Below are 72,089 nucleotides of genomic sequence, written 5' to 3' on the forward strand. Positions count from 1 at the left end.
GAATGCAATGTGCAACTTCTATTTTGTCACTTCTGCAATTTTGTTTGTTTCTTCTATTTTGTTTGTTTCTTCAGATAATTGATGTCGACTCGACATAAGATTGACAAGCAGAGTTCTCTTCAGCTTGTACCATGTAGTATCCATTTTGTAGATATGTATACTATTATACTAAAAATAAAATATTAAAAATTTGGTTGTTGTTTTTTGTTCACTCAATTTAGAGTCGTCGGATGAAATTAATGAGAAACATTAGATATAATATAAAAAAATATTATACAAGAAATATAAAATTCGAATCTTACCAATAATATATTAAAATTATAATTTTTAATATATAATAATAAAAATAACCGTGGTGCATTGTAAAATTGTTATACTAAGAATATAAGTTTTGAATCTCAACAATAATATATTAAGATTATATTTTATAATATATAATGATAAAAACAACCGTGCATCCCACGGGTTATATACTAATCTAAACTATCTAAACTATAATAACCGGAATGGGGTATGTTTTGGTTCAACGGTTATACCATAATTTTAGTTATTAAAGAAAATAAATAAATAATGTTATATATCCGCTAAACTACTAAATTATTAAACTACTAGATATAATTTACTTATTTTACTAAAATACGACAACAACGTATCCTATTATTAAAAAAATAAATAATAGGCTAAACTGCTAAATTGTTAAACCATTAGATATAGTCTATTTATTCTACTAAAATTATTCTATTATTTTTATTATAAATTTATAATTATTATATATTTACAAAAATATTTTAAAAATTAGAATATGACAAAATAAATAATTTTTTTAAAAATTAATGGAAACCGGTGTATCCCACGGGATTTAAGTTAGTATAATATAATAGATGGAAATATTTAAAGTTTGATCATTAGTATCTATTTTTTTGTACATGCTAATTTTACCGTAATTATTCTTATTAAATTATCTTTTATCAATTTTAGATTATTTTGAAATTATTATTTAAAATATAATATACTAGTACTGTAAAGCCCTTATCACCCGGTTGCGCCCAATCCAATTCCCTATACCTTTTCACTCCACACCCCCATCCCCTCTGTTCTTTAGCTGACCCCGAACCCTCTGCCCGTTTTTTGTTAAAATCAAATTGATCTCACTAAATTTATCTTTGTTTATTGTGTCAGTCTTTATTTAGTTATCATTACTTATTTAAATATTTTTATCCTCATACTTTTTTGAATATTTAATTTCTTTTGAAAATTTATTCCTAACCAAACATACTAATATAAAATTATATTGAAAAATACAATTAATAATACAACAAATATTAGAAAGATTATGTACATTTCACGGAATTTAAACTACTTATATTAAAGACGAAAAAATTAGCACGTTACCTATTTTTTGATACACGATGAATTTATCTAATTGCCGTTAAATATTTATCATAAAAATACTTATTATTAATAAATAGACAATTACTTCTTTCAACTAAAATATCAATTACGTTTTCCAACTACAATATATACTATTTAAAATAATATTAAATACCTTTTTAGTAGCCGTCCGGTTATTTATATTTTGGTCTATCCTCCAAATTTATAATTATATTTAACAGACAACGCTCTCACTAACCTATTGATATTCACAATATAATTATATAAATACAAATAAAATTTATTTTGTACAATGGCATCGGGCCAAAACAAAATAATACATATATTCACGGAGGGAAAAATTATTATACTATTAAATCGGCCCAGTACAAAAGAAAATCAAAATATAATTTGTTGGCGGGTGTAATAGCCCCAGGAGAAAAGAAAATAATATGTTAGGAGCAATTGATGAAATCAAACAGAAACTATCAGAAGCATCAACGGATAATGATTACAAGCATCAACGGATGATGATGACACGACGGATGTTGATATTCGACGGATAATGGTATCAACGAATGATGATGTCAACGGATGATGAAATCAGTATTTGTCACATCAGTTGATCTTTGAAGAGGAAAAGGAAACAAAAACTCAAGTCGGTAGAAGACTTTATCTCAGAAACAATAGTATAGGTTTTCTTGTTGTTAATAGAATATGATTACTTATACATTGGTAGCTGTGCTCTATATAAAGCACATATTAGGTTCATGCTATAAGCATTGCGACATTGTTATATCTTTCGCATAACCTAGCAGCTCTCAAGGATATTTATTCATCCTTTCGAGAGAGTACTTGTGTAATAAGTTTTTATAAGATTGATATAAAAACTGTTGATTCTGTTGAAGTTTTGTCTAGTTGATCATATTAACTTTATTCACCCCCCTCTATAGTTGATTAAGGTCTAACAATTAGTATCAGAGTTTGCTGTTAACATACAAATAGTTTAAGATCTGAAGATTGATAAATCATGTAAGACAAAGGAGAAGAAGAAACACAGAATCTGGATCCGAAGCCACAACCCCCAGCCACATCACAGATAAGCAGCAATATGAGTAGGTACGAAGCAATCAAGGTGCCCATCCTGAAAGTGCATGAATATTCAATCTGGAAAGTCAGGATGGCCATGTGTTTGGAAGCCACAAATCCAGAATACTTAAGCACGATCTATGATGGTCCTCATAAACCAATGAAGGTAGATATTTTGGTTGCAGATGAACCAGAGAAGATGCTAGACAAAGACAGGAAGGACTATACTCCTGAAGATATCTCGTCTATCATGAAGGATGCTAAGGTTAGACATATCCTACACAACAGTCTAGATAGTGTTATGCCCAATAGAGTTATTGGATGTAAAACAACAAAAGAGATATGGGATGCTTTAAAAGTAAAGTGTCAAGGTACAATAACTATCAAGAAGAATAGGAGGACAATGCTTACTCAAGAATATGAGCACTTTGACTCAAGAGAAAATGAATCCCTAACTGAGATCTATGACAGATTTCAGAAGTTGCTGAATGACTTATCCCTTGAATCCCTAAGTTGAAGAGAAACCAAAGGAGAAAGCTGGGATGAAAGCCATGATTGCTAAGTCAGATGCTGAATCATCAAATTCTGATGATGACTCAAATCCTGATAGTGATCATAACAATAATGAAGATATGGATGAAATGGTGGCCCTACTGGTTAAAAGTATCAAGAAGATGGTCTACAGAAACTTCAAGAAAGAGAGAAGATTTTACAGAAAAGGCTACAGTTCCTCAAACTCTGATAAGAGGAACAACAGAAAAGATACTGATTGGAAGGAAGCTAGATTTGGAAAATCTGACAAGTCAAAAGAAAGAGAGATATTACATTTGTGATGGACTTGGACACTTTGCAGCTGTCTACAGAAAACCCAGAGCTGAGAAGAAACAAACTTTGATCTCAAAGAAGAGAAACTGGGATGATTCATCAGACTCAGATGATGGGATCAATTATGCTCTCATGGCAAATGCTGATATTGAGACCAACACTTCTGAATTAAAGGTACCTCATTCTACTCTTGCATTTTATACTGATGATATCTATGAATTAAGATTATTTCTTAAGACTCTGCATGTTAGTTTTAGGGATCAAACCTTAGAGAACAATAGAATCAAGAGTGAAAAACTCTGTTCTTAAGCAAAGGAATGATTACCTAGAAACTAAGTTGTTTTCCATGCTAAAAAATCAAAAAAGAAAGAGATAATGTTGTTTATGTTAAAGAAAAGTTGTTAAAAAACATGCTTATCTAGAAAAAGAGTTAGCTAAAGAGAGAGAGGTCATTAAACTTTGGACTAACTCAGGAAAGACAACCCAGGAAATCTTAGAAAAGGATTGTTGGGGATCAGGATTAGGATATTCAGCTAGATCTAATTCTGATAAGAAAAGTGGAGAAGAAACTGAGAAAATAGAACCAATAAAAACTGATAGTCAGGTCAAATTGAACAAAGTTCAAATAAAGACCATTAAGTTTAATTCAAGTGCTAATAATGTTAAATTAATTCATGAGGAAGGTACTACCTCAACACCTAGATCAAACTTAATTACTCAAAAGAGTGAACAAGTTCACATAAACTCAGTAAATATTGGTTCAATGACTCGAAAAAAGCTTAAGAAAAAGCTGAAGGATTTACACATAAAAGACAAGAGGAAAAGGTCTAGGAAAAATAGGAATGGCAAGGTAGGTGTTAATAAGAATGGAAACTATGTAACCCTACCTAATGCACCTAGAAAGACCTGTTCAACTGTGGTAGCACTAATCATCTTGCTAATTCTTGTAGGAAGAATAAAGAGATAAAAGTTGTTCCTTCTAAATCGGAGTTTAGGAATAAAACAACTAGATATGAACCAAAAAATCCTTGTTTTCATTATGGCAGTGTTTGGCACTCTATTTATACATGCAAACAGTATCACAGTTTGTATTATGATTTTTAAAAACTGAAACCCTTTTTAGTTAAATCAAAATTTGTTTCTACATGTATAAATATTGATAGTAAGAATGTTAACATAAACTTTGATATAAAATCTTCTGTTACATATGTTAACAAACTTAAAAAAGCCAAAGGATCCAAGCAAGTCCGGGTCCTTAAAAACACTAATTGATTCAAATTACTGATTGCAGGGTGACAGGAAGAATGCTCTAGTCGTGGACAGTGGATGCTCAGGACATATGACTAGTTATAAAGCCCTGCTATCAGAATTTGAGGAGAATGCTGGCCCAAGCGTTTCTTATGGAGATGGCAACTTAGAAAAAATCGTTTGATATGGCAAAATCAAAGTTGGAAATGTCATCATTGAAAATGTAGCTCTGGTTGCAGGACCCAAGCATAATCTGATCAGTGTGAGTCAAATCTGTGACAGAGATTACCATGTCAATTTTTATAAGGAGCATTGTGAAATTGTTAGTAAGTCTGATGGCAAGATCACATTGATTGGTGTGAGACATGGTAGTTTGTATGTGTTAGTGTTTGTGCCCTAGAGACAACACTATTATGTTTATATTATAAAACATTTGGATTATTAATTCTGATTATATGGATTATTCTTTAGTAATTTATTATATCTTTATTTTAGGTGATAAGATGTTAGATTAATAAATGTCCTTGGAATATGATATGTAATTTTATATCTCTAAGTGCGTGACTTAGAAATGAGATTATGAGTATAGTATCGATATTCTTAAAGATCCCTGGTCGAGTATTATTATTAAGGGATAATAATAATGCATTAAGACTAGTGTGAATGTTGACTGATGATCACATCTCATTGATCATAGGTATAGTGATACTAAAGTCAAAACACAGGCACATGTATTATATACATAGTGCTGGAAGACCCAATGTGAGATTCTACATGTCTGTTGTGTCATAAGTAATTCTCACAGTGATAATGATGTATTGGTCCTTAGACTTGAAATCATTATATTTCTATATGAGAATTAATATACTTTGGTTGCATTAAAAGTTACTGTTAGGAATATGTGTATTAGTTTGATGATAAGTTAAACAAAACACTTAAGTAGAAATCTAGTGTTTGTAGCCTCAACGTATAAGACCATCTTGGCTATCCGTTGAAGGAGTAGCTTTACTTAGCAATAAGTTTAGTATTGTAGCACATTTCATTCTCTGGATTCAAGTTGTAATTCTTAGATGTAGTAGGAAAGTATCAGTCATGTTGACTACTAGTGGATATGCAAATAGGAGGGCTAATTGTAAATATTTCATGCCTTGTAATTTTGTATAAGTGAAGAAGTATCAACTGATATTGAAGACATTCAACGGATAAGAAACAAAGCTTCAACGAATGTCTCTAATGCTTCAACGGATAATATCCATCAACGGATAAGTGCTTCAACGGATAAAGACTTCAACTGATAATGCATCAACGGATAAAGTTTCAACGGATAAAGCCTCAACGGATAAGGCATCAACGGATGAAAGCTTCAACGGATGCTTAGTTCATTAGCAGTTGATATTGACAATTCATAAGCTGACAGAGGCACATGGGTTGACAGGGACAAACTGGAATGTAGAAGCCTCTTGGAGGAATCAAGAAAATGCAGCATTTCCATTCTGGTACAAACAAGGAAGTATTCAAAGATTCACAGATTATCCTAGATTGCATTGGATAGAAAAATGAAGAAGAAACATGTGAAGAGCTTTTTTTTAATTATATTTTACAGTTTTGTCTTCACTTGTAAACTTGGTGATATATAAACCAAGTAGCAGCTAGTAATTAGATAAGAATTTTCCTGAGTTGTTTAGAAATATCCAGAGAGAAAATCATCTAGTTTGTACTAGGAAGCAGTTGTGATTTAATTCTTTGAATCACAGATTTTCTGAAATAACACATCTCTGGTGGAACAACAAATCCACCAGAAAAGTTTTTAAGTTCTTTGTGTTCTTTACATTTGTGTTTGAATATATATCTGTCTGTATTAGCTTCAAGCAATTCACACACTTGTTCTCAAAAACACTTAGCCTTAGAAACTGCTCAAAACTTGAAAAAGTTTTGAGATTTACATTCAACCCCCCTTTTGTAAATCTCATTGTTAGTCCACTGGGAATAACAATTGGTATCAGAGCTTTCTCTTAACATACAAAGAGTTTAAAGATCTATTCTACTAACATCATGAGTAAGAAGGATATTGGTGTAAAGATTCCAATCCTGGAAAGAGATAACTATCATCACTGGAAAGTGAAGATGCATTTACATCTTCTCTCTCAAGATGAAAGCTACATCAACTGCATTGAAAATGGTCCTCACATCCCACACAAGGTGGCCACAGCTGCTACTGCAACAGTTGTTGTTGGACAGTCTATTCCCAAGCCAAAGGCAGAATGGACTGTTGAAGATATTGAAGAGGTTCACAAGGACAAGAAAGCCATCAACATTCTGTTTAATGGCCTGGATCAAGATATGTTTGACAATGTCATCAACAGCCAAACTGCTAAGGAAATTTGGGATACTGTGCAGCTTATCTGTGAAGGTACTGAGCAAGTTAGAGAAAACAAAATGCAGCTTCTCATTCAACAGTATGAATATTTTCACTATGAAGAAGGAGAATCATTGAATGATACCTTCAACAGATTTCAGAAACTGTTGAATGGATTGAAGCTGTATGGGAGAGTGTACCAAGTTAAGGACTCCAATTTAAAGTTTCTAAGGTCTCTACCAAAGGAATGGAAGCCTATGACTGTTTTTCTAAATTCTCAAGATTATAAGGACTTCACACTTGAAAGATTATATGGAATTTTGAAGACATATGAACTTCAGATGGAGCAAGATGAGCTGTTGGAAAAGGGAAAGAGAAAAGGAGGATCAGTTGCACTTGTAGCTGACAGTGAGAAGGTTGAAGCCAGGAATGAGGAAAAAACAATGCCAAGTCTCAAAATTGGCACAAGCAAGTCAGAATCAAGCAATGGTAAAGAACAAGTAGCTGAGGATGAAGACAATTCCAGTCAGGATGACTCTGATGATATTGATGAACATCTGGCTTTTCTGTCCAGGAGGTTTGCAAAGATGAAGTTCAGGAAAAATACAAAATTCACTAAGCCAAACAAAAACATGGTGGACAAATCAAAGTTCAAATGTTACAACTGTGGCATTAGTGGACACTTTGCAAGTGAGTGTAGGAAGCCAACCTCTGATAAAAAGAAATTTGAGCAAGTTGATTACAAAAAGAAGTATTTTGATTTGCTCAAACAAAAGGAAAGAGCTTTTCTCACTCAAGATGATTGGGCAGCAGATGGGCTCAATGAAGATGATGATATTGAATATGTCAACCTAGCCCTGATGGCTAATTCTGATGAAAATGAAACTAGTTCATCAAGCAACCAGGTAATTACTACTGATCTCTCTCAGCTTTCTAAACATGAATGCAATGAAGCCATAAATGATATGTCCAATGAATTATATCATTTGCGTGTTTCCCTTAAGTCACTAGCTAAAGAAAACACTAGGATCAAAGAGAATAATGTGTTTTTAAGTGATAGGAATGCTGTGCTAGAGGATCAGGTAATTGAGCTTGAAAAGATAAAACTTAAATGCTTGATTGTTGAGAATGAACTAGAAGAAGTTGTTAAGAAAGTAGAAATTCTTTCTAAACAGTTAGAAAGTGAGCAAGAGGTAATCAAGGCCTGGAAAACATCTAGGGATGTTAGTGTTCAGATTGCCAAGGTTCAGGGAATTGAATCATTCTGTGAGGATGCCTGGAAGAAAAACAAAAAGGAGTTAGAATTAATTGATGGATTGTCAATGGATGTGGAATCAACGGATGATGAAAGTTATCCATTGAAGGAAGAAAAGGAGCATCCGTTGAAGGCTCATCAATTAAAACAGACAAGTAATTTTAAAAATAAAAACCTCAATAAGAAGAATGATTCAACTCTCAAGAACTTTGTCAAAGAAGGAGCTAGCACATCCAAAGATGTCAGTAAGGTGAATATAGGACACATGACTTTAGATCAGCTGAAAAATAGGCTTAATTTGGTTGAGGATAAGAAGGAAACTAAAAGAAAATCTAAAAGAAATGGGAAGGTAGGGATTAATAAACATAACAATTACACACCTGATAGGTATGCTCCTAGAAAAAGCTGTGTGCATTGTAAAGGTGTTAATCACCTATCTGATAATTGCAAATCTGTTAAAAATGCTCCCATGCCTTCAAATCCCTCCATGCCTAACATGTCTATGTCACCTCTGCATGCTATGCCTGTTATGTCTCATCAGAATCCTCATGCACATTTTGCAAACATGCCATATATTAATAATCCTTATTTTACTGCATTTAGTATGCCTCACATGCCATACAATATGCCTATATGGAATAACATGTTTGCACAATCTATGCCTTATCAATCAAATGTGCTAAATGATTCTGTGACTAACCCTACACTTCAACCAACCACATCTGAGATCAAGGTTGACCCAAAGTTACCTAAGTCAAAAGATGCAGGAGGAATGAAGTCTAGGAAAAAGACTAACAAGGCTGGACCCAAGGAAACTTGGGTACCAAAATCAACTTGATTGATTTTGTTGTGTGCAGGGACAAAGAAGGAATCTATGGTACTTGGACAGTGGCTGTTCAAGACACATGACAGGAGAGTTCACCCTGCTCACAGAGTTTAAGGAGAGAGCTGGCCCTAGCATAACCTTTGGAGATGATAACAAAGGATTCACTATGGGATATGGCTTGATTTCAAAAAGAAATGTCATCATTGATGAAGTTGCATTGGTTGATGGTCTCAAACACAACTTATTGAGTATTAGTCAACTATGTGATAGAGGGAATACTGTTTCCTTCAATTCTGAAGCCTGTATTGTCACAAGTAAGAAGGACAATAAAGTTGTTCTAACTAGAGTTAGAAAAGGAAATGTGTACCTAGCTGACTTCAACTCTACAGATGCAGAATCCATTACTTGTCTTTTCAGCAAAGCAAGTGCAGTTGAAAGTTGGCTATGGCACAAGAAGCTGTCCCATTTGAATTTCAAGACAATGAATGATCTAGTCAAAAAGGACTTAGTTAGAGGAATGCCTCTAGTGGAATTCACAAGGGATGGACTGTGTGATGCTTGTCAGAAAGGAAAGCAAAAGAAAGTATCATTCAGTAAGAAGCTTGAATCTGCAATTGATGATCCATCACAACTGCTACACATGGATCTTTTTGGACCAGTCAATGTATTGTCAATTTCAAGGAAAAGATATTGCCTAGTGATTGTTGATGATTTCTCTAAGTTTTCATGGGTCTATTTTCTTGGATCAAAGGATGAAGCTAGTGAAATCATTATCAATCATATCAAGCAAGTCAACAATCATCCTGATTTCAAAGTAAGGAATATTAGGAGTGACAATGGAACTGAGTTCAAGAATTCAACCATGAAGTTGTTCTGTGAAGAAAATGGGATCATGCATGAGTTCTCAGCTCCAAGGACTCCACAACAAAATGGTGTGGTGAAAAGGAAGAACAGATCACTAATTGAAGCTGCAAGGACAATGTTTGAAGAGTCAAAACTCCCAACTTACTTTTGGGCTGAGGCTGTTAACTGTGCATTTTACACTCAGAATATTTCTCTAATCAATCAGGAAAAAGGCATGACTCCCTATCAATTATTCAAGAGAAGAAAACCAACTTTAAACTTTCTGCATGTCTTTGGTTGCAAATGTTACATCTTAAGGAATCAATCTGATCACAAAGGAAAGTTTGATGCAAAGGCTGATGAAGGAATATTTGTTGGTTATTCTGCTGGAAAATCTTATAGGGTCTACAATCTAAGAACCAACATTGTCATGGAATCTGTGCATGTTGTGTTTGATGATAAAAAGATTGATGGACTAACAGATGAGGGACATCATGAAGGACTCAAATTTGACAACATTGAGATATATTGTGATGATAGTAAAGATGAGAATGATGAAGGCATCTCAAGAAGAATTCAGAATCTGCCTTTGGATAATGTACAGAATGCTGCATCTGTTGAAAGTCATAATTCAGCTTCCGTTGAAAGAAGCAATGCAGCATCCGTTGAAAGACAAAGTGCATCATCCGTTGAAGTTCATAATGAAGCATCTGTTGATCACAGTCTGTCAACGGATAATCAATTAACTTCATCAGTTGATAGAGCTCCCAATTCCTTTCAAAGGATCAGCAACTCAGGGGGAGTTTCAACCAATCAACATTCTATCTCACATCATGACAATACTGAGGCAACCTCATCTAGAGCTAATCTACCACCTCAAAGGAAATGGACCAAGAATCACCCTTTTGAACTAATCATTGGTGATGCTACATCGAAAGTGCAAACTAGAAGGGCTACTCAAGATGAATGTCTGTATAGTAGCTTTCTATCACAGGAGGAACCTAAGAGAGTGGAAGAAGCTCTATTGGATCCAGATTGGATTTTAGCAATGCAAGAGGAGCTAAACCAATTTGAAAGGAACAAAGTATGGAAGCTGGTACCCAAGCCAAAGAATAAGAGTTCTATTGACACAAAATGGGTATTCGGAAACAAGATGGATGAAAATGGCATTATCATAAGGAATAAAGCCAGATTGGTTGCTAAAGGCTATTCTCAACAAGAAGGAATAGATTTTGATGAAACATTTGCTCCAGTTTCCAGACTTGAGGCCATCAGAATCTTTCTAGCCTATGCAGCCCATGCCAATTTCAAAGTCTATCAAATGGATGTCAAGAGTGCATTTCTAAATGGGGAATTGGAGGAAGAAGTTTATGTAAGCCAACCTCCAGGATTTGAAGATCCAAACTTTCCAGACTATGTGTATTATCTGTTGAAAGCACTCTATGGACTAAAGCAAGCACCTAGAGCCTGGTATGAGACTTTGTCAAAATTCCTTCTAGATAATCACTTCACAAGAGGTACTGTTGACAAAACTCTCTTCTTTAGAAATGTTAATGGCTCTAAAATACTTGTTCAAATCTATATAGATGATATTATATTTGGATCTACAGATGATAAACTTTGTAAAAAGTTAGCTAAGTTAATGCAAAGTAAATATGAAATGAGCATGATGGGAGAGCTAACTTATTTTCTTGGTTTACAAGTTAAACAAGTTAGTGATGGAATTTTCATTAGTCAAACTAAATATATTTATGATCTTTTAAAGAAGTTTGACTTAATGGATTGTTCATCTGGAAAAACTCCCATGGCCACTACCACCAAGCTTGAATTAAACAAGGCTGAAAAGTCTGTGGACATTTCAAGTTATAGAGGCATGGTTGGCTCACTTTTATATTTAACTGCTAGTAGACCTGATATAATGTTTTCTACATATCTCTGTGCTAGATTTCAAGCTGGCCCTAAAGAATCTCACTTAGTGGCTATTAAAAGAATCTTCAGATAACTCAAAGGGACTCCAAATTTAGGAATTTGGTACCCTAGAGAGTCTGGTTTTGATCTAATTGGCTACTCAGATGCAGATTATGCAGGCTGTAAAATAGACAGGAAAAGCACAACTGGCACCTGTCAATTTCTAGGGAACAAGCTTGTGTCATGGTTCAGCAAGAAGCAAAATTCTATTTCTACATCAACAGCTGAAGCTGAGTACATTGCTGCTGGTAGTTGCGGTGCACAGATACTATGGATGAGGAATCAACTATTTGACTATGGTTTGACTGTTGACAAAATTCCAATATTCTGTGACAACACAAGTGTCATTGCCATTACTGAAAATCCAGTGCAGCACTCAAGAACCAAGCACATTGATATCAAGTACCACTTCATTAGGGAACATGTGATGAAAGGTACAATGGAACTTCATTTTGTTCCAAGTGAAAAGCAGATTGCAGACATATTTACCAAGCCACTTGATGAATCAACATTCACAAGATTAGTAAGTGAGCTAGGTATGCTTAATTATTCATAAATTTATGTCCTCTATATAATCTGCATTGAAGCCTGAAATGAATTTGGTGCAAGAACAAAGTTGGCTTTTAGTAAAACTTATTCTATCAACGGATATTCCCTATCCATTGAAAGCCAAAATTGTTCTATCAACGGATGATCATTATCCGTTGAAAGACAAATACATTTCCGGTAATTTTATCCCTCAATGGATAAAATAGTGTTGATCATTAACGGATAACTATTTACCTTATCCGTTGAAGTGTCACATCAGTTACTTTAAGTGAGTCACAGCCGTTGATTCTTTTACTTAACCGTTGATACAGATATACACTATTGTATATATTTGTATTAAAGGTAGTTTTCAGAATTTCTACAGTTTTCTTTATTCTTAAACGGCTGTAATTTGCTTGAAAGTATCATTTAATCATTTTATTTACGTTTTAATTCAAGAAAGTGTAAAAGCCCATTGAATTCTAATTTTCACTTTACGCTTTCTTGCAATTTTTATTCTCCTTCTCTCCCAAAAAAATTCTCAAGTTTTTCTCTGCAACCTCTACTCACAACAATGGCACCAGTAGTCAAAATTATGTCTCAAACATGATTTGTTTATGAAAAGAATAATTTCGTAGCCTTGGTTGAAAAGAATGAAGCCCATTCTGATTATCACAAGATGATGGACTTCATCAAAAACTGCAAACTAAGCTATGCAATGCTGGAAGCCCCAACCATCTACTGTGAGGTGATTGAGGAGATTTGGACAACTGCAGAGTTCAACTCCACAAATATGACTATTGCCTTCTCTCTCAAAGGTAATGATTATTGCATTAACTGTGATGATATACAGTCTTGCTTTAAGTTGCATGAGAATAATGCCATGACACCACACATGATAAAGATGTATCTGCTATGTTAGATTCCATAGGCTATGCTTTTGATTCTGCTAGTTTAGGTAGTATTAGAAGGAAAGGCCTTAGGAAAGAATAGAGTTTTCTTGGAGATGCCTTTATCAAGGTTTTCTCTGGGAAGATTAGCAATTTTGATGCCATAACTTCATCTCTTGTTAATATGCTCTACATGCTAGTTTCTGATAAGTACTTTAATTTTAGCAACTGTGTCATGCTAGAATTAGGTCCCATATTAGGTAACAAAGCTAATAGACCACATAACATCTACTATGCTAGATTCTTTATGTTATTGCCTAACCATGTTGCTGAAGGATTGGTCATATCAAATGAGAATAATAAACACAAGTGCTGGGCACAAGAGAAAAGGGTCCTTAGAGACCTTGTGAGAATGAACCTCAACAGCCAGGTGCCATTGGTATATTTGCCAATCATGAATGCACCACAGGTAAGTGAGGTAAACACTTCTATAACTCCTACTATTTCCAACCCCATTGTTTCTTTGCCTTCTAGTGTGGCCATGGAATCTGTGTCTTTGTCCAAACAGGTTCCTACCAAAGCCACCAAAACTAAAGTTTCAAAACTCAAGTCAAAGAAAACTACCTCTGTTATTTCTCAAAAGACAACAGTTGTAACAACTACCATAAACCCTGAAGGGAGTGAACAGGGTGTGAGTGGTGAGGGGAGGGGTGAACATCAAGAAACCCCCCAGGATAAGGTGGGAGAGGTGAGTGGTACCCAAGCCAGCCAAGCCACAGTCTCTCAAAAGACTGTGGTGGTTCAAAAGGAGTCCAACACATCCCTAGTTGCATCCTCCCAAAAGGATGTAACTATTGAAAATAGTCCCCAACCAGGGACACAGAACAAAAGAGGGAGGGACACTGAAGCCACACATTCACCAATTAAAGCCTTTTCAAGGAAGAAGAAGGCCAAGACCCTAGCTTCCACACAAGGGGCACACACAGCACAGATACATCCACCTGTATCTGTGCCTTCTCAAATTCAGCTTGATGTGATTCCAGCAAATGTGGAGTCACAGCCCCATTCTCTCATAATAGAAACACACCAATCATCAAACTCTCCATCACCCTCTCTGGATGTGGATATGATATTTACATCAATTCCTGATTCTCTCTCATTAAAACTCAGGGAGGAGCCCCACTCAAAACCTGATGATCATCATCTTTTAGATGATTTGTTGGATCATCAGCCAATTCTTTCAGATATGGTTGAAGAATCTGTGTCACCTCACTTAAAATCAATTCACACAGATTCAACAATTATGTCACTTTCTATATCTACATCTTTTCCTTCTTCAATGGATATCTCTCATCCGTTGACAAGTGGTTGTTCTTCAACGGATAAGCTTAACAGCAGTTATCCGTTGATACCATCAGTTTCCACTTCAACGGATACTCCCTATCCGTTGATGGTCTCTACACATATAACAGAAACAATTCCAACTGTAGAGGACATGGTTACTGTACAATCACTTTTAGGTTTGAGGGAAGGGAGTGATCTTTTGAGTGAGAGGCTGGGTTGCTCCCAGGCAAAAGGAGAGGTTGAGAGTCACCATATGCATGCTATTTCTTCCAGCATGGCAAAAGTGAGTGAGAGGAGTGCCACCTTAGAAGGTGAGGGTGAGGGTGTGAGGGTGTGTGTGAGCCAGGGGGAGCCCCTGATGCAAGAATATAGAGAAAATGAGAGAAAGGCAGGTATAGAAGCTATAAGGGTGGATCCAGCCATTGCTATTGAGTCAATGAAAGTGGATGATGCAGAAAAGGAAAGACAATTTCAGTAACATTACAAAGCTGTAATTGATAACATTATCTTGGATGCTGACACTTTTACTCATCCTGTTTCAGCCTATTAATTATTGGCTGCTCAGGGCAATGTGGAGGCAGAACAGACTGTAAATATTGTGCACACTTCAGAATCTCTTCTCAGAGACAAAGCTGCTGTTAACAGGCTGCCTTCTCAAGCTGGTGAGCCATCTGAAGAATTTGGAGTAAATTCTAATGATGATGACTCTGATTCTTTGAATGAGAGCATGAACTTAGGGGGAGTAGCAGGCCCAAGTTCTGTTCCAGATCTTCCTGAATGGGCATGGGCAAAAGCATCAACACCAGGAGAGTTTGGTGTCACTTTGGTTAGACAAGTCATGACAATTCAGAAGGCCCTTCAGGAGACTACAGATGCTGGTACCAAGGCAATTCTTCAAGCTCATCTGGAATCTCTGCATCTCTTGCAGTTGCAGCACTTCAGACAGAATCTAAGTGTGGATGAGCTCAAGCAGGACATTGCTGATCTGAAATCCTACAATGCTGAGAAGTTGGATTCAGTCATACCTTATGGTACTATGCAAGATTTGTTGGGGAGACTGAGGAAAGAATCTGATGCTGATAAGAGACTGACCAAATTGGAATCCAGAGTTCAGATCATTGAAGACTCTATGCTCACCATCCTTCAGAATCAACAAACTCAAACAAATATACTCATGCTGCTAGCAAAAGCACAAGGCTTGACCCCTACCCTTGATGATAACAAAAAGGGGGAGAATAAAGGGGAAGGGGAAGGAGAGCCATCAACAACAGTTCAAATATCTCAAGTGCTAGTTCCTGCCATCACCACTTCTCCAATTATTCAAATCAAAGGAAAGCTCGATGGAATTGATCTAATCCAGATAGCAGTAGCTGAATTGCAAGTCAAAGAGCAAAGGAAGAAGATTGATGAAAAGATGCAACAAATTTTTGGTTCTACAACTTCTCAATCATAATTTGTGAAGCATAGCACAAAAGTGGAATCAATTATTATGGAGCTCAAGCCAGTAGGGAGGAATAAGGTTGGAGAGACTTCTTCCAAGGATCTGAAACCTATGGTTCTCAAGCCCAACAACAGATCCATTAAGGACTCTACAAAGAATCCACTGAAAGAAGTGGATTTTCCTCTTCCAAAGGCTGATGAGGACAAGCTTTTGGGTAGAAGTATCACAAAGCTCAAAGAGACCATGGATGTGGCTGTAAGGAGGAACATGGCTATTATCTTCAGAGAGGGAAAGAGCATATGTGTGATGCAAGGACATCCCAAATTCTCAATAGCCAAGAGGGAAGAAACCAGAAGGTTAAAGGAAGAAGCCAAACAGCTAAAGGCTGACAAAAGAGCACAAGCAAAGCTTGAAAAACAGCTAAAGTCAAGTCAGGATGAAGAACATAAAGAAATTGAAGACAAAAGTGAAGATGAAGCTATGGGGGACATGGTTGATACTGATATGGAAGAGAGTAGTAAGGAAAGAGAAGAATGGCAGAAAGGGAACAGAAAGAAGGCCAATGCAAAGAGAAAGATGGTAGATAAGACTGAAGAAACCCAATCAAAATCCAAACCACTACCCTCTATTCCTGAACCCATTGTGCCTGACCCCTTCATGAACATTCATGGTGAAACAATCATTCCTAAGGAGGAACTAATTGATTGGGACACCATCAAATTGCCCACCTTCTTAACCTCTTCTCCACCATCAAAGAAGCAGAAAAGAAGAATCAAATCAACACCCTCTAAAGCCTCAATCAAATTCACACAGAAGCCTAAGCCTAAGCCTCAAGCCTCTAAGGATGATTATGTTCACATCTGTGACATAAAAGATTTTTCAGACATTGAACTCTATCTGGATGAGCTGGAGGAAGTAAGGGGAGTAGCTGCCTACAGACAGCTACCAGAAAGACTAGTGTTCAAATACAAAGGAAGTGGGGAAAGAACTTGGCCTCTTTACAGAATTCTGAATGAAGGCTACTCTACCTTGATTAGAGTCTACTCAGCCATACAAAGGGATTCTGGCTTTACCAGGACTGCCAAGACTGCGATTCTCAACAAGATTGCCAACATAAGGAAAACTTGGAGGGAGCCCAATGCCTTGCCTAGAACATTACTCATTCAAGAAAGAGGAATTACAGTTCACAAATCACCTCATCTATTGATGGAGTTCAGAGACAACAAAGGAATCAGAAGATTCTTCAGAATTGAAGATCAGCTCAAGATTTCCAGTAATGAAACTCTCAAGGATATGCAATCTAAGTTGGACATCAATGAAGAAGATGAAGCTGAATTCTACAGACAACTTCAACTTCAAATAGAGGAGAATGACAGGAGGCTAGGAAAGAAAACAAGGAATCAAAGGAAAAGAAACTAATCTGCTCAGGCTAAAGGAGCACCCTTGGAAATAATGTAATTCTTCAATTCCATCTCAGCATACACATTTTTGTAGCACTTTTGAATTTCTGCTTTATTACAGTTTATATATTTGTCAAGTGTTTTGTTATCATCAAGCTAAACCCAAATTTATGCCTACAGTTCTAGTAGACATAAATAGGGTAAGATTGTTAGGAATATGTGTATTAGTTTGATGATAAGTTAAACAAAACACTTAAGTAGAAATCTAGTGTTTGTAGCCTCAACGGATAAGACCATCTTGGCTATCCGTTGAAGGAGTAGCTTTACTTAGCAATAAGTTTAGTATTGTAGCACATTTCATTCTCTGGATTCAAGTTGTAATTCTTAGATGTTGTAGGAAAGTATCAGTCATGTTGACTACTAGTGGATATGCAAATAGGAGGGCTAATTGTAAATATTTCATGCCTTGTAATTTTGTATAAGTGAAGAAGTATCAACTGATATTGAAGACCTTCAACGGATAAGAAACAAAGCTTCAACGGATGTCTCTAATGCTTCAACGGATAATGTCCATCAACAGATAAGTGCTTCAACGGATAAAGACTTCAACTGATAATGCATCAACGGATAAAGCTTCAACGGATAAAGCCTCAACGGATAAGGCATCAACGGATGAAAGCTTCAACGGATGCTTAGTTCATTAGCAGTTGATATTGACAGTTCATAAGCTGACAGAGGCAAATGGGTTGACAGAGACAAACTGGAATGTGGAAGCCTCTTGGAGGAATCAAGAAAATGCAGCATTTCCATTTTGGTGCAAACAAGGAAGTATTCAAAGATTCACAGATTATCCTAGATTGCATTGGATAGAGAAATGAAGAAGAAACATGTGAAGAGCTTTTTTTTAATTGTATTTTAGGAGTGATATTATTGGCCTCTTATTTGAGTTAGACTATGAAATGCATGGCCATGCTCAAATGTTGATTTGATGTTATAGTCTACTCATCGATCAAGGAAACCTGGATTAAATTATGAAGAGGATGACACATAACATGCCTCAAGTTTAATCTATAATATATGGTTAAAAGAATTATAGTATATTGTACATTATACACAAAAGGTTTAATCGATCACCGATTTAATTATTATTACTTGGATAACAATGATGTATTACTAGATGCCACTCATTGTTTATGATTTTAAATTAGATTAAAAATTATTGCCAACGTAATAATAACCTAAAGGGTCGCACAAAGAATGATTGGAGTATTATTTAATTTAAATATGGATTTAAATTAAATGTAAGTAATTCGAATTATTTGTTATTAATTAAGTGTGACTTAATTAATTAAATAAATAGGAAATTCGAATTTAATATTAAATCCGAAATTAAGTTATTGGATGATTAAGGGGTTAAATATCAAAGTAGTCACTGAAGTGAAGGTCATATTTCACTTCCTTCACTAATCTTAACGAGGTATCATTTTGATCACTAAAGTCACATAAATATCAAATAGATAACTCTAAAAATGCGATTATACATAGTGATGTATGTGGTCCAATACGTACGATGGCAAGAGGTGGCTTTTACTACTTCATTACTTTTACTGATGATTTCAGTAGATATGGATATGTGTATCTTTTGAAGAACAAATCCGGTTCTTTTGAAAAGTTCAAAGAATACAAGGCTGAAGTGGAAAAGCAAACAGGGGAGAGTATAAAAGTTCTACGATCAGATCGTGGAGGAGAATACTTAATCCTCGAGTTTAAAGGTTTCTTGAAGGAGTGTGGTATCGTATCACAACTTACTCCTCCTGGAACGCCTCAATGGAATGGAGTTTCTGAGAGGAGAAATCGTACCTTGTTGGACATGGTGTGATCGATGATAAGTCTAGCAGATCTTCCAATAAGTTTCTGGGGTTATGCTCTAGAAATGACTGCATATACACTAAACCGAGTTCCAACTAAATTGGTTCAAAAGACTCCATATGAGATAGGGACTGCGAAACATCACAACATGTCTTTTATGAAAGTATGGGGATGCGAAGCGTTTATGAAACGCTTGGTATCTTACAAGCTGGGACCAAAATTGGATAAATGTTATTTTGTAGGATATCCTGAAGAAACTAAAGGGTATAGTTTCTATAATCCTACCGAGAACAAAGTGTTGGTTGCTCGAACCGTTGTATTTCTTCAAAGAGAGTTGCTTTCAAAGAAAATTAGTGGGAGGACTATAGATCTCGATGAAGATCGAGTTGTACAAAATAATATTGAACCAGAGTTGGAAAATGGGCAGGAAGTACATCAAGATATTCCTGCTCTGGAAACACAGGTTGTTCATAGATCTAGTAGGGCTCGTCATGAGCCAGAGAGATATTATGGATTTCCCTTGACTCAAGATGATGATGTAATGCTCATAGATTATGGTGAGCCTCTTACCTACCAAGATGTTATGAACAGTCCAGAATTTGAGAGATGGATAGAGGCCATGAAATCCAAAATGGAATCCATGTATCAAAATAAAGTATGGACTTTAGTTGATATACCTGAAAGGGTAAAACCTATAGGGTGCAAGTGGGTTTTCAAGAAGAAAACTGACATGGATGGTAAAGTACAGACCTATAAAGCGCGACTGGTGGCAAAAGGTTTCAAACAAGTTCATGGTATAGACTATGATGAGACCTTTTCACCAGTTGCTATGGTCAAGTCCATCAGGATTTTGCTAGCAATAGCTGCTTACTGCGACTATGAGATTTGGCAAATGGATGTCAAAACTGCTTTCTTAAATGGGAGCCTTGAAGAGGATGTATACATGATACAACCTGAGGGTTTTGTCAATCCCAAGTTTTCTAAGATGGTCTGTAAGTTGCTTCGATCTATTTATGGATTGAAGTAAGCCTCAAGGAGATGGAATCGTCGTTTTGATGAAACAGTCAAAGAATTTGGCTTTATTCAAAATGAAGATGAACCGTGTGTTTACAAGAAGGTTAGTGGGAGCCACGTGGCATTCCTAGTACTATATGTAGATGACATATTACTAATAGGGAATGACTTGCCTTCTCTACAGGCTGTTAAGACTTAGTTGGGAAATAGTTTCTCGATGAAGGACTTAGGTGATGCTACCTATATATTAGGGATTAAGATCTATAGAGATAGATCAAGGAAATTAATCGGCCTAAGTCAGAGTACATACATTGATAAAGTATTGCATCATTTCGGGATGCAAGAGGCAAAAAGAGGATATGTCCCAATGTCTCATGGGATATTGGTCTCAAAAGATAACTGCCCTAAATCATTAGATGATAAGGGGCGTATGAGCAAAGTTCCATATGCTTCGGCAATTGGATCTATAATGTATGCGATGATATGTACTCGACCTGATGTTTCGTATGCCTTGAGCATGACGAGCAGATACTAGTCTAATCCTGGCGAGGGTCACTGGACAGCAGTCAAGAATATTCTTAAGTACTTGAAAAGGACTAAAGATTCATTCTTGGTGTATGGAGAAGATGATAACCTGGTTGTAAAGGGTTACACTGACACCAACTTTCAGACAGATAGAGACGATTCAGTATCTCAGTCAGGTTTTGTGTTTTGCCTTAATGGAGGTGCTGTAAGCTAGAAGAGTTTAAAGCAAGAGACAGTAGCTGATTCTATAATGGAAGCTGAGTATATTGCTTCCAGTGAAGCAGACAAAGAGGCTGTTTGGATACGGAATTTCATAATGGGACTTGGTGTGGTTCCATCGATCACAGATCCTGTTGATCTTTACTGTGATAATAATGGAGCCATCGCGCAGGCTAAAGAACCAAGGTCCCATTCCCGGACAAAGCATATACTTAGGAGATATCACCTCCTTCGAGAGATTAATGAAAGAGGAGATATACATATATGTAAAGTGCATACTGATGATAATGTTGTAGACCCACTGACTAAGGCTTTGTCGCGACAAAAGCACGAAGGTCATACTAGTTCCATGGGTATTAGATATATGGGTGATTGGCTCTAGTGCAAGTGGGAGATTGTTAGTGTTTGTGCCCTAGAGACAACACTATTATGTTCATATTATGAAACATTTGGATTATTAATTCTGATTATATGGATTATTCTTTAGTAATTTATTATATCTTTATTTTCTGTGATAAGATGTTAGATTAATAAATGTCCTTGGAATATGATATGTAATTTTATATCTCTAAGTACGTGACTTGGAAATGAGATTATGAGTATAGTATCGATATTCCTAAAGATCCCTGGTCGAGTATTATTGTTAAGGGACAATAATAATGCATTAAGACTAGTGTGAATGTTGACTGATGATCGCATCTCATTGATCATAGGTATAATGATACTAAAGTCAAAACAAAGGAACATGTATTGTATATATGGTGCTGGAAGACCCAATGTGAGATTCTACATGTCTGTTGTGTCATAAGTAATTCTCACAGTGATAATGATGTATTGGTCCTTAGACTTGAAATCATTATATTTCTATATGAGAATTAATATACTTTGGTTGCATTAAAAGTTACCTTTGACCGGGTGATGATAAAAGTGTATATTGGGTATATTATGAATCATATGAGAAATATGAATGATCTAGAAAAGATTTAACCCTCCTATTTTAGGAGTGATATTATTGGCCTCTTGTTTGAGTTAGACTATGAAATGCGTGGTCATGCTCAAATGTTGATTTGATGTTATAGTCTACTCATCGATCAAGGAAACTTGGATTAAATTATGAAGAGGATGACACATAACATGCCTCGAGTTTAATCTATAATATATGGTTAAAAGGATTATAGTACATTGTACATTATACACAAAAGATTTAATCGATCACCGATTTAATTATTATTACTTGGTAACAATGATATATTACTAGATGCCGCTCATTGTTTATGATTTTAAATTAGATTTAAAATTGTTGCCAACGTAATAATAACCTAAAGGGTCGCACAAAGAATGATTGGAGGATTATTTAATTTAAATATGAATTTAAATTAAATGTAAGTAATTCAAATTATTTGTTATTAATTAAGTGTGACTTAATTAATTAAATAAATAGGAAATTCGAATTTAATATTAAATCCGAAATTAAGTTATTGGATGATTAAGGGGTTAAATATCAAAGTAGTCACTGAAGTGAAGGTCATATTTCACTTCCTTCACTAATCTTAACGAGGTATCATTTTGATCACTAAAGTCACATAAATATCAAATAGATAACTCTAAAAATGCGATTATAAAGTAAATATTATCATCTGTTATGTTCTACACATTTTTCTTCAACGCTGCTATAACCAAATGAAAAGTTGTGAACTCTAATATTTTAGATAATATATCTAGATTTTAAAAAAATTATTTACTATTTATTTTAAATTTTATAGTTATTTTATCTTGCTTAATTAAAAATAAATAGTAAATAAAAGTTTTAAAATCTAGATATATTATCTAAAATACTAGAGTTCATAACTTTTCATTTGATTATAGTAGCGTTGAAGAAAAATGTGTAGAACTTAACAAAAGATAATATTTATTTTTTCGTCACATTTTTGGAGTTATCTATTTGATAATTATACGACTTTAGTGATCAAAATGATACCCTGTTAAGATCAGTGAAGGAATTGATATATCACTTTCACTTCAGTGACCAATTTGATATTTAACCCGATGATTAAGTGAGACTTAATAATACAATAATTAGAATTTCAAATTTAATAATAATAATAACTCTAAAATTAAGTTTAGGGTTGGAGGCCCATTAGCTCTTGCCTATATAATATCTTTTTCTAATAGAATTAGGGTTACACATTTTATTTGATAAAACATGAACCCTAGCAGCTTGAAGAGAGATAGAAAGAGCAAGAAGACGGCCTCAAGAACGTGCTAGTACACACCCATCCTCCGGGCGATCATTCGTGTGGATACCTTCAAGGCGTAGATCGTTCCAGCGATGGGCTACGTGGTGATCATTAAATACCTCCATCTTTCCATTAATGTAAAGCTTCTTAAAGTAAACATACTGAACTATGAATTAAATATTATTTTTCGCATGGATCCTGGGGAGGGTTTCGTTATTTTAAGATTTAAATTTACATTTTCGTTGCGTTTATATGCTAAAAACCCTTCAATGGCATCAGAGCTACTTGCGAAATTTTTTTAATTCGTTTATGTGTTTAACCGTTTTTGATATATGAGTATGTACGTGATTCACCATGATTTGATGTTGATATAATATGCTTGTATATGTATGGTTTTGAATATATGATATTTATGTGAGTTGTATAATCATAAAATGATTATGTAATCTGTATATATACTGATATATACATGATTTACGTTTGTTCTAATTATGAAAATCATATTAGATACGGATTCTGAATTGGCTGTTGCAGATTTGTTGAAATCTGGGTCTGATGTCCGATTTACGCAAACGAATACCCTATTCGATAGGTAAACGAGCGTTTGAACAAAACTGATAGCAAAAGCTATCAACTACTCATCTGTAAGGCATTTGACGTTGTATACTGCCCGTAAACAGTGATTCTTGTTTTTCTGATTTGATTCTGATTTTTTTTATTTTTGTCATATTTTTTTATGATTAGATCATGGATAATATGATATGTAAAGATCAGATTATGTGTTTTAACATGCTTTTATGTGTTGTATGAGCATGATGGATGGTTATGGCCTTTCGACCTTAGTGTAATGGTTTTGGTTTTGGTTTTAAATACGACTTGCATGTTGTCAATCTTTGTAATCATAAATCTCGAATGTAACTCGAGTTATTCTTGTAAGTTCATTAGATTAGTTTTACTTTCAATCATGTAATGTAATTGAAGACTCAAAAAGGCAATCCAATGGAGGTGATTCAAAGAAGTAGACGAGACATACAAGGAGTCTAAATAAAGAAGAAGACTTATGTAATAAGTAGTTGTATTTATTTCCATCACCATATTAGATTGACCTTGATCTTTATCATGAGCTTGATAAAGATCACATAGGATGGGGCCATAACCAAACACATTTACTTTATTGCACTTTACATATTGATGTATGAATGTATGTATAGAATAGTTAATGATGCATGCTTTAATTAGATTAATCATGCATGAATGTATGTATTAGATACGTCACCCATGTCATGCCTAAACAAGATAAAAACTGTAAAGACTCAAGATTTTAAAATTTACAAATGATTATGAGATTCTCGTGTTTATGAAACACGGAATGAAATACGAAACTTCTTCATTTCTGATATGGGGCGATTTTATCAACAACAGGTTCATAAACCTTGTAAGGCTGTGGGTTTTAAGCGAGACCGATGTGACTCCTCCATTACCTGGAAATCAAACCATTGACGAGTATTGATTTGAAGTATTTTATTCACGGAAAAATTGGGAATCTCTTTATGATGGGATCATGATCATTAAAATACTAACAAAACCCTAATGTTTATATTAAGTTATTTAGATTCCTTCTAATATGTCCAACGCGTTAACCCCTTGATCGATAAGGAGTGGGTTCCAGAGCGAAGTACTCCCATCTATCGTGGGACGGCGTGTTAAAGTATATGATACTTTTAGACATTTGGATTTTAACTTAACTAAGTTACCACAATAGGAATGTGAACTTAGAGGCATAAAGTTTGGTGAGATTTATTGGATAAATAAGAATAAATGTTATTCCACTAAACTATCCAAGAGTTATATAGTTGATATAATTGACAAATGTTGTCTACCTCATTGAATCATGTTTTAGGAGTAAAGCCAAAGCTGAACTAAAACGTCATGAAAATTTGGATCTTGGCTCACTAGAAAGTATATATAGAAGATACTTTTTCTGAATTAATAGTTAGGGCTATTTATTTTAAAAAATAGTGGGAGATATATATTTTGAATATATATGAATAATCACTTGAACATAATTTAATAATCCTCTGTAAACTAATTTATCTTATGCATTTTAAACATTGTAGATATCAAATGGCAATCAATTCAAACAACTTCTCTATGCGATCAGTCCTTGAGAAGGACAAGCTGACAGGAACAAACTTCCTTGACTGGCAGAGGAACTTGAGGATTGTCCTTAAACAAGAGCGCAAGCTCTATGTCATAGATATCCCTCGCCCTGCACCTCTCACTGAAGGAGCATCCCGTGCTCAACATAATGTTTATCAGAAACATATGGATGATGACACGGATGTTCAATGTCTTATGTTAGCGACCATGAGTGCTGAACTTCAGAAATAACATGAGAATATGGATTCTTATGATATGATTGAGCACCTTAAACGTATGTTTGAAGGACAGGCTCGTCAGGAGAGGTTTGATACTTTCAAATTGTTGCATGCATGTAAATAGGGAGAACGTGATCCGGTTGGACCACATGTTCTAAGAATGATTGGGTATATTGAGTACCTTGCCAAGTTGGGTGCCCCGGTTGCTGTGGAGCACCAGATTGAACTAATTTTGCAATCTTTAAACAACAGTTATTCTCAAATTGTGATGTATTACAATATGAATGAAATAGATAAGAACCCCACCGAACTGTTGGCTATGTTGAAAACTACTGAGACCAACGTTCAGAAGACATCCCCTGCTACAATGTTGATGGTGAATAAGAGGAAGGCCAAAGGAAAGGGTAAATGGAAAGGCAAGAGGAAGATGGGATCTATATCGAATGCCAATCTGAAACCTGATCCGACCAAGGCTTTGAAGCCTAAAGGTGGTGTTCCAAAGGTTGGTGATTGTCACTATTGCAAGAAACCGGGTCATTGGAAGAGGAACTGTCATGCTTATTTGAAGGATTTGAAGAAGAAGAAGGTTGTTGTTACTGCTTCTGATTCAGGTATTTATGTTATTGAAGTCAATTTGTCTACTTCAACATCTTGGGTATTAGATACTGGATGTGGTTCTCACATTTGTATAAATGTGTAGGAACTGCAGGGAAGTAGGACATTGGCGAAGGGAGAAGTCGACCTACGAGTTGTCAATGGAGAAAAGGTTGCTGCTTTAGCTGTAGGGACTTATCGTTTATCGTTTCCCACTGGGCTTATTTTAGAACTAGATAACTGTTCTTACGTGCTTGCGATTTGCAGAAACATTATTTCGGTTTCTTGTTTGGACAAGAAAGGTTTTTCGTTTTTGATTCAGAACAATAGTTGTTCCTTTTCATTCAATAATGTTACCTACGGGATTGCACGCTTGTTTACTGGTTTATATGTTCTTGATATAGATACTCCTGTCTATAACATAAATAATGATAATAAACGTATTAAGATGAAAGACTCAAATCAAACATACCTTTGGCATTGTCGTTTAGGTCACATAAATGAGAAACGTATTTCCAAATTACATAAAGATGGTTACTTGGATAAGTTTGATTTTGAATCATACGAAGAATGCAAATCTTGTCTCATTGGCAAAATGGCTAAAGCTTCTTTTACCGGACAAGGTGAAAGGGCCACCGAACGATTAGGACTTATACATAGTGATGTATGTGGTCCAATACATACGATGGCAAGAGGTGGCTTTTACTACTTCATTACTTTTACTGATGATTTCAGTAGATATGGATATGTGTATCGTTTGAAGAACAAATCCGATTCTTTTGAAAAGTTCAAAGAATACAAGGCTGAAGTGGAAAAGAAAACAGGGGAAAGTATAAAAGTTCTACGATCAGTCGTGGAGGAGAATATTTAAGCCTCGAGTTTAAAGGTTTCTTGAAGGAGTATGGTATCGTATCACAACTTACTCCTCCTGGAACGCCTCAATGGAATGGAGTTTTTGAGAGGAGAAATCGTACCTTGTTGGACACGGTGCGATCGATGATGAGTCTAGCAGATCTTCCAATAAGTTTCTGAGGTTATGTTCAGAAACGGCTGCATATACACTAAACTGAGTTCCAACTAAATCGGTTCAAAAGACTCCATATGAGATATGGACTGAGAAACGTCACAGCATGTCTTTTATGAAAGTATGGGGATGCGAAGCATTTGTGAAACGCTTGGTATCTGACAAGCTGGGACCAAAATCGGATAAATATTATTTTGTGGGATATCCTGAAGAAACTAAAGGGTATAGTTTCTATAATCCTACCGAGAACAAAGTGTTGGTTGCTCGAACCGCTGTATTTCTTAAAAGAGAGTTACTTTCTAAGAAAATTAGTGGGAGGATTATAGATCTCGATGAAGATCGAGTTGTACAAAATAATATTAAACCAGAGTTGGAAAATGGGCATGAAGTACATCAAGATATTCCTGCTCCGGAAACACAGGTTGTTCGTAGATCTAGTAGGGCTCGTCATGAGCCAGAGAGATATTATGGATTTCTCTTGACTCAAGATGATGATGTAATGCTCATAGATAATGATGAGCCTCTTATCTACCAAGATGCTATGAACAGTCCAGACTCCGAGAGATGTCTAGAGGCCATGAAATCCGAAATGGATTCCATGTATCAAAATAAAGTATGGACTTTAGTTGATCCACCTGAAGGGGTAAAACCTATAGGGTGCATGTGGGTTTTCAAGAAGAAAACTGACATGGATGGTAAAGTACAGACCTATAAAGCGTGACTGGTGGCAAAAGGTTTCAAACAAGTTCATGGTATAGACTATGATGAGACCTTTTCACTATATGCTATGGTCAAGTCCATCAAGATTTTGCTAGCAATAGCTGCTTACTACTACTATGAGATTTGGAAAATGGATGTCAAAAATGCTTTCTTAAATGGGAGCCTTGAAGAGGATGTATACATGATACAACCTGAGGGTTTTGTCGATCCCAAGATTTCTAAGATGGTCTGTAAGTTGCTTCGAGCTATTTATGGATTGAAGTAAGCCTCAAGGAGATGGAATCGTCATTTTGATAAAACAGTCAAAGAATTTGGCTTTATTCAAAATGAAGATGAACCGTGTGTTTACAAGAAGGTTAGTGGGAGCCACGTGGCATTCCTAGTACTATATGTAGATGACATATTACTAATAGAGAATGACATACCTTCTCTACAAGCTGTTAAGACTTGGTTGGGAAATAGTTTCTCGATGAAGGACTTAGGTGATGCTACCTATATATTAGGGATCAAGATCTATAGAGATAGATCAAGGAAATTAATCGGCCTAAGTCAGAGTACATACATTGACAAAGTATTGCATCGTTTCGGGATGCAAGAGGCGAAAAGAGGATATGTCCAAATGTCTCATGGGATATTGATCTCAAAAGACAACTGCCCTAAATCATTAGATGATAAGGGGCGTATAAGCAAAGTTCCATATGCTTCGGCAATTGGATCTATAATGTAGCTGATTCTACAATGGAAGCTGAGTATATTGCTGCCAGTGAAGCAGCCAAAAAGGCTGTTTGGATACGGAAATTCATAACGGGACTTGGTGTGGTTCCATCGATCACAGATCCAGTTGATCTTTACTGTGATAATAATGGAGCCATCGTGCAGGCTAAAGAACCAAGGTCCCATTCCCGGGCAAAGCATATACTTAGGAGATATCACCTCCTTCGAGAGATTAATGAAAGAGGAGATATACATATATGTAAAGTGCATACTGATGATAATGTTGTAGACCCACTGACTAAGGCTTTGTCGCGACAAAAGCACGAAGGTCATACTAGTTCCATGGGTATTAGATATATGGGTGATTGGCTCTAGTGCAAGTGGGAGATTGTTAGTGTTTGTGCCCTAGAGACAACACTATTATGTTTATATTATGAAACATTTGGATTATTAATTCTGATTATATGGATTATTCTTTAGTAATTTATTATATCTTTATTTTCTGCGATAAGATGTGAGACTAATAAATGTCCTTGGAATATGACATGTAATTTTATATCTCTAAGTACGTGACTTAGAAATGAGATTATGAGTATAGTATCGATATTCCTAAAGATCCATGGTCGAGTATTATTATTAAGGGACAATAATAATGCATTAAGACTAGTGTGAATGTTGACTGATGATCACATCTCATTGATTGTAGGTATAGTGATACTAAAGTCAAAACACAGGCACATGTATTATATACATGGTGCTGGAAGGCCCAATATGAGATTCTACATGTCTGTTGTGTAATAAGTAATTCTCACAGTGATAATGATGTATTGGTCCTTAGACTTGAAATCATTATATTTCTATATGAGAATTAATATACGTTGGTTGCATTAAAAGTTACCTTTGACCGGGTGATGATAAAAGTGTATATTGGGTATATTGTGAATCATATGAGAAATATGAATGATCTAGAAAGAATTTAACCCTCCTATTTTAGGAGTGATATTATTGGCCTCTTGTTTGAGTTAGACTATAAAATGCATGGTCATGCTCAAATGTTGATTTGATGTTATAGTGTACTCATCGATCAAGGAAACCTGGATTAAATTATGAAGAGGATGACACATAACATGCCTCGAGTTTAATCTATAATATATGGTTAAAAGGATTATAGTACATTGTACATTATACACAAAAGGTTTAATCGATCACCGATTTAATTATTATTACTTGGGTAACAATGATGTATTACTAGATGCCGCTCATTGTTTATGATTTTAAATTAGATTTAAAATTATTGCCTATGTAATAATAACCTAAAGGGTCGCACAAAGAATGATTGGAGGATTATTTAATTTAAATATGAATTTAAATTAAATGTAAGTAATTCGAATTATCTGTTATTAATTAAGTGTGACTTAATTAATTAAATAAATAGGAAATTCGAATTTAATATTAAATCCGAAATTAAGTTATTGGATGATTAAGTGAGACTTAATAATACAATAATTAGAATTTCAAATTTAATAATAATAATAACTCTAAAATTAAGTTTAGGGTTGGAGGCCCATTAGCTCTTGCCTATATAATATCTTTTTCTAATAGAATTAGGGTTACACGTTTCATTTGATAAAACATGAACCCTAGCAGCTTAAGGAGAGATAGAGAAAGCAAGAAGACGGCCTCAAGAACGTGCTAGTACACACCCATCCTCCGGGCGATCATTCGTGTGGATACCTTCAAGGCGTAGATCGTTCCAGCGACGGGCTACGTGGTGATCATTAAAGATCTCCATCTTTCCATTAATGTAAAGCTTCTTAAGGTAAACATACTGAACTATGAATTAAATATTATTTTTCGCATGGATCCTGCGGAGGGTTTCGTTATTTTAAGATTTAAATTTACATTTTTGTTGCGTTTATATTCTAAAAACCCTTCAGTATGTAGCCAGGGTCTCCACAAGAACTGATAACTCAGAAGTTTGTTTACTAAGTAGAATATCTGTGGAAGACATCTGGAACTAGCATAAAAGACTTTCTCACCTCAACTTCAATAATATTAATGAACTTGTGAGGAAAGATCTTGTAAGAGGATTTCCCAATGGAGTATTTACTCCTGATGGCTTATGTGATATATGCGAGAAAGAAAGCAAAGGAAGACATCTTTCACGAGTAAAACTGAATCCTCAATTCTTGAATCATATCATCTACTTCATGTTGATCTCTTTGGTCCAATGAATGTCATGTCCATTGCCAAGAAGAGGTATGCACTTGTGATTGCTGATGAATTTACAAGACACATGGGTGTATTTTCTGCACACCAAGGATGAAACTCCATCCAAACTTCTTGATCATGTGAGGGAGCTGAGAAAGGATCAACATACAAAGTGAAGATCATCAGAAGTGATAATGGAACTGAATTCAAGAATAGCTCTATGGAAGAGTTCTGCAAACTCAAGGGGATAAAACAAGAGTTTTCTGCTCCTGGAACTCCACAACAAAATGTAATTGTTGAAAGGAAGAATAGAACTCTGATATAAGCTGCAAGAACCATGCTAGAAGAAGCAAAATTGCCTACCTACTTCTGGGCTGAGGTTGTGCAAACTGCTTGCTTTACACAAAATGCAACATTGATCAACAAGCATGGAAATACACCATTTGAGATGGTGAAAGGGAAGAAGCAAATTTTGAAATACTTTCATATATTTGGTTGTAAGTGTTTTGTTCTAAAAACTCATTCCGAGCAGCTTACCAAGTTTGATCTGAAAGCTGATGAAGGAATATTTGTAGGATATCCGTTGACTACAAAAGCCTTCAGAGTTTACAATTTGAGAACAAGAATAGTCATGGAGTCTATACATGTATCTTTTGATGACAATAATATAACAGGTCTAGAAGATACAGATGACCATGACAAGTTGAGATTTGAAAATGAAGTACCTTACGATGAACTTTTAAATCCTGACTCTGATACAGTAAGTCCTGATATTACTCAAAGCTCTGAGGTTCCACAGAATAGTGGAAATTCTTCTGACACTAAAACATATGTTGAGGGGGAGCAATATGACACAAATCCAGAGACTACTGCAAGTGATTCAACTCAAGAAACATCAGTAGAAAGATCATCAGACTCATCTTCCTCAAACTCTGATGAGTCAAATACTGATAACTATGGGAACACTAATTTAGGGGGAACATCAGGAAATAACAGTGGTACTACTCAAAGAAATAACAGAGAATTCATGAATGAAGGGGGAGGTTCTTCTTCAAGGAGTCAACTTCCATCAGCACGAAAATGGTCTAAGTCACACACACCTGTCTTAATCATTGAAAACCCTGACAGTGGTGTAAGAACAAGAAAAGCCACTCAAAATGAATGTCTCTACCATTCTTTTCTATCTCAAACTGAACCTAATAAGGTTGAAGAAGCTCTACAAGATGCTGATTGGGTCACAACAATGCAAGAAGAAATCAATGAATTTGAAAGGAACAAAGTCTGGTCTCTTGTTCCAAGGGGATTGTTACAAGGAAAAAAAGAAATACTAATTGCAAAACTGACAGTGAGGGCATTGTTACAAGGAACAAAGCAAGAATGGTTGCAAAGGGTTACTCATAACAAGAAGGCATTGATTATGATGAGACATTTGCTCCAGTTGCAAGGTTAGAGGCAATAAGGATCTTTCTTGCCTATGCTGCTCACAAGAAGTTTAAGGTGTTCCAAATGGATATGAAGTGTGCATTCTTAAATGGAGAACTCGAAGAAGAAGTTTATGTTGAACAACCTCCAGGGTTCATTGATCCAAAGTATCCAGATCATGTCTACTTACTAGATAAAGCACTCAATGGATTGAAGCAAGCTCCAAGGGCCTGGTATGAAACATTTGCTCTATTTCTGCTAGAGAATGGTTTTACAAGAGGTACTATTGATAAAACTCTATTTTATAAATACCATGGTAAGGACTTGTAATTAGTATAGATATATGTTGATGATATCATTTTTGGATCTACTAATGATAAACTCTGTGAGAGATTTGCAAAGCTAATGCAGTCCATGTATCAAATGAGTATGATGGGAGAATTGAGCTACTTTCTAGGGTTACATATCAAACAGACTAATGAAGGAATCTTCATAAATCAATCCAAATACACTAGGAACTTAATCAAAAGATTTGGAATGCAGGACTTCTCAACTGCATCAACTCCTATGGCCACTGTAACCAAGTTAGATTTAAATATTGGTTCTTCAGTAGATATAACTAACTACAGAGGTATGATTGGATCACTCCTATATCTGACTGCTAGTAGACATGATATCATGTATGCTACATGTCTCTGTGCAAGGTTCTAAGCTAACCCTAGAGAACCTCATCTATTAGCTGTAAAGACAATCTTCAAGTATCTCAAAGGGACCATGAATCTGGGATTATGGTATCTTAGAGATTCAGACTTTAAGCTAATTGGATATTCAGATGCTGATTTTGCAGGATGCAAAATAGACAGGAAAAGCACTTCTGGAAGTTGCCAATTTCTTGGAGGCAGATTAGTTTTTTGGTACAGCAAGAAACAAAAGTCAATTCTCACTTCAACTGCAGAAGCAGAATACATTGATGCAGGAAGCTGTTGTGCTCAGATTCTATGAATGAAGAATCAATTACTGGATTATGGGTTAGACTATTCTTCTATTCCCATATATTATGATAATCAAAGTGCTATTGCAATGACAGGAAATCCAGTGCAGCATTCTATGACTAAGCACATCAGTATCATATACCATATCATAAGGGAACATGTGGGAGCTAGTACATTGGAATTGTTCTTTGTTCCAACAGATCAGCAAGTAGCAGATATATTCACCAAGCTTCTCTGTGAAGCCACATTCACAAGATTGGTAAATGAATTGGGAATGATTTCAGGGCAGTTCTCAAACTCTGATAATTAAATCTGCTGATATTTATTGAAGCATGGTATCTTATTATTTGTCAGTACTTGTTAGATACTGATTTTTATGCTAAATGCTTGATTCCATGGTAACATGAAAACTGTGCTAAATGATCCTATGTGAAAATTGCATGTTGAACTACTGATTTGCTTATAAACTCTGTTTTTAGTTAAACTTGTTTTGACTAATAGTTTATATCAGTAGTTGTTAAATCCTGATACTAGTAATTAAGATACTAATAATGGTCAAACCATGATTGACTGTTATACTTCATTGATTATTTTGAATTTATTCAAAATAAATTGTTAATAGTATTTTTAATTAATCAGTGAGTGAATGGAATATCTTTTAATTGTTTAAATGGGTTAGCTACTGATGCAAGTATCTGTTGATACTTGAGTATTTATATTGGGAATATGAATATGAAGAGAGAGATTACTTTTTGCTTTCCTAGATACGCGTAATCGTGTATGCTTATTATGTCTAATTATTGCATGGTAAATCAAAGAGTCTCTTCAGTTTTCATCTTCTTTTCTATAAATAAAACCCTTTACTCTCAAAGCTTCTCACTGACCTGTCACTTCAATCACTTCTATTTCAAGATTTCCTGAACTCAACTCCTAAACTTCTCAAATGTTCATGGCTCAACATTTGTGTTGTACTCATAAAATTGTTAGGATTACTATCCAGCTTTCAAGTTCGAAATGGGTTGTGTCTATTATGACCTCTGGGGACGGAGAGTCAAGATTAATGATCAAATCTTCAGTTCTCATGAAGTTCAATCCTCAGTTTATTAGGAGTTTTCAAGTGATCATCGAGTGGATCTTCAACTGTTTCAGATGGAAATCACTCTTGAGGATGAATGCTTAGCCGAAGAGGCTGAGCGAGAGAATCTTGAGTTGCAAGAGAAAATTATCTCTCTTACAAAGACTATCTCGGGGATTTATCCCCTCTGAGTTCTCAAGAAGCAAGAAGAGATGATGAAGAGAAAGTTAAGATAGATTCTAGGAATAGTCTAGTTCTTGTTATGGCTATTTTCTTATCTCTGCCTTGTACTTTTCTTTTTCTTATCTAATAAATGAAATTATTCTATCTTCTTTTGCTTTATTAAATGAGTTCTTGATTACTTTCTTGTATGAGTGCTTAAATGTTCTTAAATGTTAAATGTTAAATCAGTACTACATGATAAATATCAGATATTTTTCATAGTGTATGTGATTAAACTAATCTTTGTTTGAGTTTCATATGATCACTACAGTACAGATTGAGCACTATAGGAAGTAAATGTTGTTTAAGAAGGAAATTTAAGAAAGATTTAATTCTTAATCACTAAGAGTTATAATCTTTGAGTGTTGCTTACAATATAAAATCTTTTGAAACTTTCTTTTCTTATCAAGTAAGTTGTCCACACTCAATGCACAATTTCATAAATCTTACATCTTAAATTTCTTCGTACGACTGAAACACTTGAATTCTTTTCTCAAATGTTGCCAAAAATCAAGTGTCATAATTCTTGAATTATGTTCACCACTCAGAAACAACATTTAGTTGGTTAGAGACTACTTGCTGAGGTAGATCTTGATGATACTAACAGAGACACAGAGGTTTCATCAGTCTTTACTGAAGACTCTGTGATAGCTTTCATTAAACACATTTCAAGTGTTAGTTCTTTGCAAGAAGAACAAAGGTTTGAGATCATGGTACATGACAGTAACCTGATCAAATCCTCTCCAATTCAAATGGAGGTTCTCAATATTGATAAATAACAATTATCATAACCACACTATCTACTGTGAGTCTAATTATGAATTCACAAGGTATAAATATTGGTATTACTTTATCAGCATTTATTTTAAATACTGATTTAGTTCTTTCAACATTTATAGTATGCTTTTTATAATATATATAATGTTGATATATTAATATCTAGACCTTTGTTAAGGTCTACCTCTAGTTGTATGATCATAGATCACCCTTCTTTAGCCACCTCTTATTTCTGTAGGACAATCAGTCTGAGCCTTTTTCTGTGAGATGTGTGAAAAGATTGAGAGAAAAACAAAATTTAAGAGAGGAAGGATCCTTCCTAGCAAAAGGAGAGGTAGATGAGAGATATGATTTAGTAATCCTTGTGAGGAAGCTCTGACTATTAAAAGGCATGAGATGTGTGGTGTGAGGAGTAGTGAGACTACTTTGAAAGAATAAAGAGATTAGGTTTAATTTGCTATATATTTGCAGATGCTCAGAGTAGTTAAGGAACAAATCCTAAATAGTAGTCTGTTGCATCTCGGGAACACTCTGATGTATCAAACGTTATTGATCTCCCTGTAAGTCTCAGTACTGATACTTTCTTGTAGTCCATACATTCTACTATTCCACCACATGAGATAATCCGTGTTTTTGTTGAATTCATTCTTCTTTTCCATCACATGAGATAATCCCTGGTGTTGCTGAAGATGTAGTAGCACAACGGTCCATTCATAAAAATTCATCCATTTCAGAATCACCACAACATTCTACAGGACCTGAGCTCTTGGAAGTTAATATTGAAGCTCCAATTCATTTATCTACAATACTTGAAGATGTGAAGATAAATGCTGAAGGTGTTGAAGCTTCTGAAGCCACTGAATCAATTTTCCATTCTATTCTGCATACTGAAGCTGAAGATAAAATTCAGAAATTAGTGCAAGATCCAGCTTCTATTGAAGAATCTAATGATGGTAAAGAAACTCATATATCTAATGCTATGTTAGATCTTGAGAATGATCTTTTCTTTCCTGAAGATGCCTATGCATTTAAGACAACAGAAAATGAAAGAGTTAAATGCTAAGAAAAAGCAGGATTATTCTGATAATTTATGGAATGCTTATTGGAAAGATACTACATATCCTATTTCAAGAACACGTGCTGTTGAAAATCTGGAAATAGCTGAACAAAAGATTACAAATCCTGATGTGCTGAATTATCTAAAAGCATCTACTTTGGTTATCAGATCCTTACATAGAGCTCATGAAGCAACAGCTACTCAAATCAATCAGATTAAAGAATCATTGATTGCTTCAAAGCTGCATACTCATCAGGAAATTCAGAAACAAATTTCACCAATAGTTCCCAGAAAAATTTCAATTGAAGCCAGTTAAGCTAAATTAGAAGTTAATCAAGCTCAAATGTCTGATCAACTTACTGAAGTACAGAATTCAATGGAGCTGATTCTTTCTCTACTGCTTGGTGATGACGCCAAAAAAGGGGAGAAAATTATTAAATCTAAATGCAAACAACTAACATTGACAGATACTAATGATGAAAATTATGATGGAGGTAATAAGGGGGAACATAAGGAGAGTAAAAGAGGAAGCAAGAGGAATGAAAGAAGAGTTGAAGAATTGACTGTGACTACTAAAATGCATAAATCTTCACAAGTCACAACTGTTGCTGATGAAGACCAAGGTATTCTGGAGAAAGAAGCTGGTGCTAAAGCAAGCCAATATCTTTAAACTCTGAAAGTTGAAGAAAGAAAGACAAATCTGTTCTACAAAGATCCAAAGCTTCAATTATTTGATTATAAGGTGAGTAGAAGAATATTTACAAAGGAAAATCCTGGAGTTGATCTTGAACAACTAAGGCAAATGAAGGAAAACTTTAAAAATTCTATAAAGACAGCAAATGTTGATATTGCTGTTACTTCTCAAGTACTTTATGAAGATGATCCTTCTAACAGACCAACCAGAGGTATAGTTATAAGGGAAATCAGTCAGGCAGAAGATGAAAGATCTCTCAGATCACAAGCTATTGGAACTGCTGACATGAAGCTTAAAGGAAAGGAGAAGATAGAAGAAAAGTCAAAGTTCTTAAAGACTAAAGCCAAAGCTGGAAATAGTATTTAAAGGAATTTAAATCTTAATCTCTGATAGATTCAGTCTATACAAAAGTTCAAGCTCTTGATACTGAAGAAAATTTTCTTGAAGCAGAATTAATTCAAGCTAGTCAAAGAAGGAAGATTTCTGGAAGCATTCTGAGCTGAGGAAGTGAAGTTAACCTCTAATATTGCTCAAGTTAAAGAAATAGTTCAAGATGAAGAGTTAAAGTCTGATATTCACTGATGCAACATTGAATATGCATACTTGATTCCTGCATTTAGATAGTTTTGACATCATCAATTGGAACTTGTCCATAATTCCATAATGAATAAGTAGGGGGAGATTGTTAGGAGCAATTGATGATATCAAATAGAAACTATCAGAAGCATCAATGGATGATGATTACAAGCATCAACGGGTGATGATTACAAGCATCAACGGATGATGATGACATCGACGGATGTTGATATTCGACGGATAATGGTATCAACGGATGATGATGTCAACAGATGATGAAATCAGTATTTGTCACATCAGTTGATCTTTGAAGAGGAAAAGGAAAGAGTAACTCAAGTCGGTGGAGGACTTTATCTCAGAAGCAATAGTATAGGTTTCCTTGTTGTTAATAGAATAGTGTTAGTTAATGAATTACACACAGAGGGGGGGTGAATGTGTTTTAGTATTTTTATGCTTTTCTTGAACTATTTTGGTTTTGAACAAAGTAAATCAAATCTTGTAGTAAGATGTGTTATAACAGAAATTAAACATGCAACTATGAAAAACATAGATCTTTATAAACTCACTTAATTTTATATTAAAATTAAGAATGTATTGCTACAAAATTTCTAGGCTCTTTGTTGATAAAGAGCTTAGCTTTTACTTGAGAGAAAATACAAGAATTCATGATCTAATTGTTACTTCTAACAAAGGACCAGTGTTAATTTTATATTTTAGTTAACTGTTGGTTTACACAGTGTATAATAAGAGATGTTATTCACTTCAGTAAACTGTCACTAATCATTTCCATTTTAGGAAAAGTATATCTTCCAATTCTGGCTTAGCATATCTTTGCATACTGTGTTAACTTTGATCTTCATTTGTCAGTTAATCTTCATATTTGATCTTGCACACTCTTCAAGCTGCTTTTTATAGACTTGTCAATCCAACTGGTTGGATTGTTTGTTGATTGTTAATATTGGATATTGAACTGGTCTGCAAATTGTACTTTGAGATTACCTCGAGATCTCCAGTTAGGCATATAGAGGTCTCGACATCTCGATAAGTATAATGACTTATCGAGATCTCCATTACTCCATAGATGATTTGACTTGTAGAGGTCTTTGAGTTCTCTATAAGAGAATTTGGCTTATCGAGATCTCTAGTCTTCATATCTTCACTTTGACTTATCGATATCTCTGAGTTCTCTAGTGACTTATTGACTTTTCGATAACTCATAGTTCTCTAGTCAAATTTGACTTGTCGATAACTCAGAGTCTCTAGTGAATTTTGGCTTGTCGATATCTCTGAGTTCTCTAGTGAAATATGAATGATCGATAACTCAGAGCTCTCTAGTGAATTTTGATTGTCGATAACTCTGAGTTCTCTAGGGAAGAAATGACTTGTCGATATCTCCAATCTTCATGTCTTCAATTTGGCTTGTCGATATCTCTGAGTTCTCTAGTAGCTTTCCTGAGTTCTCTATAAGTCATTATGAAGTTCTCGAATAACATCTCTATAACACTAAATCTGTGACTTGTAGAGATCTTGACTTAAAATACTTTTCCCAAAACAGAGTTATTCAACTCCAAGTTTCTTCATAATTCTTCTGAGGCATGATCTTTTTGATCTTCTTCTAGATAGAATTTTAGGCTTGATACTATTTAAAGAAAAAGACTCCAGTCTGCTCCTTTGGCATTTTTACAGACTTTAAATGTTACAAGTACAAGATGCAAACTAAGATTACAATACAACTTACTTAGGGTTGTCAATTTGACTTAGTCTTGTTAAAGTACAGGCATGTCTTGCACAACAATTTTCCCCAATTTGTGAGAAGATTTCTTAACATAAATTCATACCTATTAACAAGACTAACCTCAAGTTTAAAAATGGAAAATAAGAGTAATATAAAAATTAACACAATTACAATAATTGTACATTAGATGATTTTGAGTTTGAGTATTTACAGACATCAGACAAAGACTGGAACTTTTGATTCTTCCCTAATGAGGTCCTTTAATTATACAAGAATTTCAAGTTCCTCTATAATTGGAGTCCCTGTTAGAGCTTCTATCAGCTTGAGTCTGTCTTGCTTTGGATAACCATCTAACATTTGAAGTCTGAATTTTGAAAATGAGCCAGATTTTACATTTAGAAATCTTCCATCTTTAGAAATTCTGCTCATCCCTTTAGCTTTAAGTTCTTCTGATCTTTTGATGTATATTTCAATCTCTTCATTATACTTTCTCCTTTTCTCCTCATATTCTGCTTTACCCCTAGCTCTTCTTTCTTCCCTTGCAATTAACCATTCAGCTAGAACTGATCTCCATTCTCATGTAGCAGTATCCTTGTCCTTCAACAAACTTATCACTCTCTTGATTTCTGTTGGAGAGAGAGTGTCCATCAAATTATTGCCTATAAAAGTGAAGGACCCATCTTGAAAGTATATTCTTACTTCCTTTAGAGTAACAACCCAAAATCTAACTATTTCCTCAGCCAGTTGTTGAAAATAGTCTTCATCTGAAATGCACCAGTTTAAGGGTAGAAAATCATTCTGCTTGAAACAATTCCAGATGGCCCTTTTAGTAACTTCAACTTTTTCAGTAGGCTTAGCTTTTTTAGGTTTTCTCCCAACAGACTTGAAATGAGTTTTGTGTGATGGTTTGACAGAGGGTAGGACTGTGATTTTCTTTATAGATGTTTGTCTTGTGGTGATTGGAATTTTTAGAAAAGAGTTAGCAGTTTGCTTGTATAGGAATTTAGGCTTTGAGGTTTGAGGTGGTTTGATGGTTGAAATTATTGACTTTGAAGGTTGAGCTAAAGGTTGAGCTAGAGTTGTTTGGATTTTTAGGGTTTGTTGTGGTTCTGAGCCATCATGATTCTTCTTGCTTCTCCTCTCACTCCCTCTCTTCTTCTTCTCTCCACCCTTGCTTCCAGCTGCCTTACCGGATTGACTTGGATTTGATCCAGAAGGTTTTTGATCATCTTTCTTCTGCTCATCATCATCCAAATTATCCTTGTTGATTTGAGTTTTGGGCAAGTTAGCTTCAACATCCCTTAGATATCTCCCCAACAGCTTAATAATCTCTTCATATTCAAAAGTCTTATTCTTCTTTACCTTTAAGGCAGTTTCCAGAGTCATGATTAGCTTCTTATTGGCCATGACACATTGTTTGGGGATTTGGAAGTGTTTGAAGTGCTTGGTGGTAGGACGGATGTATTATATTCCCTTGTTTGGCTATAGGTATGCTTCTGGAAAAGCTGTCATTTGAGCATTTTTCAGTTCAGCTAGCAATTGAGTGTCTTCATGGATCACAACTCTGACTTTGTTTATCAGAATATCCAACTCAGGTGTAATATCCGGGATATCGCGTGTAATTATTTTATCCATAAATGATTTTTTTATGTAATTATTATGTGAATTTTGGTGAATTGTCTGCTGATTGATAATAATATTTAGATGTATATATGTGATAAAATGTGAGTGTGTTAATTTTATTGTCCAGAATAAAATATAGATAATTAAAGATTTTTTCTGGTATTTTTTGGAATATTATATGATTTTATATTGATTTATGGAGTTATTAATTATTTTCTGAATAATTACAAAATTATTTTAAAAAGCTGGGAATCGCCCAACCTCAACCTTTTTTACATTTTTGTAACCCGAAACTCTTCTGAAAACTCCTTCCTAACCTAATCTGGTAATTCTGGACATTTTCTGTATTTTGACTTTTTCGATCTGGGATTACGGTTTGACCCGTGCGCGCCCCGGCGCAAGATTTTCGATACGACAATCATTTCGGTGAATCAACAAGACCCGTATTCTCGAAAGACGGGATATTATTACATTATTTTCGTATAAAGTATTTTATAAAAAGCTCGGTTTGGATAATTATCCAATACGGGTATCAAATCGGATCGTTTTTGTGGTTACTTAGCGGCTAAGTAACTAATTTAACGATCCAAAATGATCCAGAATGAACCAATATTCCGTAAATATAAATAGCATATTTCTTATTTCATTTTATTCGTTTATTCATTTACAACCAGTAAAAATACAGTATATACAGAGAAAAAACCCTAGAAACCGATACGTTCTTGAGAATTAAGCGCACAAACGAAGGCGTTATCGAACTCTGATTCAAGCGTGCGATATATCAAAACGAAGCTCTCGAAATATAGAATCATAATCAATCATCAGTTTCACCCAAAAATCAAGGTATTTTTCTGATTTAATTATTTTAATTTGAATTAATTATAGATTAAATTATGAATTTTTGTTTTTGATGTTGTTGATATGATTTGATGATTCCATCGTGTAGATAATATGTTTCTGGTCAATTTGATATATTATATGTCAAAAACCGAGTTCAATAACATATAGAAATTGAGGTTTGATTTTCCTGAAAATTCAAAAATTAGGGTTCTTGGTGTTCTTGAGGTAGAATTTGGGCTATTTGATTCGCGAATTTTGGGCTAACCAGGTACATATCAATGTGTTCCTCTCGTGATGAGGAATCGAATGATGTAAAAAAAATCATTAAACAATGCCGGAAAAGGGTGGTAGGGCCGATCGAAGTTCTCGCCGCCGGCGAGATTCTTCGCGATTTTCCGGCCATTTCACGATGTTGTTAATGATTTCATTTGCAGATTTATGCTCCCTTTAACTGGTACTGTAATTCTGGAGGATTTGGGTTGGTTCTGGGCACGTTGGCTCGTCGCCGGAGACGGTGACGGCAACGCTGCAAAATTACGATTAAGTCCCCGAAGTTTCGGTTTTTTTCAAAATAAACCCTAAAGTTTTTCAGTTTTGCAAATTGGCCCCTGTTGTTTAGTTTAATTTTAAAAATAATACTTTTATTATTTTAAAAATCAGAAAAATATTTATTTAATTATTTTAAATTCAGAAAATAGTTTCATTTATTTATTTATTCCAAAATAAATCAAAATTATTTTATTAATTAGTTTTAATTAGTTTTAAATTATTTTAATTAATTGATTAATTTATTATTAACTGATTAATTAATTAATTTAATTATTAATTAATTATAATTGATTTAATAATTAGATTTAATTATTTAAAATTGATTTAAAAATCCGCGCTTTAAAATATTATTTTAAATTATTTTCAAGGCTCGATAATTATTATAAAATTATTTAAAAGTCATATTTGGGTGTTCGAACCCTATTATTTAATCATAAAATGATACAGAGTCCCCTTTTAATTCTGAAAAATGTTCAAAAATTCGTATTAAATACTTGGAAAATCATTTTGACCCCGAATCTTTTTTGATAAATTATTTGGATTGAATATCTTACGTGTTATGTGTTATATGTGACCTGATTGCTGTATAAAATGATTGTTTGTGCCTTGTTTGACTGTTTCTGCTGTAACTTTTAATCCGTACGTCGGATTTGGGTGAAATGAAGGGTAGATAGAAGCTTGTATCCAATAGAATGAGTTGAGAAATAGTGTTGATAAGTATATGTGGTGTTTAATAGAGGAAGCGAGACGTAGAAAGGGAAAGGAGGTTGTCAGTGAGTAGGAATCAATTGATAAATGCTAGTAAAGTGAAAGCGAATCGATAAGGCAAGTGTTTCTTTTCCTCTTGATTATTGCAAGTATTTTGCAATGTTTTTCATTGTGTTGCAATTACTCTAAACGGTTATTATTCTATATTGCAAGTACTTTGAAGTACTTAAACCTAAACCCTGATTCTTATTGATCTTGAGCCATAAGCCTGTTTTTTCATAAACCGTTGATTGTTGAATTCACATATACAAATCACACCTATACGATACTACTCCACAAATATATACCCTCCACATACTGATCCCTGATACGAAATTGCTTATTATACCAACCCTTATATCTTGTGTAACAGAAGACCAACTCTTGTAACTCTTGAACCCTTGGGTCTTCTGTTTTCTGTTTCTTTCCTTAATTGAAATCCAACCTTCATGTTTTCCTAGTTATGTCATGGAATTACAGATTACCTTATGCTTTAAACATAAATGTTGTTTATGATTCAACTATTGATTCTCGTTGCTTATCATATTGTGATTTTAGAATTGGATTGTTTTTAAATATGGACCAGATTTGTGGTCGGACCAGATTCGTGGTCGGACCAGATTCGTGGTCATAGTAGGCCAATGTGTGCCTTGGATCCAGTGTATAGAGCAAAGCTGGGAGCCTTGGTCATGGTTAGTGCGTGATTGATCAGCAGCCTAACCTTGGTTTTTAAAATAAAAGTGAATATCCAATTCTAATCATTGCTTATCAGTAAACTTGATTCTTATATCATTTCAATTGATCATTGTTAATCTCAGTTACTGTCTTTGTGACTTGCTGAGCTAGTTAGCTCACTCTTGCAAAAATCTGTTTTATATTCTCTCCAGTGAAAAAGGAAACTGGTGGTAGCGAGGATCCCCAAACAAGTGTGCGAGCTAGGTATCCAGGCTAAATGGAATAGACTAGCAGATAATGTTTGGTTTGGTTGTGTTACTAGTTTGTAATAAAGTTTGAACTTCAGTTGTAAGATAAAATAAATTGGGATTTGGAATGTTTGTAATATAAATAAGGTTGTGGCTTGTGAACATACTTTAGACTGTGTCGATCCGTGGAATATGATAAGTAGGGTCGTTACATATATATAGATTCTTATATTCATAAACAGGTTTAAATATGGTGTGTGTGTGTGTGATGTGAATCTCCAAACTTCTAACCCAGGTTTGGAGGGCGTTATAGTTTTGGCATCAGAGCCACAGTTTAAAGTCATTGCCACAAGCCTAGATTGTCGGGAATGGGTAGATGGTTAAGATTATTATTAGGTAATAAAGAAATAGAATGTCAAGAAGTCGAATACGACTAGATAGTAGGCTTTAGTATAATTCGTGCCGAGATTCGAGATTCTTATTTAGCAACGTGATTTGTGGATAGCAGCGATGGATGATTCCTTTATTTCGATATCATCTTATTACTCAGAGCTTTCCGTCGGAGGACCGTCATCTGATCCACGTCTTGCTCTTCCGCCGGTGTCAGCCAAAATACCTGTTGCGACGGATGCACCAATACGAACTATTCTCCCTCTAAGTGTGAGATTACCTACTCGAGGACCTCCACCTATCTTAAGATTTTGTTGATTCCATTATAAATCCGATTCTCTCCTTCCCTACTTGTGAATTTTTTTCTATCTAAACATTGTTTCTTTTCTTGGTAATTCTATTGGATGATTGGGGCAAACAATGCATATGTGTTGACTATTTGTCTATGTGACAAAAGGGTCTAGTGGGACGCCACCGAATTATGTGTTGTGAACTATGCGGTACTAAGACTGGCCATCTTATGTACTTGTATGGTTGCTCTCAGTCGTACCTACATCTTCATTACTATTCCTTCTCATTCAATTTCCTTGGTTTTGAAATTTTATTTGATATTCCATGATAATGAATTTCTTCAGTAATCTCTAGTATGAGGCTCTTCTTTTGGAACGAGAAGCCCTGTTGGCACAGGTCTGGGGATTTTAACACGTTATCAGGACTATAGATGTCGACAGAAATGTGAAGGAACTTCAGAATAAGATACAGGTGACTCGGGGAGTACTTGAAGCTAGACAACGGAGATGATGGTACAGCTGATATGTGTATAATAATGAGGGATATGTAAAACCAGACTTTTGGTGGGGATATAAGTAAACAAGACTAAGGCTTGCTGACTGATGGATAGGCTCGTTGTACCTTTGCCTTCAATAAAATATTTCGTGCTTGTACCACCAAACTTTGATATAGACCAATGTCTTTCCTTTTTCAACATTGTCAATACTTTACTATACCTGTTTTATCTTACTGCACCAGATATGAACTTTTGTGATAACATGTATCCTTTCCCTTAACTGTTTACATTCTGTAAAGAAGCATGCAATTTACTTAGATCAATGATTGGAAATGTTTTCAAAAAGAGATATTTTTGTTTTACAAAAATCTTTTCAGACCAAGGGATTTGATTTAAAGGCTAAATAAGTTGTTTGATACTTTACAGAAAATGCCTCCTAGAAGAAACGACCGTGCTACCGACCAAAATGAAAAAACCAACAACAATACCCAAGACAGCAATCACCAGAATGTGAATCCAGGTCCCATAGACCCAGTTGTAGCCCGGATTCTTCAGATCTTGGTGCAACAGACTGTCCACCTGACTCAACAACAATAGAGGTAGACTAACCCTCAGGTGACCTTCAAGACCTTTCAGGAGGTGAATCCACCAGAATTTAAGGGTTCTGGAGATCCGATTGAGGCGAGGGTCTGGTTGAAGGAGATTGAGAAAGCATTTGCCTTAGTCAAGGTGAAAGAGGAGCAAAAGACTGAATTTGCAAGTTACTATCTGAAGAATGAAGCCATCTACTGGTGGGAAATTGTTAAGGTGTTGGAAGGCACTGATGATGTTACGTGGGAAAGATTCAAGGAGTTGTTTCTCGAGAAGTATTTTCCTCAGTTTGTCCATGATCAAATGGAATTGAAATTTTTGGAATTAAAGCAGGGGAGTATATCAGTGACAGATTACGAAAGCAAGTTTGAGGAGTTGTCCAGGTTTGTGCCATCCTATGTGGACACTGATAGGAAGAAGGCTAAGAGGTTTCAGCAAGGACTCAAGCCATAGATTCGAGGGAAGGTGGCCATATTTGAATTGGACACGTATGCGGGAGTTGTGCGGAAAGCTATGATTGTGGAGACAGAAAGTGAATTGTCCCAGAAAGAAAAGAAAGGTAAGAAGAGGAAGTTTGAAGGGAGTGAAGGAGAGTCTCAAGCAGGGAAGTTTCCAAATTTCAATCAAAGGAAGGGCAAGTTCCAGCCCGGAAGAAATTTTAATAGACAGAATCCAGGTAATGGAGGACAAGGTAACCGTCCAGCCACTGGGAACCAGCCAACCTACCAGAGGCCAGCTATACCAGATTACCAAGTATGTGGAAAGAAATATGGTGGAATTTGTAACAAGTTGAATGTGGTCTACTACAGATGCAACCAGAGGGGGCACTACTCAAGGGAGTGCCGTAATCAGCTAGCCAGGGAGCCAGCCAACAAGGATCAGCCTACCAGGAATCAGGCAGGCAAAGTTCTAGCAATTGGGTATACCTGTTTCAAGTGCGGAAAGCCAGGACACATAGCAAGGGATTGCAAGGCACCAGTTCCAGTCAACAATACACTGCAAATCATGCGAGCCCCTCCAGCGGTGAATAAACCTCCCAGAGCTAGAGTTTATGACATGTCTGTGAAAGATGCTATCATGTACACTGGTGTTATGGCAGGTACGCTTATTGTGAACTCCTTATGTGCTAAAGTGCTAGTAGATTCGGGAGCAACTCGATCGTTTATTTCTCAAGATTTTGTTGATAAGTTGAATTGCCCAATTGAATTGTTAAGTGAGATAATGACGATAGAATTAGCAAATCAGGAGCGTGTATTTGTGAACCAAGTGTGTAAGAACTGTGAGATTGAGATTTCTGGCAATAAGTTTGACGCTGATTTGATACCATTTAAGTTAGAAGAGTTTGACTTTATTTTAGGAATGGACTGGCTATCTAAGCATGATGCTCAGATAGACTGTCGTAACAAGAAGGTAACTTTGAAGACGTCAGACGAGGAAATGGTAACGTTTAAAGGGCAGAAGCAAGCAAAGAAGTTCTTGACGATGATTCAAGCTAAGAAATTATTACGACAAGGATGCGAGCATTTCATTGCCTACGTGATAGAAAAAAGTCAGGAGCCAACAAAACTGGAAGATGTTCCCGTGGTAAATGAATTTCCAGACGTATTTCCAGATGAACTACCAGGACTACCTCCGGATAGGGAAATTGAGTTTGCAATCGACTTAGCACCTGGAAGGGAACCAGTATCTAAGGCCCCGTACAGAATGGCGCCTGTTGAAATAAAGGAATTGGCAAAGCAATTGCAAGAACTATTGGAGAAAGGAGTAATTCGACCCAGTGTATCCCCATGGGGTGTACCGGTATTATTTGTTAAGAAGAAAGATAGAAGCATGAGGTTGTGCATCGATTATCGGGAACTCAATAAGCTTACGATTAAGAATAAGTATCCGTTACCTCGAATTGACGATTTGTTTGACCAGCTGAAAGGAGCTAAGTATTTCTCTAAGGTTGAGTTGAGATCTGGATATCATCAATTAAAGATCAAACCTGAAGATATACCAAAGATAGCTTTCAGAACAAGGTACGGTCATTATGAATTCTTAGTGATGTCTTTTGGATTGACCAATGCCCCAGCAACATTTATGGACTTGATGAACATAATTTTCAAGGAATATTTAGACAAGTTTGTAATCGTGTTTATCGATGGTATTTTGATTTACTCTAAGTCAACAGAAGATCACGCGGAACATCTAAGGACAGCTTTGGAGATTTTGAGGAAGAAGAAGTTGTATGCAAAGTTTTCAAAGTGTGAATTCTGGTTACAAAAAGTTCAATTCTTAGGGCACGTAGTGAGTTATGAAGGAATCAAAGTGGACCCAGCGAAGATTGAAGCTATTACGAAGTGGGAAAGGCCTTAAACACCAACGGAAGTGAGAAGTTTCTTGGGATTAGCAGGATATTATCGACTATTTGTTCAAGATTTCTCGAAGACTGCGACGCCTTTGACAAAGCTTACAAGGAAAAGTGAGAAGTTTATATGGAACGAGAAATGCGAAGAAAGCTTTCAAGAATTAAAGAAGAGATTGATCACGACACCTGTCTTGTCACTTCCAGATGATCAAGGTAATTTTGTTATCTATAGTGATGCTTCTCATAAGGGATTAGGTTGTGTTTTGATGCAGCATGATAAAGTTATTGCATATTCGTCGAGACAACTGAAACCCCATGAGCATAAGTATCCTACTCATGACTTGGAACTAGCAGCAACAATATTCGCCTTGAAGATTTGGAGACATTACTTATATGGAGAAAAGTGTGAGATCTACACTGATCACAAAAGTTTGAAGTACATATTCACGCAAAAGGAGCTCAACATGAGACAAAGGTGATGGTTGGAGTTGATCAAAGATTATGATTGCACGATTAACTATCATCCAGGAAAAGCGAATGTGATGGCAGATGCGTTAAGCAGAAAAGAAAGACTGAACATGTTGACGATACCTGAGGAATTATATAAGGAATTTCAGAAGATGGACTTGGAGGTCAGAATTTGCAAACCTGATGAAGCGAAGATGTACAATATGACTTTTCAACCAGAATTGTTAGAGAAGATAAGAAAGTGCCAAGAGTAAATAATGGATCTGGATATCAATCGGTTGGTTGGAGAAGAGTTATGCACTCAGAAGGACGATCAAGGTGTTCTCAGATTTTCATCAAGAATTTGGATACCATCAGTGGCAGAATTGAAAAATGAAATTCTACAAGAAGCTCACAATTCAAAGTATTCCATTCATCCGGGAAGTACCAAGATGTACAAAGATTTAAAAGAAAATTATTGGTGGCCAGACATGAAGAGAGAAATTGTGGAATGGGTTAACAAATGTTACACGTGTCAGAGAGTTAAGGCGGAGCACCAGAGACCGAGTGGATTATTACAACCACTAGAAATTCCAGAGTGGAAGTAGGAGCACATTGCTATAGATTTTATAATTGGCTTACCGAGGACAAAAGTGAACCACGATTCTATTTGGGTTATAGTGGACAGACTAACCAAATCAGTGCATTTCTTGCCTATCAATGAAAGATTTTCACTGGATAAGTTGGTCCACATGTATTTGAAGGAAATAGTAGTTCATCACGGAGTCCCTGTGTCTATTGTATCTGATCGAGATCCACGATTCAATTCAAGATTTTGGAGAAGTTTTCAAGAATGCTTGGGAACTAGGTTGAACATGAATACGGCTTATCATCCACAGACAGACGGCCAAAGCGAGAGAACGATCCAAACAATTAAAGATATGTTACGTGTTTATGCCATTGATTTCAAAGGAAATTGGGATGAGCATTTACCCTTAGTGGAGTTTGCTTACAATAACATTTATCATGCCAGTATCGGAATGCCTCCCTATGAAGCTCTTTATGGACGCAAATGTCGATCACCAGTATATTGGGACGAAGTCGGAGAGCATAAAATACTTACCTGGGAATTAGAAAGTGATATGCGAGAAAAATACCCTCACTTGTTTACTTAGGAGATTCTGAGGACATAATCCTTTTAAGGGAGGGAGGATGTAATATCCGGGATATCGCGTGTAATTATTTTATCCATAAATGATTTTTTATGTAATTATTATGTGAATTTTGGTGAATTATCTGTTGATTGATAATAATATTTAGATGTATATATGTGATAAAATGTGAGTGTATTAATTTTATTATGTCCAGAATAAAATATAGATAATTAAGGAATTTTTCTGGTAATTTTTGGAATATTATATGATTTTATATTGATTTATGGAGTTATTAATTATTTTATGAATAATTACAAAATTATTTTATAAAGCCGGGAATCGCCCAAACTCAACCGTTTTTACGTTTTTGTAACCCAAAACTCTTCCGAAAACTCCTTCCAAACCTAATCTGGTAATTCCGGACATTTTCCGTGTTTTGACTTTTTCGATCCGGATTACAGTTTGACCCGTGCGCGACCTGGTGCAAGATTTTCGATATGACAATCATTTTGGTGAATCAACGAGACCCGTATTCTCGAAAGACGGGATATTATTACATTATTTTCGTATAAAGTATTTTATAAAAAGCTCGGTTTGGATAATTATCCAATACGGGTATTAAATCAGATAATTTTTGTGGATACTTAGTGGCTATGTAACTAATTTAACGATCCAAAACGATCCAGAACGAACCAATATTCCGTAAATATAAATAGCATATTTCTTATTTCATTTTATTCGTTTATTCATTTACAACCAGTAAAAATACAGTAAATACAGAGAAAAACCATAGAAACCGATACGTTCTTGAGAATCAAACGCACAAATTAAGGCGTTACCAAACTCCAATTCAAGCGTGCGATATATCAAAACGAAGCTCTCAAAATATAGAATCATAATCAATCATCAGTTTTTACCCAGAAATCAAGGTATTTTTCTGATTTAATTATTTTAATTCGAATTAGTTATAGATTAAATTATGAATTTTTGTTCTTGATGTTGTTGATATGATTTGATGATTCCATCGTGTAGATAATATTTTTCTGGTCAATTTGATATATTATATGTCAAAAACCGAGTTCAATAACATATAGAAATTGAGGTTTGGTTTTCCTGAAAATTCAAAAATTAGGGTTCTTGGTGTTCTTGAGGTAGAATTTGGGGGCTTTTTGATTCGCGAATTATGGGCTAACCTAGTACATATCAACGTGTTCCTCTCGTGATGAGGAATCGAATGATGTAAACAAAATCATTAAACGATGTCGGAAAAGGGTGGTACGGCCGATCGAAGTTCTCGCCGCCGATGAGATTCTTCGCGATTTTCCAGCCATTTCACGATGTTGTTAACGATTTGATTTATAGATTCATGCTCCCCTTAACTGGTACTGTAATTCTGGAGGATTTGGGTTGATTCTGGGCACGTTGGCTCGTCGCCGGCGGCCCGAGACGGCCACGGCGATGCTGCAAAATTACGATTAAGTCCCCGAAGTTTTGTTTTTTTTTTCAAAATAAACCCTGAAGTTTTCCAGTTTTGCAAATTGGCCCATGCTGTTTAGTTTTATTTTAAAATGATACTTTTATTATTTTAAAAATCAAAAAAATATTTATTTAATTATTTTAAATTCAGAAAATAGTTTCAATTATTTATTTATTTAAAAATAAATCAAAATTATTTTATTAATTAATTTAAATTAATTTAAATTATTTTAATTAATTGATTAATTTATTATTAATTGATTAATTAATTTAATTAATTATTAGTTAATTTTAATTAATTTAATAATTAGATTTAATTATTTAAAATTGATTTAAAAATTCGTGCTTTAAAATATTATTTTAAATTATTTTCAAGGCTCGATAATTATTATAAAATTATTTTAAAGCCAGATTCGGGTGTTCGAACCCTATTATTTAATCATAAAATGATACAGATTCCCGTTTTAATTCCGAAAAATGTTCAAAAATTCGTATTTAATACCTGGAAAATCATTTTGACCCCGAATCTTCTTTGATAAATTATTTGGATTGAATATCTATTTGATAAAATATGTTATATGTGTCCTGATTGTTGTATAAAATAATTGTTTGTGCCTTGTTTGATTGTTTCTGCTGTAACTTTTAATCCGTATGTCGGATTTGGGTGAAATGAAGGGTAGATAGAAGCTTGTATCGAATAGAATGAGTTGAGAAATATTGTTGATAAGTATATGTGGTGTTTAACAGAGGAAGCGAAACGTAGAAAGGGAAAGCAGGTAGTCAATGCGTGGGAATCAATTGATAAATGCTAGTAAAGTGAAAGCGAATCGATAAGGCAAGTGTTTCTTTTCTTCTTGATTATTGCAAGTATTTTGGAATGGTCTTCATTGTGTTGCAATTACTCTAAACGGTTATTATTCTATATTGCAAGTACTTTGAAGTACTTAAACCTAAACCCTGATTCTTATTGATCTTGAGCCAGAAGCCTATTTCTTCATAAACCGTTAATTGTTGAATTCACATATACAAATCCCACCTATACGATACTATTCCACAAATATATACCCACCACATACTGATCCCTGATAAGAAATTGCTTATTATACCAACCCTTATATCTTGTGTAACAGAAGACCAACTCTTGTAACTCTTGAACCCTTGGGTATTCTGTTTTCTGTTTCTTTCCTTAATTGAAATCCAACCTTCATGTTTTCCTGGTTATGTCATGGAATTACAGATTACCTTATGCTTTAAAAATAAATGTTATTTATGATTCAACTATTGATTCACGTTGCTTATCATATTGTGATTTTATAACTGGATTATTTTTAAATATAGACCAGATTCGTGGTCGGACCAGATTCATGGTCAGAACAGATTCGTGGTCACGGTAGGCCAATGTGTGCCTTGGATCCAGCGTATAGAGCAAAGCTGGGAGCCTTGCTCGTGGTTAGTGTGTGACTGATCAGCAGCCTAACCTTGGTTTTTAAAATAAAGTGAATATCCAATTTTAATCATTGCTTATCAGTAAACTTGATTCTTATATCATTTCAATTGATCATTGTTAATCTCAGTTACTATCTTTGTGACTTGCTAAGCTAGTTAGCTCACTCTTGCAAAAATCTGTTTTATATGCTCTCTAGTGAAAAAGGAAACTGGTGGTAGCGAGGATCCCCATACAAGTGTGCGAGCTAGGTATCTAGGCTGAATGGAATAGACTAGCAGATAATGTTTGGTTTGGTTGTGTTACTAGTTTGTAATAAAGTTTGAACAGTTGTAAGATAAAATAAATTGGGATTTGGAACTTTGTAATATAAATATGGTTGTGGCTTATGAACATACTTTAGACTGTGTCGATCCGTGGAATATGGTAAGTAGGATCGTTACATATATATAGATTCTTATATTCATAAACAGGTTTAAATATGGATTGTGTGTGTGATGTGAACCCCCAAACTTCTAACCCGGGTTTGGAGGGCGTTACATCAGGCGCCCTCCTTGAGATAAGATAATTTAGGGACACCTGCATACATCTATCTACCCCAGAGTCATTTATTGACCACTATCCTCTTCTCCTGGAAATTGTCTTTAGTCACAAAAATCACCCTTAATGAATTTATTATTCTGTCCAAGGTCTTTTTGTAGGTGAACAGGTTATTGTAGAGAGAAGCCCTTAGAGCCTTGAGCAATTCATCAAATTCCCTTCTCAGACTTGGTCCTTCAGCATCCCTAATAAGCCTCTCCATATCAATATCTACATCTTGACTTAAGCTCTTTTCAGCACCTTGGACATGTTGAGTAGATGATCTTGATTTTTCTATCCTAGCCTCTATCTCTCCCTTAGTCTTGTTGGCAGACATGTGAAGGAGAGAAGGAATTTCAGGTCTTATCTGTTCAGGAAGTGATGGTAAAGGGATGTTGAGCTTCCCAATGATGGCTCCCTAGCAACGGAGTTTTGCATTTGGAGATGCTTGTGAGAGTCCACTAGGGTCTTGATGTCTGTTTATTGACTCTTGACTAAAGAAGTCAAAACCTGAACTTGAGCATTGAGAGATGTATTGGAGTTTTCTAGAGAAGCTACACGTGTCTTGAGTTCTTGAAGGTCTTGTGGAGAGGAGATTGTAGGAGAGAGAGCAGTAGATGATCCAAGCTTGCATAACTTTCTGAATTTCATCCATGACTAGAGGTGAATGAGTGTATCTTGCAGTGTGCATTTGATCTAACTTCCACCTTGTGTCACTGGATTTAGTGATGTGATCTTGAACTAACTTATACAAGGCTACAAAGGATTCTTTGAGCTGATTTACACTCTTATCAATCCCACTGAGATCATACCTTGACATTTGTTCTGAGAAGTTTTTGAATTGGTTTTTGATCTCAGTTTGAGAGGGGATGATTTGGTCCATCTTTTCCCTGACCATCTTCATGACTTTATCTTGATGTCCATTCAATGTGATTTGTAATGCTTATCCAAAGTGGTGGAAAGCCTTGATTTGAGCTTTGTAGACCTCATTGATGGCATCATACACCTCTTGTGGAGTTAGGGATCTGGCATTGCTTCCCAGAATTGAAATGTATTCCTCCCTAAATTTGTTAACATAGCATCCATTTCAATTATGAAGTCCTTGTCCAACCAAGCATCACAGTTAGCATCCTGACCAGCTTTATCAACAATTTTTGCTTGATTATCTTCAACATTAGCCTGGTCGGAGAGCATGATAGCTTGGTAGTCCTTATATGACATGTTGGATGTGATAATCTATTTTGTGACTTAGTAATAAGATACACAAAGTAAATTTGACTAAGATCAAAATCAGAATTTGCTTGTGTTATCGATTTCCACATAAACAACTAATTCAAACATGGGATATATAGTTTATTAAAGATTACTAAGTCAGCATCTAACAAAATAATCCCCATTGGTTTGAATAGTCACAGAACATTCAAAACACTATCAGAGTATATAGAATCACATCAGATAACAATCAGTATTTAATATATTACAGTTTAAGCACATATTAAATAGAGATAAGACAATCTATAAACACTGATCATAAATTCTGATGCATGAGAACACAAAATAAGCAGATTTTGAGAAAGAACCTGAAACCATTCCAAGTTCATTTACCAGTCTTGTAAAAGTAGCTTCACATAGTGGTTTTGTGAAGATATCTGCTAGTTGTTGATCTGTTGGAACAAAATGCAATTCCACTGTAACTTCCATCACATGTTCCCTTATGAAATGGTACCTAATGCTGATGTGCTTTGTCATTGAATGTTGAACTGGATTACCTGTCATAGCAATAGCACTTTGATTATCACATTAAATGGGTATTTTTGAAAATTCTAACCCATAGTCCACTAACTGATTCTTCATCCAAAGAACCTGTGCACAACAGCTTCCTGTAGCAATATATTCTGCTTCTACAGTTGATATGGAAATTGATTTCTATTTCTTGCTAAACCAAGAAACCAATCTGCCTCCAAGAAATTGGCAGCTTCCACTAATGCTTTTCTTGTCTATTTTACATCCTGCAAAATCTGCATCTGAGTAACCTATTAGCTTAAAATCTGATTCCCAAGGATACCACAATCCTAGATCAGCTGTACCCTTGAGGTACTTGAAAATTCTTTTCACAGCTATTAGATGAGGTTCTCTTAGATCTGCCTGAAATCTTGCACAAAGACAAGTAACATCCATGATATCAGGTCTACTTGTAGTTACATAGAGTAAAGAGCCAATCATACCTCTGTAGTTAGTAATATCGACTGATCTAACTTGGTTGCAGTGGCCATGGGAGTTGTTGCAGTTGAACTATCTTGCATTCCAAATTTCTTGAGTAAATTTCTGGTATACTTGGATTGATTTATGAAAGTACCTTCTTCAGTTTGATTGACTTGAAGTCCCAAAAAATAGCTAAGTTATCCCATCATACTCATTTGATATCTTGACTGCATTAACTTGGAAAATCTTTCACAAAGTTTTATATTTGTAGAGCCAAAGATGATATCATCAACATATATCTGTACCAAAAGTAAGTCCTTTCCATGGTTGAGGTAGAACAGAGTTTTATCAATTGTGCCTCTGGTAAATCCACTTTCCAGAAGGAATTGAGCTAAAGTCTCATACCATGCTTTTGGAGCTTCTTTAAGGCCATAAAGTGCTTTATCAACTCTGTAGACATGATTAGGAAATTTTTGATCTACAAATCCTGGAGGTTGTTCAACATATACCTCTTCCTCTAATTCTCCATTGAGAAAAGCACTTTTCACATCCATTTGAATGACTTTGAACTTCTTGTGAGCAGCATAAGCCAAAAAGATCCTTATGGCTTCCAATCTAGCAACTGGAGCAAATGTTTCATCATAGTCAATACCCTCCGGTTGATAGTAACCTTTAGCAACCAGCCTTTCTTTGTTTCTTGTAATTATGCCATAACTGTCAGTTTTATTTCTGAACACCCATTTTGTGCCAACAATGGATCTGTTCTTTGGTCTTGGTACTAGGGTCCAGACTTTATTTCTTTCAAATTCATTTAACTTTTCCTGTATTGCTTGCACCCAATCAGCATCTTGAAGAGCTTCTTCCACTTTCTTTGGTTCAATCTGATATAGAAAAGAATGATAGAGACATTCATTTTTTGCTGCTGTTCTAGTTCTGACACCTGCTTCAGGATCTCCAATTATTAAGCCAGGTGTATGTGATTTAGTCCACTTCCTTGCAGATGGAAGTTGATCTCTAGAACTGGATCCTCCCTCATGATCCATGCTATCTTCATCAGCATTTTCTGATGCTCCCCCTGAGGTTATGCTCTCTGAAATTTCAGAATTTGAGTTGGATCCTTCAGGAATTGAAGAATCAGAGTTTCCAGAATTATCAGAATTTGGCTCATCAGAACTTGATGAATCAAAACTTGAAGAGCCAGTGACAAGTTTTGATACTTCTTAAGAGTCTTGAGATGTGGTATGATCATCAACTTGCTCCCCCTGAACAGTTGCATTTTCCTTTGGAATAGTTACCAAAGTTTTAATGACATCAGAATTTAACCCGTCAGAACTTACAGGATCAGGATTTAGGTCATCAGAGTTTATAGAATCAGAATTTACATCTTCTGTTAGATATATTTGATAATGTCATGGCTAATATAATTTATGTTTAGATTTCAGATCTTACTTAACATGACAAATCAGTACTTAACTGTTGATCAGTACTTATATTGGAAGTCAGGACTTAAGGATATCAGTACTTATATTATCAGGAGATAATCATCAGAAGTTAGATATCAGAACTTAAGTGCTGAAGGACGATCAGATAAGGACAGTAGCTGATTAAAGGAAAGAAGATCAAGATAAACATAAGAAGAGATATGCATGAAGAAGGAATTCCGTGAAGAATGAAATACTTGGATGAAAAGATATCTGATTGATATATTTTAGGAAGCAGAATTATATTCCATATCAATTAGCGATTATCTTGTAACTGTGTAGTATATAAACACAGACATAGGGTTTACACTATAAGTGTTATCATATATTCGAGAAGTTTATTCATTGTAACCCTAGCAGCTCTCGTGATATTTGTTCATCACTAAGAGGTAACAGTTCCATACTGTAACAGAGTTTATTGTTTCAATAAAGTTTGTTTTCTGTTACTTAATATATTAAACTTCGATTTGATTGTATTATACACTGTATTCACCCCCTCTACAGTGTGTGTGTGATCTAACAAGTGGTATCAGAGCCAATCTGTTAACACACATACAGCTAAAGATCCAAACACAATCATGTCTGACACAGAAACTCCAACTAAGCCTACCAAAACTGAAGAACCTCCAAAGCCACAAATTCAAAGTCGGTATGAGACTATCAGGGTTCCCATACTGAGACCATCTGAATATCCCATATGGGAGGTAAGGATGACAATGTTCCTGGAAGCAACAGATCCAGAATACCTTGATAGAATCAAGGAAGGGCCTCACAAACCAACCAAGCTCGCTGTTGCAGTTGCAGGTGAAGCACAAAGACCGTACCAAAGGAGAAGAGTGATTATACTGCTGAAGATATAGCATCAATTGCTAAGGATGCCAAGGTACGACACTTACTGCATAGTGCCATTGATAATGTAATGTCAAACAGGGTAATCAACTACAAGACTGCTAAGGAGATATGGGATGCTCTGGAAACAAGGTGTCAGGGAACTGACACAATTAAGAAGAACAGGAAGACAATACTCACTCAAGAGTATGAACACTTTAACTCAAAGACTAATGAGTCATTGAATGATTTATATGATAGATTTGTCAAACTTTTGAATGATTTGTCATTGGTTGATAAAGAGTATGATCTTGAAGATTCAAACCTTAAGTTCCTGTTTGCTCTTCCTGAATGCTGGGATTTGAAGGCAACGACAATAAGAGACAACTACAATCTTGATGAAACAACTCTTGACGAAATCTATGGAATGCTCAAGACTCATGAGCTTGAGATGGAACAAAGAAGCAAGAGGAAAGGAGGAAAGTCAAGGACAGTTGCTCTTAAGGCTGAAGAAGAATTCCCCAAAGCAGCTTCCTCAAGGAAAGACAAGGGTAAAGCTCTTGTCATAAAGTCTGAAACTGAGTCATCAAGTTCTGAAAGTGATGATGACTCAGATTCTGAAAGCTTGCCTGAGACTGATGCTGATGAGGAGATGATGAAGCTATGTGCTCTTATGGTGAAAGGAATCACAAAGATTGCATACAGGAAGGGAAAGAAGTTTTCCAGGAAAGGCATAAGTTCTGATAAGAAGAATTTCAGAAGATCTGAAGGCAGAGGATGAAAGTCTGACATAGGAGATTACACCAATGTTAAATGCTATAACTGTGGTGAGAAAGGCCACATATCTCCTGATTGCAAGAAGGTAAAGGGTGACAAAGGCAAGGCTCTTGTCACAAAGCAGAAAAGCTGGACAGACACCTCAGACTCTGAAAGTGAGGAAAACTATGCATTGATGGCAAATGCTGATAAAGAAAGTGCTGAGAGCAGTTCTGAAGCTGCTGAAACAAAGGTACCTCAGACTACTTATGTTTTTCATACTGATGATATTAATGAGTTGAGAAGATATCTTAAAACCATGTTTGTTAGTTATAGAGATCAAACTTTAACATGTGAAAGATTAACTTCTGAAAATCTTGCATTTAAGAAAAGAAATGATTTCTTAGAAAAAGAGTTAGTCATGTTCCATCAAACTCAGAAGGATAGAGATGATGCTTTTTATGTTAGGGATGAAGTGCTAAAAATGAATGAATCTCTAAAAACCGAGTTAGAAAAGGAAAGAGAGATTATCAGGACTTGGACTAACTCTGGCAAAACAACTCAAAATTTGCTAAGTAGTGGAAACTGGAAAGAGGGCTTAGGTTATGGAGAAGATAAGAATGATAAAGGAACTGAAGAAATTAAGCCTGTTGATAAGCAAAAGCCAAAGTTAAAACCTGTTAAGTTTGTAACTGTAAAGTCTGAAAATGAGAAATCAGAAGTTACAAAGGAATTAACTTCTGACAAACTAAAACAGGAAAAGACAGCTGAAGTGAACATATGCTTAATGACAAAGAAGCAGCTTAAGCATAAGCTGAAAGATGTTAAGAATGCAAACAAGGTAAAATCACCTAGGAAAAATAGGAATGGAAAGGAAGGTATGAATAAAAGCAATAATTATAAACCTGTTCCTGATGCTCCTAGGAAAACATGTCATAACTGTGGAAGTTCTAACCATCTGGCTTCTTTTTGCAGGAAGAATAAGAATATTAACTCTTTACCTTCAAAATCAGGAGTTAAGAGTCAGTCTGTTAGATACAAACCACAAAATCCTTGTTTTCATTGTGGTAGTTTATGGCATTCCATTTATACTTGTAAGGAATATCATAGTTTGTACTATGATTATTATCAAATAAAACCTTCTTTGAAGAAAGTTTCCATTATTCCTTCTAGTGTAAATTCTGATTCAAAGTCTGATAGTGTAAGTTCTGATAAGAAAAATGTTAACATAAACTCTGATGCTAAATCCGCTGCAAATGTTAACAAACTTAATAAGGCCAAAGGATCCAAGCAAGTCTGGGTCCTTAAAACTAATAATTAGTGGTCTTTGTGATTGCAGGGCAACAGGAAAAATATTCTAGTTCTGGACAGTGGATGTTCAGGACATATGACCGGAAATAAGGCCCTGCTATCAGACTTTGTGGAGAAAGCTGGCCCAAGTGTTTCTTATGGAGATGGCAATATTGGAAAAACATTGGGATATGGCAATATCAATCTTGGAAATGTCATAATTAAAGAAGTAGCTCTGGTCTCAGGACTTAAACACAACCTACTGAGTATAAGTCAAATCTGTGACAGAGGTTATCATGTTGATTTCTTTGAAGAACACTGTGAAATTGTGAGTAAATCTAAAGGCAAAGTTGTTCTGAAAGGATACAGGCGTGGTAACATTTATGAAGCTAAGCTTTCAACAAGTACTGATGGTTCTGCAATCTGTCTGATGAGTAGAGCATCAATTGAAGAAAGCTGGAATTGGCATAAGAAACTCTCTCATTTAAATTTCAACAATATAAATGAACTGGTCAAGAAAAATCTTGTGAGAGGACTGCCAAAGTCAGTATTTGCTCCTGATGGTCTTTGTGATTCCTGTCAGAAGGCCAAACAAAGAAAATCTTCATTCAAGAGCAAGACTGAATCATCAATTCTTGAGCCTTATCATCTACTACATATTGATCTATTTGGTCCAGTAAATGTCATGTCTATTGTAAAGAAGAAGTATGCGTTGGTCATTGTTGATGAGTTCACCAGATACACATGGGTGTATTTCTTGCACACAAAAAGTGAAACTGCATCTATCTTGATTGATCATGTCAAACATCTGGATAAAATGGTCAAAGATTCTGTGAAAATTTTAAGGAGTGATAATGGCACTGAGTTCAAGAATTTGATAATGGAAGAGTTCTGCAAAAACCATGGAATAAAGCAGGAATTTTGTGCTCCTGGAACTCCACAGCAAAATGGAGTTGTTGAAAGGAAGAATAGAACTCTCATTGAAGCTGCATGTACAATGCTTGAAGAAGCAAAGCTTCCAACCTATTTCTGGGCTGAAGCTGTGCAGACTGCTTGTTTTACTCAAAATGCAACACTCATTAACAAGCATGGAAAAACACCATATGAGATGGTGAAGAAAAAGAAGCCAAATCTGAAATACTTTCATGTATTTGGATGCAAGTGTTTTGTTCTCAAGACTCATCCTGAACAGCTATCAAAGTTTGATCTAAAAGCTGATGAAGGAATCTTTGTTGGATATCCACTTTCCACAAAAGCCTTCAGAGTCTATAATTTGAGGACAAAAGTGGTCATGGAATCTATCAATGTCTCTTTAGATGACAAGAAGATTACTGGTCTTGAAGATTTCATTGACCATGATCAGCTGAGATTTGAAAATGAAGACTCAAATTCTGATACTGAATATCCTGACAGTCTAAGTTCTGATACTGTGAACTCTGATGGAATAAACTCTGATGTTATTGAAACTATGGTGGCTACGCCAAGGGAAGATGCACCTATGTAGGGGGAGCATACTCAAGATCCTACCACAGCTCAAGAAACATCAGAACATACATCTGGCTCTTCAAGTTCTGATTCGTCAAGTTCTGATAAGCCAAGTTCTGATAGTGCTGAAAATCTAAATACTGAAGACTCCAACTCAGAGAGCATAGTTTCAGGGGGAGCATCAGAAAATGAAAATGAAGATAGCATGGATCATGGGGGAGCATCCAGTTCTAGAGAAAACCTTCCATCTGCAAGGAAGTGGACAAAATCACATACACCTGATTTGATAATTGGAAATCCTGATGCAGGTGTCAGAACTAGAACAGGTACTTCAAATGAATGTCTCTACAATTCTTTTCTCTCTCAGACTGAGCCAAAGAAAGTTGAAGAAGCTCTTCAAGATGCTGATTGGGTGCAAGCAATGCAGGAAGAGTTAAATGAATTTGAAAGAAACAAAGTCTGGACCCTAGTGCCAAGACCAAAGAATAGATCTGTTGTTGGTACAAAGTGGGTATTCAGAAACAAAACTGACAGTGATGGCATAATTACAAGGAATAAGGCAAGGCTGGTTGCAAAAGGATATTCTCAACATGAGGGAATTGATTATGATGAAACATTTGCACCAGTTGCTAGGTTAGAAGCCATAAGGATATTTTTGGCTTATGCTGGTCACAAAAAGTTTACGGTCTTTCAAATGGATATGAAAAGTGCTTTTCTCAATGGAGAATTGGAGGAGAAGGTATATGTTGAACAACCTCCAGGCTTTGTAGATACCAAACATCCAGATTATGTCTACAGGCTTGATAAAGCACTTTATGGACTTAAGCAAGATCCTAGAGCATGGTATGAGACTTTAGCTCAGTTTCTTCTGGAAAGTGGATTCAACAGAGGAACAATAGACAAAACACTGTTCTACCTCAACCATGGAAAGGACTTACTTCTGGTCCAGATTTATGTTGATGATATCATTTTTGGGTCTACAAATGACAAACTTTGCAAGAAGTTTGCCAAACTAATGCAGTCAAGATATCAGATGAGTATGATGGGGGAACTTAGCTATTTTCTGGGCCTTCAAGTCAAGAAGAATGAAGAAGGCACTTTTATTTGTCAAAGCAAGTACACCAGAAACTTGCTGAAGAAATTTGGAATGCAAGATTGTTCAAGTGCATCCACTCCCATGGCCACTGCAACAAAACTGGATAAGGATACCGGTAAATCAGTAGATATTACTGACTACAGAGGTATGATTGGCTCTCTACTCTATCTATCTGCTAGTAGACCAGATATCATGTATGCTACCTGTCTTTGTGCAAGATTTCAAGCAGATCTAAGAGAACCTCACTTAACAGCTGTGAAAAGAATCTTTAAGTATCTTAAAGGAACACCTGCTCTGGGATTATGGTATCCTAGAGAATCAGATTTTAAACTAATAGGTTACTCAGATGCAGATTTTGCAGGTTGCAAAATTGACAGGAAAAGCACAAGTGGAAGCTGCCAATTTCTTGGAGGCAGATTGGTTTCTTGGTTCAGCAAGAAACAAAAGTCAATTTCCACATCAACTACAGAAGCAGAGTATATTGCTGCAGGAAGCTGTTGTGCATAGATTCTTTGGATGAAGAATCAGTTACTGGATTATGGGTTAACATATTTCAAAATCCCTATTTACTGTGATAATCAAAGTGCTATTGCTATGACAGGTAATCCAGTTCAACACTCTATGACAAAGCACATCAGCATCAGGTACCACTTCATAAGGGAACATGTGGATGAAGGTACAGTGGAATTGCACTTTGTTCCAACAGATCAACAACTAGCAGATATCTTGACAAAACCACTATGTGAAGCCACTTTTACAAGATTGGTAAATGAACTTGGAATGGTTTCAGGTTCTTTTTCTAAATCTGTCTAGTTTTGTTCTGATGCATCAGACTTTATGATCAGTATTTACAGAATGTAATCTCTTTGTTTATTCTGTGATTAATTGAAATACGCGTTTAAGTACTGATTGTTGTCTGATATATGTTTCTAAACTCTGATAAGTGATATGTCTGCTTCAAGTAACTATTCAATCCTATGAGGATAACTGTGCTAGATACTGACCTAGTAGTCTTCAATAAACAAATGATTCCATGTAAGAAGTAATTATTTCAGTGGAAATCTTATGACACTAGCAAATTCTGATAATTGAGCTTAGTTGAGTTTACTTTGTTTATCTTATTACTAAGTCACAAATTAGAATAATGCTACTCATCTGTTAAGTTCTGATACTAGTAAAACTGCTGAATGTACTAAGTGCTGATAAACCTCACTTATCAAAAGAAAAAGGAAAAAGATAAAAGAATAAAATCAGGTACTCCTTTGAGATCTAGAGTAAAAATGTATAAGGGACGACCCAAGTGCATTGCTAGTATTAAGTAAATATGCATTAGAAAAGCAAAATATTTTCTTGATGACTTTTCACACTCTATGATTACTGGAGAAATACTCTGATAATAGCATAAATTCTGATAAGCAATCGTGACTCACTTACACTGAGAAGCCACTGTAAAATAGAATTTCAAAAGATGCATAAAATTAGCACAAAACAGTTGAGGTGGACTCAAGCATGAACTCATTCATCAGTAGGTTTCAGGACAATGACAGCTCTTTAGAAATATTTTAGTTATGCCTTATTTCTAAGATGTACTGAAGTGAATCAAACTTTACTCTTTGTCTGTTATTTAGCTTAATGCACACACTAATCACTCCATCTGAATGATGAAAATTTCTGTGGAGGTCTATGTTATTTTAGATAAACAATCATTGTGTCATTTTGCACAAACTCTGAGGACAAGCTCTGGTTGCATATTCTGATGATTAAGTTCTGAAGAGTATAACTCAGAACGTGTATGAGGACTTACTAAGATAGGCATTCCTTTTTCGAGTTAAGAAATTATGTACTGATGACTGTTAAGTTCTGATATAAGTCTAAGTTCTGATATTACAGTCTAATGTTTTACTTGACTTATCTGTGAATAAAATTTGATAACAGTCTCAGTTAATACTTGAATATGTTGAAGTGGAAGATTAATAGTCACTATGATTAGGATTAATGGTATTCGTACTTGAACAGTCCACTGTTACTTGTTTCTTGTGCGCTTTACACCATGTTTCCTCTTTCCAATGAATGTTATTCTTTTTCAAAGTCTAGGGAGACGAGGTAGAATTAATTCTACCTGTCAGCATTAAATACTTTTACGTCTCCTGGCATTCTCTTGCCTATATAAGCAGCCACTTCACATCAGCCTTCCCATCAAATTCTTTCTCACACACTTACCTTTATACTTTTTCTTTCAAAAACACAATAGTCAGATTCAACATGTTTTTCAACTACCAAAACTTCAATATGGAGCTAAGTTGTGCCGATTGGCAGCAGGAATGGCATGTCACAGCCATTCCTGAGGAGATATGGGACTCTATCCCACAGGAGGTACTGACCCACCTCCTGTTCTTCTATATGGATTACCATCGCCATCTGGAGCGATTGGAGGAGGAAAGACTGGCAGCTCTCCGCCAGCAAGAGCGAATCATCAGAATCGCCATTCTGTTTGTCGAGAGTAGGACGAAGAAGAAATGATTTAATCTTGTCTTCTTCCTGTTTTTCTTCATCATCAGCTTTATCGGGCTTCTTAGCTAGGACTAAAGCTGTTGATGTTAGGTTTAGTAGCTTAGGGAAATCTTGTATAAGTACTGATGTAATTTCCATTTCATAAATGTATTCTCTTGATATATTAATGAAATTTGTTTTTGCTTCAAGATTTTGTCTCTAAGATATTTGGTAATGCATTGATAAATCCTGATTGATATTCTGATGACCATATAAATTCTGTTTTAATTTAAGTTCTGATTTTTTTTATCAGCACTTACTCATCTAATTTATCTTGGTCATTTTTACGTGATTTACTTTCAGAATATTAATGATGCAGTGAAAAATAATTAACTCAGTGGGAATGGTTTCAATTTTGAACTAAAACTGTTTCACCTTGATTAATGGAATATCTGGGTAAGTGGAATGGTTTTTCCTTGAAAACAGGCAACTGCGTAAGTAATGATTCCTGTTTTCTCGAGCCCAGTAACTATCCGTTATTACTGCATGTCTGACAGGTGTCCAACGGTAACATTTTTGTTCAGGGTATAAGCACAACAGAGAGAGGATTTCTTTAATCTTTTATTTTCTTCGTATTTTTTCTCTTTACTTACTTTTACTCTCTTTCTTCTCACGTTGGTTTTTCATACAGACATCTTATCAAACACCTAACAGGCACTTTTGAATCTCAATTTTTCACATGGCACCTAAGGATTTAATCATTGATGGAGCTAAGTTTGTTCCAAACAACTATGCTGCAATTCTTGATCATGCTGAAGCTCCATCTGAATTGCATTTTGTGCAAGAATGCAATTCTTGATCATGCTGAAGCTCCATCTTTGTGCAAGATCTTCTTGCACACAGTGAAATTGGGTATGCATTAACTCAGCCTGAAGTCTTTTCGAGTCAACAAGTTCTGACGTTTTGGCGGACTGGGCACTTTGATGATGGTGGTAAACATGGCACTCCCAGTATTATTTTTGAAGTGGGTGATTCATCTTATGCAGTCACTCCTGGTGCAATACGCAAAGCTCTACATCTCCCAGAAAATTGTACTTTTTCAACTCCAGAGGAATCAGCACTTCAGGAGTTAATGGCTGATTTGGGATATGAAAAGAGTTTGGCAAAGTTTGGGCAGTTAAAAAGGGCTAATATCAGAAGAGAATGGAGTTTCTTCTTTGACTGCATCACCAAAGCTTTTGGGAACAAATGTTCGAATTTTGATGCTATCCCAATTTTGAGTCAGCACATAGGGTATGCTATTATCCATCAAACTCATTTTGATTTTGCAACTGGAATAATTGGTTTTATTGGGGATAGGATGACAGAGGATAGAAATGTTGTCTATTTTGCTAGATTCTGTCAACTTATATATACTTTTTATACTGATGAACCTCAATTAGTCAGTTCCTCAACCCCACCTTTTAGAGTTGCAAAACGATACTTTAATGATCTGGTAAATGCTGATACTAAGAAAACAGTGGTTAGACCATTACAGATTCCTCAGTCTGTAAAACAGATCCTAGTAAATGCTGATCCTGATACTTATAGATCTGTTTACTCTGATGTCCACCAAACCACAAACACCCAAAAACCATCATCCTCAGCACCTACCACTCATACTACTCGACCTACCCTCAGGACTTATCTCAAATCCTATCTCTCTACTTCACAGACTGTTCAACCCTCATCCTCCAAGCCAAAGAGGACAAAAACTATTCCTCAAACACCTCAAAAGAGGAGGAGGACTGTACTGAGAGATGAATCTGATACTGAGGAACAGGTTCCTTCTTCAGAACCTGTTGTAGGTGAAGCTGAGAAAGTGACTTCTCAGAAGGATTCTGGAATTGGGGGATCTAGGCTTCTCAAACGGCTTAGAAGAATGACAGTTCCTGAAACTCCCAAGGAATCCAAATCAACAAAGAGATACAAGAAACAGAGGGCAAAAAGGCCAGTTTCAGATGATGAAGAGGAAGCAGCTAAGGAAGGGGATCAAGAATCTCTGATCTCACAAGACAAGGAATTTGCTCCAGTCACTTCTTCTCCATCAACTCCATCTCAGGAAGCTGTTTCTGAAAAGGCTAACACACCTTCTGTGTCTTCTGTTGATCCAGGCACAAGTGCTGATATTAATGTTCAAAACTTGGTTGTGCCTGCAGTACTTCTCTTAAAAGCTCCAACAGCAAATAATCCTTCCACAACACTTGTTACTGATGCTGTTCAAACTCCAGAGTTATCAACAACACATTCTCTGCATCAAGATGCTGATGATCAGAATTTAGGTGAGCATCAGGATATGGCTGTTGATAAGAACTTAGAACAAGATCAGCAATTAGAGGATGCTGAAGCCTCCATTGCTACTCACACTGTTGTCTTATCAGAAGATACTAATTCTTTAAGTTCTGATGCTGCAAATGCTGGAGATACTGGTGATGCTGCTCCAACTGTAGATGCTGATGAAGCAGGTCCTTCAGGACATACTCCTCAACAGACTCTTCCTAAGTCTGAACTGGTTAAGAAGTTTGTTACCGGGGAAGCACCAGTACCTTGGAGTGAAACTCCTGCAGGTCAGGAGTGGACTAAGGAATGGAACTCAGTTTCATGTGTTCCAACTGAAAAGCATCTTGCTGAGCACTTGACTAAAGCTGATGAAATGTTAAATTCTGATGATTTTAAAACCCAGCTTAGAGTCACTGTATTGAGTACTAAACATCTACAAGGTCTTCATTCAACTACTCATGCAGAGTTACACAAGATTCAGGAGAACCTTATCAAACAGGAACAAGTTTGGAAAATTGATAAGAAAAAGTTCTTCCAACCTACCATTGACAGGTTTGCTTATATTGAGAAGACTCAAGATCATCAACAAGCTCGGATTGATGAAATTCTGAAAAATCAAGCTTCTCAGCAATCACAACTAACTGAAATCCAATCCTCAGTGGAATTGCTTCTCTCTCTTCTACTACCTGCTGATGCCAAAAAGGGGGAGAAAGTGATTAAGTCCAAATGCAAGACTGACAAGACACTGACAGGAAAGGATAATGAAAAAGATGATCAAGGAAGCTCTGGAATGGGTAGAGGTCATAGTCAAGGTAGATGATTCACATCAAGACAAGCTAGTCACAGGACAAGTTCTGATACTGGGAAGAGAATAAGTTCTGCTACTGGTAAAAGACTAAGTTCTGATGAACTTTTAGATCTTGATGAGGAAATGTCAAGACAGTTATTTCTTCAGGAAAATCCAGGAATGGACTTGGAAAGTTTAAAGGAAGAAGAAGCCATAATTAAATCAGAGAAAGTCACATCTAAATCTGAAGCTTCTGGTAAAAAGTCACTTCCAAAACTCAAAGGCATTGTGATCAAAGAAAGGACACATACTGAAGCAACATTGGCTAGATCACAACCACAGATAGATCCAAGATCTAAGGGTAAAGAAAAGGTTGGTGAACCTATCAAGGTTTATGTACCTCCTGAGGATGAAGAAATTACTGATGAAAAGGATGATCTTGCTCTGACTTCAAGAAAAGTTCTTAAAACAACCTCTGACATGGCTCAAGTTGTTCAAAATCAAGAAATTGTAAGTTATGATATTCAGAAGAAGCAAGTAACCTCTAACATAGCTCAAGTTAACTTGATATCAGAAGATAGATCAAAGACACTCCTACCAGGATTCACTAAAGCAAAACAGACTCAACCTTTGAAGACTACTGCAAGTGGTTTTGAAGCAAGAGTAGTTACTGGAAAGGAAGCAAGAGATAAAACTGGATTGGGAAGTGCTGATGAAAGAAGAGTACACAACACTACCAATGATCCAACTTCCTTGAGTGAACCAGGTATTGGAGCAACTCCTGAGAGATTGAATCAACTGGAATCTGTACATATGGTTTACCATACCTACTTGAAAGAATACATCATGTTGTATTTCATGACAGATGGTAGGGTTTATCATATAAGACAAAATGCCATTCCATTGAAGTATTTTGAAGAATTGGAGCATGTACTTTTCTTACTTCAAGTGAATGATAGAATAGCAGAAACTGCTGCAAACTACTTAAAAGAACATATTCAGAGACAGAAAAGGCTTTATTCTGTTAAGTCTGACAGCACATATGTTCCAAAGTACAGAGATCACAATGGTGATATTGTTGATATGAAGTCTAATACTGCACAGATCAGAACATATCTTGGTATTAAGGGACTTGAATTCAATCTAGAGTCTGACAAAGCCTATGTCATAAGACTAGATCAGGAGTTGAGAAAAGCAAAGATCAATAATCTCAGAGCTGCAATCTTTCAAACTGGTGAAGATACTGCAGAGCTTAAAGATGCCAAAAGGAGAATGATTGATGAACTCAGATATGCTGAGAAATGTTTGTTGAAGAACTATCTCAGAACAACTCCTGACATCAGAGAGATCAGATGATGAAGCCAAGTCAAAGATCTACAACTGCTTAAGTTCTGATATTTGTACAGACTGAAGTTGTTATCAGAAGTTGGATATTGGTAAAGCTTTAAGGACTGTAAGTTGTAGTTATCTAGTCTAATTCTCATGCATTTGTACTTAATGTTTTTGACATCATCAAATATCTGTTAAACTTGTATATTATGCTAATTTACAAGTTAGGGGAGATTGTTAGATATATTTGATAATGTCATGGCTAATATAATTTATGTTTAGATTTCAGATCTTACTTAACAGGACAAATCAGTACTTAACTGTTGATCAGTACTTATATTGGAAGTCAGGACTTAAGGATATCAGTACTTATATTAGCAGGAGATAATCATCAGAAGTTAGATATCAGAACTTAAGTGTTGAAGGACGATCAGATAAGGACAATAGCTGATTAAAGGAAAGAAGATCAAGATAAACATAAGAAGAGATATGCATGAAGAAGGAATTCCGTGAAGAATGAAATACTTGGATGAAAAGATATATGATTGATATATTTTAGGAAGCAGAATTATATTCCATATCAATTAGCGATTATCTTGTAACTGTGTAGTATATAAACACAGACATAGGGTTTACACTATAAGTGTTATCATATATTCGAGAAGTTTATTCATTGTAACCCTAGCAGCTCTCGTGATATTTGTTCATCACTGAGAGGTAACAGTTCCATACTGTAACAGAGTTTATTATTTCAATAAAGTTTGTTTTTTGTTACTTAATATATTAAAGTTCGATTTGATTGTATTATACACTGTATTCACCCCCTCTACAGTGTGTGTGTGACCTAACATCTTCATTTTCAAATCTCAGGTGATTATGATCATTGAAATCTTCAAGTCCAGTAATCTTTTTATCATCAAAAGATACATTGATAGATTCCATGACAACCCTTGTTCTTAAATTGTAGACTCTAAAGGCTTTTGTGGAAAGTGGATATCCAACAAAAATTCCTTCATCAGCTTCTAGATCAAATTTTGACAGCTGTTCAGGATGAGTCTTAAGAACAAAACACTTGCATCCAAATACATGAAAGTATTTCAGATTTGGCTTCTTTTTCTTTACCATCTCATATGGTGTTTTTCCATGCTTGTTTATGAGTGTAGCATTCTGTGTAAAATAAGCAGTCTGCACAGCTTCAACCCAAAATATGTTGGTAGCTTTGCTTCATCAAGCATAGTTCGTGCAGCTTCAATAAGAGTCCCGTTCTTTCTTTCTACAACTCAATTCTGCTGTGGAGTTCCAGGTGCTGAAAATTCCTGCTTTATTCCATGCTCTTTCCAGAACTCTTCCATGATTGAATTCTTGAACTCAATGCCATTATCACTTCTTATTATTTTAACAGAATCTTTGACCAACTTATCCAGCTGTCTGACATGATCAGTTAGAGTAGATGCAGTTTCATTCTTCTTGTGCAAGAAATACAACCAAGTGTATCTTGTGAACTCATCCATTATAACCATAGCATATTTCTTCTTTACAATAGACATGACATTGACTGGACCAAATAGATCAATATGCAGTAAGTGATAAGGCTCAAGAATTGAGGATTCATAAACAAATACTGATTTTGGCAGTCCTCTCACAAGATCTTTCTTTACTAGCTCATTTATATTGTTGAAATTTAAATGAGAGAGTCTCTTGTGCCAATTCCAGCTTTCTTCAATTGATGCTCTGCTTAACAGACAGATTGCAGAACCATCAGAGTTTGTTGAAAGTCTGGCTTCATATGTGTTACCATGTCTGTAACCTTTCAGAACCACTTTGCCTGTAAAATTACTTACAACTTCACAGTGTTCTTCAAAGAAATCCACATGATAACCTCTATCAAATATTTGACTCACACTTAGCAAATTGTGTTTATGTACTGAGACAAGAGCTACTGATTCAATTATGACATTCTCAAGATTGATATTTCCATATCCCAGAGTCTTTCCCATGTTGCCATCTCCATAAAAAACTCCTGGGCCAGCTTTCTCCACAAAGTCTGATAGCAAGGCTTTATTTCCAATCATATGTCCTGAACATCCACTGTCCAGAACTAAGATGTTTTTCCTGTTGCCCTGCAATCACAAAGACCACTACTGGTTAGTTTTAAGGACCCATACTTGCTTGGATCCTTTGGCCTTATTAATTTTATTAGCATTTGCAGCGGATTTAGTTTCGAAGTTTATGCTAACATGCTTTTTATCAGACTTTATATCAGACTTTGCATCAGAATTTACACTAGAAGGAATTACACTAACTTTCTTTAAAGAAGGTTTTATTTGATAATAATCATATTACAAACTATGATATTCCTTACAAGTATAAATAGAATGCCATAAACTACCACAATGAAAACAAGGATTTTGTGGTTTAAACCTAACAGACTGACTCTTAACTCCTGATCTAGGAGGTAAAGAGTTTATATCTTTATTTTTCCTGCAAAAAGAAGCAAGATGGTTAGATTTTCCATAATTATAGCATTTCTTTCTAGGAGCATTAAGGACCAGGCATATAATTATTACTTTTATTCACACTTTCCTTTCCATTCCTATTTTTCCTATCTTCCTTTACCTTGGTCACATTTCTAATCTCTTTCACCTTATGCTTAAGCTACTTCTTTTTTATTAAGCCAACATTTACCA

Source organism: Apium graveolens, chromosome 2, assembly GCF_009905375.1.
Source record: "Apium graveolens cultivar Ventura chromosome 2, ASM990537v1, whole genome shotgun sequence".
NCBI lineage: Eukaryota > Viridiplantae > Streptophyta > Magnoliopsida > Apiales > Apiaceae > Apium > Apium graveolens.